The sequence below is a fragment of the Arctopsyche grandis genome, chromosome 2, assembly GCF_051622035.1.
Source record: "Arctopsyche grandis isolate Sample6627 chromosome 2, ASM5162203v2, whole genome shotgun sequence".
Lineage (NCBI taxonomy): Eukaryota > Metazoa > Arthropoda > Insecta > Trichoptera > Hydropsychidae > Arctopsyche > Arctopsyche grandis.
The window spans coordinates 5,270,089-5,342,177 of NC_135356.1; positions in this window are offsets into that span (position 1 = coordinate 5,270,089).

The window sequence follows — 72,089 nt, forward strand, 5'->3', positions numbered from 1 at the left end:
CTAGGGAGGTTATTAATAAGAATTGTAAATAGTAATGGGCCTAAAGTGGACCCCTGAGTAACACCAGATCGAGTAAAAAATGAAGGAGATTCATAAAGACCATATCTAACAAATTGCTTCCTATCACTAAGATAAGAAGCAAAGAGTTTAAGAAGACGCGTTGAAAAACCCACTTCAGCTAACCTGATCAAAAGAGCGTCATTATTGACTTGATCAAAGGCTTTACGAAAGTCAAAGTAGGCTACATCAACTTGCTGACCAACGTCAACTTTAGACATGATCAAATGTGTGAAGCAGGCGAGATTAGTGGTAGTGGAACGACAGGGTGTAAAACCATGTTGCTCATCACACAATAATCTTTTAAACTGCGCAAGAATCAAACGGTGAAGGATGATGTCAAAAATTTTGGGAATAGCCGAGATAATAGCAATAGGTCTATAATTTTCAACCTCATTTTTAGAGCCACTCTTATGAATAGGAATGACTCTAGATAATTTCCATTTTTCAGGATAATTACCAGAAGCAAGAATAAGGTTAAAAATAAACTGAAGAGGCTCTAAAAGCGAATTACAGCATACCTTTAATACGTCAGGGGGCACACCGTCAGGCCCAACAGACCCCTTCAGCTTCATAATAGCCATCCTAACATCTCCCAGCGATACCCGCGGAATGTCTATACCGACACCCTCAGTACCAATTTGTGAAGCCAAACTAGCATTAAGGGATGGTTTTCTCTGGTCAAAGACAGAGCTAAAAAATGAAGCAAAAGCATTGGCGATCTCAGGACCGTCAAAACTTTTATTATATATATAAATAAAACTTTTATATATATATATATATATATATATATATATATATATATATATATATATATATATATATATATATATATATATATATATATATATATATATATATATATATTTATATATATATGTTTGTAGATGAATATTGTGATTTGGGGGTCTTGTTCTCGAATAATTTTCAATTTAAACGACACATAGACAATATTTGTTTGCGTGCAACAAAAATGCTGGGATTCTTACTAAGAGTTAGCAAACCTTTCCAGAGTACGTTGGTGCTTAAAATTCTTTATGAATCTTTAGTACGTAGTATTCTAGAATTTTCTTCTATTATATGGAATCCTACCCATATAACTCATTCATTGAAGATTGAGAGAATCCAAAAACGGTTTCTCAGATATCTTTATTTGAAACAGTATGGTTATTATCCTTGGCTATATCCTAGTGCATTCCTAGGTTTCAACTCATTGAAGTCTCGTCGGAATATGTTACTGGGAAGACACTTTTTTAAGCTGTTGAATGGGATAATACACAATCCTCAGGTTCTAAAGGAATTAAGGTTTAATGCACCTTGTAAATTCAGGGACTTAAGAAATCGTGATTTGTTTGTTCCTCCTGTGGCTCGCACAAATATGTTGTCAACGGCTCCTATATCTAGAGCGATATATCTGCTTAACAGGATTTCTGGTGAAATTGACCTCTTCAATATAAAATATACTAATCTGGTTGAGTGGTTATTGAGGAATGTCAGTGGTTGATTTTGCCTTTTATAAATATTAATGATTGTTATTACTTTATCTATGTTTTTTCTTTTTTTTTTATGATTTTATGAGATCTCTGTAATGTCACTGTGGCTAATATGTTAAATTAATAAATATATATATATATATATATATATATATATATATATATATATATATATATATATATATATATATATATATATATATATATATATATATATATATATATATATATATATCTATATATATATATATATATATATATATATATATATATATATATATATATATATATATATATATATATATATATATATATATATATATATACATATATATACTAGCTGAACCCGGCATGCCTTGCAATTCCCGTTCCCGTTCTCGTTCCCGTTCTCGTTCTCGTTCCCGTTCCCATTTGTCGAAAAAACACAGGCAGCGAACACATTTTTAAATTATTCAATTATTTGTTTATTTTATCCTAAAAACATTTGAAATTATTGCGTTGCAATGCCAATCATTCCTGTTTTTTCCCGTTTCCGTTCCTCTCTTTGGCTTACACTTGACTGGGAATTTACCGCCATCTATTGAAATTTTATTTAATTAATTGATTAATTTTTCTTTTGGTGTGTTATATTGTTTACATCTAGGTAGGTATGTAGGTAGTTTTCACCTTTTTTTCGTATTAATCAATTACATATAAACATATTTAAAAGGTATTTGAAAAAAATTTGACCGCGTGTGGATCGGATCGACGACACATTTCTTTTAATTTTTTAAGTTGACCGGAAATGGTACCTCCCCTTATAGGTGTCCTCTTTTTTTAAGTTTTTGAATTCAATTATCTCCCAAACCGCTAACCGAATCGGACTGAAATTTTTTTACATGTAATATAAATAATAATTTTTATAACCTTATATATTTTAAATATTTTTATCTGAACCGGAAGTAGTACTTTTACTCTAGATAATCGAGGTTTTTTTATGTTTAAACTGAAATTTCATATTTACAAGTTTATGTAAGTTTAATACTAAGTTATGTATAAAGTTTGGTAAGCATCCCTCAACCGGAAGTGGTTGTTTATTTTTATTTAATAACTTAATATGCCAACAACCATGCGATGATATGTACATATGTCATCGGATACAACACTATTACGTGTACCTATAATCGGTGTAACAAACATATATACATAAGACTTCATAAGTTGGAATAATATCGTGATTTAATTTCGATAATTACGATAGTAGTAAAAACGTTCGATATTATTAATACCCTTGCTTTGAGTACGTTTTTAGAGAGCATCAAATCTTACTGCTATTATATTAAACAGGCTGCGCCTTAGGTCATTTCAGGCTGCAATCTGTTTAGGAATACAGTTTATATTATGAAGTAAAGCTGAAAACTATGACCCGTACATGTATGCATATTGATGAAAAGGGTTGTAGTACGTTCAGTGTATGGTTTACTTGGATTTTCTTTTTTTTATTTCAATGCCAGAATGCACACAGTGACTCAGTGCTTTTGCTAAAACTAAAGCGAAGTGCCCCATCACTTTGAATTTCAATGAATTGCTCATTGTATATTCATATTGGAAAAATCTTAATGCAAGTCATTTAGATAAAGGTTAAATAGCGTTCATACCTACTATATAACCAGCAACATAGACTAGTAGTTAGCATATAATGCTTTGCTAACAAAGTGGTCACGGCTTCAAATCCCAATGGTTTCTGCTGGCCAGACCGTAAATTTGTGACTCCAGTTCAATAGTTTCCTATCAGAGTTTGCCAATTTATCTGATTTTCAATGAAACAGTTCGAACAAATTGACAACCTTTGCCATTTTCTTGCAAATTTCAAGTTTTTACCATCTTGAATTTCACTGAATTGTACAAAACGCTGCAAAATTACAAATTTGACTGTCTGAATTGAATTGAATTGAATTGTTTTAAAATACTGCATATTTACATGCAAAATTGACCATAGATCTACGTACATTCCTGTAGGTGTCAATTGATATGTATTTACTTTGTATAGTACCCATAATACTTGTATCAAATGTACAATGATTCTGGCCAGGAAGCCGCGTTGGGTTTACCTGTTAGGTTTTCTTGGTATATACATATGTATGTGCATATACATTCATACATATTTATGTGTAAAATAAAAAAATAAAAAAAACTTGTAGAACTTTCAATTTTTTACAATTTTTCTCAATTACATACATAAGTTTAGTATTTTATTATCATACGAATATTTTTTAAAAGTATTTCGCAACCCATTAAAAATGCTAAACGACCTATAGTTATTGTTCTACACATGGAGTCCTAGCGCAAAACAACCAATTTGAACCATCTCTTATCTGTCAAAATGAATCATAACGGACTCGTTAAAATGAATCATACTTGGGTCGTATATTATTTTTAGATTGTAAATTTAAAAAATCAAAACTTTTAATAAAAACGATTTAACATTTTGAGACAAATCAGCGAGTGAAGAGATTGAAATGGAAATAGGCAGCTCATATGCTTAAAAAATTGGATAAAAGGTTGACAAGTTTTTGAATGGTACGCAAGATAAGATCACAAGGAAGATAGGTGGATGAAATCAAAAAAATGTGTGGAGTGAGATGGATGAGAATTGATAAAAATTAGACGAATGGTAGCGTGTTAGTGAGGCTTTCATCCAGCAGGAGATGATGTATGATTTGCATGTACATAAATGTTAATGACGTAATTCTTTAAATTCAACATTTTATTTGAGCATGGGAATACATAATCAATAAGCTAAAATATAAAAATTGCCGACTGTATATAACTCAGAATATCACATTGCAGATTTGGACATTGTGACATTCTGGGTTGAAAGTATTTACATTGTATATTATCATCATCATCATCATCAATTTCCTTCCAATATAACGGAAATCGAATATATGATTCAGATTTAATGGAATAGTTATACAGTACCGTGCAGAGAAATCGCATCACCTGCAAATACTTTGAAATCTTGGAATTTCTCGGTAAAAGATCCCCTAATTTCTAAAATAGTCTTTTTTTATTCAAAAGGGTAGTATTTCGAACATTCGAGGTATTCTATTAAGTTACTGTGCGGATTTCGAGTGAGTAACTGCGATTTGTGCGAAACATGGCGAATTGTGCGAAACTTGACGTGACGAAAAATTGGCAAATAATTTCGCTATCTTCAGAAGGATTGTCCACACGAAAAATTAAGTTGCAGTTGAGATGTCAACGGATACGTTTAGCACATTTCCTCAAAAATAATCGAGAAACGGAACCGGGTATTTGCAAGCCAGGTAGTCGTACCGCAAAGAAAACAACCCCTCAAGAAGATGGGATGATAAAACGTTCGTGTTAAAGGAATCGTTTAAAAACTGCCCAGGATATTAGAGTAGAATTCAGACAAACGACTGGAAAAGACATCATCGTCGAAATTATAAGGACACAACTTCGACAACCAGGAAAAAAATGGTTTAATTATTGGGAGAATGTAATCTTTACTGACGAGAGCAAGTGTAATCTTGGCGACACCGATAGAATAAATTAGATGAGGAGAAAGCCGAACGAACATTTCAGCTATCGGTGTGTTACTAGAATAGTTGAAAACCGGGCGGCCAAATGATTTGGGGATGTTTTTCGTATTACGGCATGGGGGTGCTACGATTTTTCAATGGCACAGTGAAGACTACAGACTATGAAAAAAAATTGTAAATTTTCGCCGCCTTCTATTGAGCAACATCTTTCAACCGTCAACCGACTTCAAAGTTCAGGCCGATTTTGCAAATTATCATCGGGCAAAAATGATATTTATTGTATTTAAAATAAGTGATTGATATCATCAAACAAATTTAACAGTATTGTATTAAGTTTGGACGGCTATTTTTTTTTCAAATAAAAAAATACAAAGAGAAAGTAGATATTCATCACTAAAATGACCAGATAATAGTCCCGACTTACAGCCTATCGAATATTTATGGGCTATTATAAAGCAAAGGGAATAAAAACAACACCCTGGGACAAATTATGAGTTAAAAAAACTGTTGAAAATGTATGGTTTGAAGAAATTTCGAACGACATACTAAAAAAAATCGTATTGTCCGAGCCGGCAGGTATCGATGTCGTCATAAAAGCAAGTGGATTGTCTAGTAATTATTATATTACTATTTATTGTTGTCATATGTCCATTGCCTATGTATTTTAATTCATAGAAAAATATATACTCTAATATTATAATATTTTAGCTAGAGACATTTGAAATACATATAAGAAAAATGCCCTATTGTGCATGTTTTTTTTTAATTCGTATCTCGCCTTAATTTAAAAATTTAATTAATCTTTTTTAATCGTAAAACATGTTAAATAGTTGAAATCAAACAATAAAACTAAAAAAACTCATGTATAGCTTCATGTAATTAAAAAAAATCGAAGACATCGAACAATTGAAAGTGATACGATTTCTCTGCACGGTATGTATGGATGTATGTATGTAAGTTGAATTTTGTTAAACCTTAAGTTATAAACGAATGATGGACTGTTTGAAGCAATCAATCAATCTATATGTATATAAAAAATTGTGAATATTTACATACTGTGTAGTTTGATTGATGGGCTGTTTTCATTGGGATAATACAAGACGTGATTCAATTCAAAATTCAAATCTCATATGTTTACGTCTTAGTCGAGGTCCAGATCGGAGGAGTTTCATTGCAATAATTAACGAGTGGAATTAAATTTACAGCTATTCCGAATAATATAGTAACTTAGCGTGAGCTGCAAAAGCAATCTCGGCGCCACACTCGTAGGAGCAGAAGGGAATTAGTTAGATGTCGGCGCCGCCCTGGAGCGGCCGCCTTGAGGTGTCTGCGTGCCTTTTGAGTGACGTCCGCGGCTTATTATTCATAGGCTCTCCCCTATCGATTTCCACATCCGGTTTCCCACTGGCATACCATACATATTTGATCAGTCGAATTAGCGGCTGAAATTCAACGTTGTCTGCCCCTCGGAAAAGTCGGAAAAGCCTCCTCATCCCACCTGGGAAATTAATCAAATAATCTCAAAATTATTCATCACACCAAAACATACACTATGAAATAAGACGAATGACGCCATGAGATCTTAACCAGTGTCCGTGGATAGATTAACTGAAAAAGTTTAGGATCTACATACATAGATGTTGTCTTAGTCTGAGAGAAACCTATAATATTTTATTTCATGGAACAATATTAACATTTACATATCGCTCCAAAGTGACGAGTGCACTTGGCAAACTCTGATCGATCCAGAGTCATATATATCCAAGGTTTGGCCTCAAACCTATGCCCCCTCAGTTGTTAGTATTGTTGCGTAGGGGTGGGTGGAGGATCTAAATAAAAGGCAAAGTCACTTCACATGATTCATTGGGTGATTAAGGAGATCCACGCACTGCCAGTGCTCCGTCCAGAATGCCTTGGAATGGCTTAAGTACCTGCTTATAAAGGGCAGGTCGCTCAGTGCATCTTCCTCGACACGTTTGTTTACCTATGTATAGTCACGTACAGTGGCGGACTGGCCATATAAGCGAACATGCCCGATGGCATGTGGGCCCCACTATCTATTAGAAAATAGGGGCCCTCAGTAAAATTAAATAACTTTTTAACTATTTCACGTGTGTAAATAGACCTAAAGTTTGGGTATTTCAACAAAACAAATTTCTTACGATATACAAAAACAACTAATACCTGCTTTAACAGCCCAAGGATCGGTTTACTTTTTTTATTAGGCTCAAAATGTAAGTTTCAACACTTGCGTGGGCCCTTTTGCCGGGCCCATTTCCAACGTCAATATTATGTATATACCAATACCTATGTAACAACTACCTACTGAAATAAAAATGGTAATAAACAAATTTCCGTGAATAATATAAACTGAATTGCTTATAACAATTTTGATAGGACGATTCATCATCAACCAGCGGTTTAAATTTACTTTATACTTTTAAAATAACATTTGATTATACTTCGACGATATAATAAGATTTAAATACACAATTTTAAACAGTTTCCGAATATAAAATCTATTCCTAATCTAGACACATCCATGTAAATAGAAATATAGGATAGGGGCCCCCTCCCCAAAATCCCGATTTTCGAGTAACATTAATTGAAAATATTATGCATTTTTTTCAGGGACGTAATTTGGGGGGAGGGCATACGGGGGTTAGGGGGAAAGGTCCCCTTTACTTTATTTTGTCTCAAAAACAAATGTGTAACGCTTATTTTTCCGAAAGTTCGTATATTTATTGTTTTCAAGAAAAGTTTTAAATTAATATTTTACGGAATCGGTTCAATCACAAATGGTTTTATTTCTTGTATTTTTATTTTATTTACAGACGTCCATTCTCTCATAAAACAACGAATGAGATGGATTTAAACTTCATGTATAACGAATTCGGTCCAAAAAATTAGTTATTTAATAAAATTGCTTCCTGACCAAAACCTTATCAAATTTAGTACATAAAGAATACAAATATAAATTTTCAGCTTGATACGTTCAGGGGTGGAGTAAAAATTTTTTAGCTTTTTTTTTAAAAAAAAACACATTTTTCTACATTATGTAAATGTGATCAGTGATCGATTCTGAGTTCGAATTTTCGCATGATCACAAAACTTTATCTATTGTTATTACGTACACATGTACATATGTACATAGATAAAGTGAAAAGACAGTCGGTAGAAATTAAGTTAATTGAGAGTTTTTTGGTGACTCAGTTTGATGGTCGATTTTTGTCGGCCATGTGAAGATTTGTAGAAAAAAATTTTCGCCTGCGGCGCTTTTTTCCCTTTTTACATAATATTTTTTTATAATAAGTTTTTCAAAAATAAGCTTATTTTTTTCATATTTTATAACTCAATAAGGTGTATGCAAAGAATATTTTCCATTTTTATTCCGATATAAAAAAGATTTTTTGAAAAAAAATTCAATTTGACCAATCTTTGCCTGCCCCCCCAAGAAAAAGCTGAAATGACGTCCCTGATTGTTTTCTACCGAAAGTAAAAGCCACTTTTATGCCGAATTCTTTTATGATGCATTTTATTTACCTGGGACAAGGGTTAAAACGAAATATACAATGTAATTTATGGATCTATTTTGCTTTTGCCATTTTTCTTGTACCTAAATTTGTATATTTCGATTTTTGAAAATTCTATTTATTTTTTAGCGTGATGGAAAGAAGAAAATTTTGTTATATGGGGGGGGGGGGGGGAATTTTTTTAAACATTGGGGGGCCCCCTTTGACTCCTGGCATGCACTGATTTTAGTCCCAGTCCGCCACTGGTCACGTACTAGATATGCAGTCGCACGGTCTCGCGCTGTCAGTTCTGAGAACTCTAGCGGGAAGTGGCTGGGTGCCGTTACCTACCACTAAGTCCATTCGGGGGTCTTCATTGCTAGGCGACAGCACTTAAGCCTGGATATAATTCTTGAAAACCAATTATAACGGCGGCTCCTTTAAGCATATGCTACAGTACTATACGCTAATCACTGAGCTATTTGGCTGGCTAATCTATCTAACTCTTCGATTTATTCTATTGCATCCCTTATTTTTTTTAATTATATATAATTTTAGTTTTATTTTTATTTTTTATTTCATAGAACATGATCACTTCCCTTTACAGATCGCTCGACGAGTGCACTTATACAGATACAAGGCGCATTGGGTTTACTTATTAGGCCTTCCTGGTATAAATAAAATAAAATAAGCATTTTATACAATGCGAATTCATACAAACATCCACAGTGTCATCTATGGAGAAATTTTTGCAGCATTTTATAATCAAATCGGCAAACCTCAAAACGCTGAATTACTTGAGATTAGCAAGAGAGATGGGAAAGGAGTTGCTAATTTTTCAGAGGAACCGTTTCAATGAAAATAAAAAAAATTGGCAAACTCTGATAAGAAACGATCGACCTGGAGTCATAAACCAAGGTCTGGCCAGCAGCGGGACACTAATGGAACTCGAACTCGTGACCCACTCTGCTCGAAAAAATAATATGCTAACCATCTGTCCACGCTATAAAATATTATATTGTTTTAAAGCGAGCTATAAAAGCTATACTTCCGATTTCAATAATGTTATCAACACTTGTTGATCTTATTCCATAGTTTGATCTTATTCAAGATAAATAACAACAGTAAATAGTCTTCAAATAATTGGCACGTCTCACTGAATTAACTGTGGAACTATAGTTTTTGACAAATGTAATCAAACGAAAGAAAACATCTCAGATGCACATTAAAATATGTATGAGCGTACATTTGAACTGAATATGTATGTTTAATTCATGTGTTTATTTTTATTTAATTTCAGTCGACGAAAACGTACGAGCTTCACAGTAGGCAAAAATTGTACGCGAATATTGAACGTTTAAATAAGTTTTAAAAATAGCAATCGAAACAACGATATCGATCGCATATTGAAGCTGCAAATTTTTAAGAAAATTAATCGCAATCCAATACAGACCATAGTTGTATTGAATAATATTGTCTGCGAATCCGCACTTTGTACGCAACATTTGGGTATTTTGTTCAGATAAATCATCATTCGGATTAGTTACTAGTGATTAAAAAGTGATTTCAGTACGTGTTTTTTTTATATTAATTTAAATTATTTACTTGTGTTTAAATTTTCTTTCGCGTGTGAAAAATAAATTCATTTGTTTTTGTATAAAATGAATTTGAATTTTAAAAATACATAATTAAATGGCATCGAAAATAAATATCAGTTTGTTAAATGAAGTGCAGCCTTTTCAAATGTATTGAAGAAGATGATTGTCAAAGGCGCTTGAATTACTGATATGGAGACTACACATAGATGGTAAATTTTCACGTTGTTTTATATAGCTTTTCAACTTTAATAATTCCGGTGCGTTCATTTTTAATATTATATTAAACTTTTTAGGTTGCTTTGAAGGTAAGAGATCCAATTTATCTCACGGTGATAATTAACCTGTAAGCATATTTTATTTATTTATTATAAACACCAGAAATTTAAATCGTTTTTCAACTTGGCTGTGGCTTTACTGCTTACATTTTGATTTGATAACATCTCAACATTTGTAAAAATTTATCGAAAAAAAATTTGGATGTGACCAATTCACGACTTTATCTATATATTTGGGGAATATAAGATGCATAAAAAACAAAATTCGGTAATGTAACACATATACGTTCACACATGTCGACAATGAGAGCCTTTTCAATAAGGTTTGAGCGCCCATGTAGGGAAACTCAAACAAGACAAAATTTCGAATTCCGGTTGTCGGATTTCATTAAAAATAAATGATAGATATTATAAGCATAAAATATCAAGCAGATAAAAATAATTTGAAAGGTCAAAATAAACCATTGAAATATTGTTTTAAAAATAATTAACACTTCAGGGCTATGTATTATAACTAAAACCTTATACACTCTAAGTCAATACATAAAAAATGTAGTAGTGTGGAAAAAGACTTTTATAAGAGGAAAAAATCCCACTTCCGGTTTATTACATTTAATGATTTTTTTATTATTTTCATCACATTGATATAGGTTTTTCATTCCAAATTAACCCCTTTTCATTTCAAATTGACCCCTTTTCATTTCAAATTGACCCTTTTTAACTTCAATTTGACCCTTTTTCATTTCTGTATCCTTTGCAGCGAGAATCAAGTATTCTATTTTACAATTTTAATTTAACTTTGTTAGTAATCATAGTATTATATTATTCTAATGTTAATATACAGCATAATAGGAAAAGAGCTCCAAACCCTATTTACAATTCTTATAAATGCTCATAATACATCTAAATACATAATATTAATTAAAGACTATCTAAAGTCGATGACCTAAAGCAGATTTTGTTTAGGTAATCTGTGTTTATACCTGAAGGGTATAGACATTTTGTTGTAATTACCGAGACTCTTCATAAGTGTGTTAGTATGGTTGTTAGTGTACAGCAGAATTAACATTAGAATAATATAATACTATGATTACTAACAAAAATAAATTAAAATTGTAAAATAGAAAATGATCAGTGGATCAGTAGCTATTAAAATAGATATGAGATGTATTGTGAACATTTAGTAATAATAAAAAGTATTTAAAAATCAAAAAAAAAATGTATTTCGTGACAACTTTTTATGTCGAGTAAACAAATAACATAAAAATTTTTACGCTACATCGTTCATATATTTTTTAAACGATTTTAAGGTTTCAGACGGGTTAGGTTACGGTCACAGTGGGACGATGTCGGGTGAGGTTATTAGGCAGTTGCCGGCAGCTGAGCACGTTATGGTCCACTTAGTTCAGGTGAACATAATTACCGGCCACAAACTCCACACCAACAAGTATGATACTAAATTTGCACAGCACATATTTGACTTTGAATAAGTCAAGACTCCGCTAGACTACATCATAGGGTGTCGCAGGGATGGGGAAGTGAGTGAGTGCATTCTTACGCTGTTGTTGCTGCTGCTGCTGCTGCTGATGCTGCGATCGATGCTAATTATCGTCGAGGATAACGAAGGGAAAGTGGACTATGTAGACGCCGTGCACGGGAAAATTTCCGTAAATCGTAAACAAAAGAAGATGCGACGTCTACGAGAAAATAATGATCTTCTGAGAATAATTTATAAGGTCTACAATGGGGAAGGAAAAAAGCAAAAAGCAACAAAGGAATCGTAAAATATGAATTAAAAGGTTTGATAGTACGTAACCTCCCCCTGCCCGAATTTTCCCCACACCAGTTTCGGTTTGGTCGTCCAATTTTTTTCTTCTCAGAATACAAAAGATCTCCGCAAATGTTTCAAACGTCTTACCCGCATACCTATTACTTTTTTATTATTTGAAAATCTTTCGTACAAATATTATATTATATACATATATACAATACATATGCATGTATATGTATACTGGTGTTTGTGCATTAGGGGTGACTGAAGTTGAACGAGTTTTCAGTTTAATTAATATAAAATAATTTGTCTCGTATAGGCTCCTAAATCACTCAACCGGTTACGATGCAACTTCCAGGATTTGTTGTAAGCATGTCCGGGAAGCTTGCTGTGAAAAAAAACGGGAAAAAACCTCCAGCTGAGCAAACAAACCTGAGCTCCAACCATCACATGGAACGAGAACGGGAACGGGAACGGGAACGAGAACGGGATCGGGAACGGGAACGGGAACGGGAACGGGAACGGGAACGGGAACGGGAACGAGAACGGGAACGGGAACGGGAACGGGAACGGGAACGGGAACGGGAACGGGAACGGGAACGAGAACGGGAACGGGAACGGGAACGGGAACGGGAACGGGAACGGGAACGGGAACGGGAACGGGAACGGGAACGGGAACGGGAACGGGAACGGGAACGGGAACGGGAACGGGAACGGGAACGGGAACGGGAACGGGAACGGGAACGGGAACGGGAACGGGAACGGGAACGGGAACGGGAACGGGAACGGGAACGGGAACGGGAACGGGAACGGGAACGGGAACGGGAACGGGAACGGGAACGGGAACGGGAACGGGAACGGGAACGGGAACGGGAACGGGAACGGGAACGGGAACGGGAACGGGAACGGGAACGGGAACGGGAACGGGAACGGGAACGGGAACGGGAACGGGAACGGGAACGGGAACGGGAACGGGAACGGGAACGGGAACGGGAACGGGAACGGGAACGGGAACGGGAACGGGAACGGGAATTACGTTCATACTGCTATAGTCTCTCATTTTGTTTTTAGTTTCACTTCGCCAATTGGTATGACAAACTTCCTGTATACCTATATATATTGCAATAAATTTTATATTGTAATACTTTTTATATTTATGTATGTATGTATATACATATGTATGTATATACATATGTATGTATATATACACATTTTTTATATTTATATTTTATATATTGTTTTATTTAATTATTCGTCAACGGTTTCGTATTATTATTAATAACTGCATTTAAGCGAATTTTATTGAAATTGCAACGTTTGCTTTTGTATTTACATTTTAATTATTTAATCTATCTCGCATTCCTATAACAGTTTGACTCGGCATAATACATATGTATGTATGTTGTACATACATATATAATTTGTATACAAAAACGCTTACTCTTATATATTTCATTTCACATAAAAGTTTTGTTGAATTGAATTTTCAGCAAATGATTCCGATACTTGTGTCTATATATAATATATGTACATAAATACTATATAGTACTTTTTTTTTTGTAAAGTTCTTGTGTGGTCTGGGTTGTATTCCTGGTGGGTATTGCTGGCCAAACTTTGGATATATGACTCCGAGGTCGATCGTTTCCTATTAGAGTTCTCCAATTTATTAGATTTCATTGAAACGATTTCAATATATTGGCAACCGTATCCCATCTCGATTTTCACCCATTAAAATGCTGCATTTTTTTTCCATCCATGTCTCTGTAGTTGTTAGTCGTTATATATGTCGTCTTTAATGGGTTTATACCTGTTAAAATAATTATCGATCTATAAAGCACATTCTTTATATTTATTAGACGAGTATGCATGATTGATTGAATAAATATGTATTCAATAAATAAATAAACTATTGTCTCAAATCCGGTTTTTATACCATTAGAATTACTGTCCTATCTCTCTCGCAAATAATCGAGTTATAAAGCATCTCGATTTTCACTGATTGGTATTTATACTGTTCATTTGTTCAAAGATGTCTCTGTGAATGTTGATCGTTGTTTGTATTGTCCTTGTATAATACTTACAATACTTATGTACGATGTTTGACCATATAGAAATGTATGTTGTGTTTAGTGTGCATATATAATTAATAATTATGTAGCTTATATAGAACTAACAATAATTCTTAAGCTGTATAGCACATTCGTTTGATTGAATAAAAATAAAAATACAACATTGTAAAAATGGCTCGAATAAGGAAGACGGAATATGTCTATAGTTTTACGTGCATAATATATGTACAATACCGAAAATACTTTAAATTTCGACTAATGTGAAATGTAATATTTACATAAAATAAATACATGCATTTGTTGTATATGAATATTTAATTAAAAAAATAAATTTCTTCGCAGTAAGTGTGTCGAAAAACAAATATTTTATGTGTGTTAATTGTATAATATAAATATGTTACATACGTATGTACGAGTATGTCTATAATTATAAATGGTATGGGGGTATGTTAAAAGTGTTATATTTCATTAAAATAATTGAAACGGGAAAATCATAAACTTATAAAACGTTTATTTATAGAAAAATAAATATTTATAGAAAAGTACTCACATGGAAAATTTTCAGTATAACATCGTCAAAATTAGACGAGAGCTTTTTTTGCCAGTGAATTCCTGTTTTTTTGAAAATATTTTCAATTAAAATTCGTTTGTATAAAGTAGATGGGAACGGTTCACATAGCTGTTATATTATTTTATTATTATATTATTATACCTAGAAAATTACGTTTGTATTTTTCCGCGTATTAATTTTAATTATTTGGAATATGTAATTTTAAATTGTTTATATTTAGATTTAATGAAAATCCCTAAGTGTTTGGTAACCACGCTCTACAGCAGTGGTTACCAAAAACATATTGCTAAATATTAGGCCCCGCGTTTTGAAGAAAAAAAAATATTTGGTGCCTCTCCGCCCCTCGTCCTTTTTATTTCATAATACCAACACATTTTTAAATAATACAAATATTATTGACAGAACAATACAATTCTTCTTCCAACTGTATTAACAGCAAGGGTATTTGTAGCAACTGTTTCGGATCTTCAACCAGTAGTGTTTCAACCCGTTGATTTCAACGGGTGGTTTCGAAAAGGAATTGATACACGAATTAAAATAAATTTATATGTTATATATAAATATAATGTAAGGTAATTTACAGGCGAGCGTGCGCTCGTATTAATAGAAAAAGTTGAGTGCGCGCATTACACGCTCGTTAATCCAACCCGTTCACCCATTCGAAATAATGAATGAATATTTGTGTGTGTGTGTGGGTTTGTGGATGTGTGTATGTGTCTACGCTCCCGCGCAGTACATCTGACGCTGACGTCACCCGTCACTCGGTCTGACGTCGCTCCGCGTTCAATATCAGGAGCACGTGTCCACATACCCCCCCACTTCCTCACGTCTCCCCGACACGGTCGCATGTCACATCCAATAGCGGATGCTTAAAATGCACCCATTGGTCAGAATGACGATCCTCTAATTGGTCAAAAGTTTTAGCCCATGTGGACCACTTAACTCTGATTGGCTGTGCGCTTTGTTCGCGGGTCTTTATATTATTAAATATCTCCATACTATTCCATGCGTCTGCCATAAACATATATGTATTGAATCTAATCTCAATAGTGTATTGAATAATCCGATGCTTTCATCCACTTTTGTATATGATTAACAGAATCTAGGCTATTCACAGTACTGCTTTTGGTGAATACGTCACTCGAATAGTAAATTGAGTTGGAAAGTCTCATTTTTTTATTATTTTAAACATCGTGATACGATAACGTGATACGAGTTATCGTATCACGATACTCATTACAAAAATCTGTATTACCTGGCAAATATTAACGCAATATCGGAGCTGTCAAAACTCAACTGTTATATTACAACTGGCGCACATTATTGAAAGTGTTTTTTTGTTCTTGTAGAGATACAATTTAAAATTTCACAAGACAAAAATTTGCTCTTGTAAAGATACAATTTATTAGTTGAATTGTATTCGAATATGAATGACCTAAAGCGTCAGTCGGAATATACATATTACAACTTATAAAATAGACTTAATATTTGGGATCATTTGAACGATCGAACTACATATGTATGTATGTATGTATATGCATATACATTTTTGATATTTGTTTATGTTTTTTTTTATATACCTATGTATGTATGTATGTATATTGTGTTTGGTCTTGCTCCACTTAAGTATAAAACGGTTCGCATGTAACACTACCGTGTGACCAGGTCGAAGAACATCTAGAATATAATATATTGAGTCCCTCATTATTAAGGTAATAAATCATCGGTTCTTCTATAATGCGGCTCTTTTCAGCGATAGCCTATAGAAATAACAGATGTCGGGTTTAAATGCCTATATTACTGGGTGGGCCATTACAGTAAATAACCGTTTGCCGGAAAGCGGGGTATCGGAAAAGCCGGAGGATATTTCAAAGAGGGGTAGGCGGATAGGCCAACGTTAAAAAGTAATGTTCGGGAATTTGTTATTTTCGGGGAAGGGGCATAAAATGGCGACCCCGATGTACGTCTCTGGACACGGCGAGCGAAATACGAAAAAAAAGCGTAAGCATATGTACGTACAAGCGATTGTCGCTCAGAGGCCTCGTCTAATTGGAAAAAGGCGGTTTTTTCCAATTCAAATCCGATCCGATGAACTGACGGTGGTTTTTGTGTGGGCTTTGTCTCTGCAGAAGTAATCTAGTGCGGCCAATACCTGCATCCAGTGTGGAGTTGAAACTAGAACATTCATTTTGTGCTAGTAAAACTTTACATTTTTATGACAACGCAGTGTAACTTTGCTCGGGCGATACCGAAACTTTTTGATTTTTTTAAGTTTTATTTATTTGAAGTTTCCCGTAACTTTCTCCAAGTTTAGATTTATTCGAATCCAAATCGTCTAACTCTTGTCGAAATTTTCTGATTTTAATCGGTGAAGTCTTTGAGGCGGTTCCATACCAAATAAGCATTTCAAAAATTTAATCATTATTCTTCCTACAAATATCTTTCCATATCCCCCACCATGTGATGGAAAAACTTTTGCATGACATTTTAAATGGAAAAGATCCAGTTAAAAATTATTTTCCATGATGACTGATATTTTTATTACTGGCCTCTTCTTACTTCACTTTCGATTTTTTTGTCTGACGAAATTTGGGTTCTTTTTTGCACACTGTTCCGATCGTTTTCAAACTTTGCCATTTTGCTCAGTTTTGTCATCAATATACGTGGAAATTAATTCCGCCAATACATGGTGAAAAATAATCGTAATAGACACGTTTAAAAATACGTTATCGTTCTTGATCACGTCTATTGCCGTATTTATCCACGTTGCCGGATTTATCCACACTGTTGCGATCATTTTTTTCCCTTTTCACCACCCTCTCGCTATGTCAGATTTTAATTTGCTTAAACGCCTGTAACTTTTTCTTTTTTCACTCTAGGCATTATAGGCTCTCTTTATCTCTTTTATATATTTTTACTTCACTCGTAGGTTAAATAGCGTGGTGCTAGGTCAAATAGCGTAGAAGTTTCTGTGAAGTTCAAGGGAATTATACCCAAGCATGCCCAAAAGGAATGGAGTAGGGAATGATATGCGTGATACCCATTCTCTTTCATATATAGGAAAAGAACAAATGCTTTTTGCACTTTCTCAATCATTAGAGAGTAATTTTCTTCATGCGGATTCCACACAATAGCATTATAATCTAGCTTTCTTCTCATAAGCGAATTGAAAAGCAAGCGAGAAGGCAAAGGGTTGGAGAATAACCTAGCATATCTCAAGAGATTCATAAAGACCATATCTAACAAATTGCTTCCTATCACTTAGATAAGAATCGAAGAGTTTAAGACTTTAATTAAACCCAAGCATGCCCAAAAGGAATGGAGTAGGGCAAGGATATGGGCAATACTCATACTCTTTCACATATAGGAAACGAAGAAATGCTTTTTGCACTTTCTCAATCATTAGAGAGTAATTTTCTTCATGCGGTTTCCACACTTCTCACAAGCGTGTTGAACAATATGAATTAAATAATATTTGAAACCGAATATAAATTAATTATATCCAAAAAGAAATGGAGCAGGGTAGAAATATGGGTAATACTCATACTCTTTGCTTTTTGCTTTTTGCAATTTCTCAATCATTATATTACCTAATACGTATTTTGAACAAAAAAAGCATTCAAAAATCAATAATAAAACCGAATAGCATTTTTCCGGACCACGTATGTATTATTTTATTTACATCTATATTATATATGCATTGTATGTATATGGGCATATACTTATCATGTACGTTCATACTATATTGTGAACAATAACTCAGAGCTCTCAAGAATCTCGGTCGTAAGCAAAAAAGGGAGGGAATATAAATAATAAGAGAGTCACTATTGGCATTAGTGTTTCCGTCGTTCGAGGTTCTTTGCCTCGCAATCCAACTGATGGAATCCGACGAAATGAATTTGGCGGTTTCTTCTGTTTGTTTGTTGTTCGCTCCCGCGGGACAATATTGGCGCTCAATTGAACTCAGATTCGGGGATTCGATACGAAAATATTGCGGGTCAAAAGCTATCCCATCCCCCTATCCAGATATATGTATTATATGTACATATATATTACACATGTAATAGTATGCTCGAAGGGGGTGTTCAATAAATAGTGAACGTTTCAACGTACCAGTGCCTATCGCAATGCCGACAGGTCAATACACTTTTTGGCGTTCGTTCGATATTCGATTGAAAAACTGTTGCTTTTAAATGCTCAAAACCAGCAACGTGGACTACATAGTGGTTAGGATATTATGCTTTCGAGCAGAGTAGTCACGGTTCGAGTCCCACTAGTGGTTGCTGGCCAGTCCTCAGTTTGTGACTCCAGGTAGATCGTTTCATGTCAGAGTTTGCCATTTTTTACATACCACTTCTTATTATTCTGATTCTCATTAAAACGGTTAATATAAAATTGGTTAATATGATCTCTTTTCCTATCGCCGTTGCAAATCTCAAGTTATTCGACGTATTGATTATTTTGATCGCATTATACATATGTATTCATGTTTGCAAGGCCACTTTGCAATATTTGAACATATATGTCTGTCTCTGTTAATTGTATTACATTTTATACCAGAAAGGTGTAACAGGTAAACCCAAATGCACCTTCCTGGCCAATTACAAACAATGCAGAATTTTTAAGAGACACTGAAATTATTATTTATTTTTTTAGAAACAGATGATAATAATAAAAATAAAGTAAAAAGACGACGGCCGCCTGTGACTGTTCTCGCCGAGGAATATACATATGTACATAGATACATTTAATATAATCATTGTTTTCCTCCTGTATGTTCCCATATTTCTTGCATTATTTTCCAACGCTTCTCGTTTTGGAATAACGTATGCTGCATTTATACGTGTTTTTAATTTCGTTTTTATTATTTTTTTGTCATTATTTTTAGTCCTCCGCGCGGTACACGTTCCGTTCAGATATCAAAGATTAACGGGCGAAAGCATGAATAAATTTGCATGCACAATTTAAAATACATGCAGAAATCTGGACGTCTGCTTCGTTTCCAGATTTTTTCGTCTGTGATATAATATAAACAAAGAATAGCCATTGAACATTTAGACGCAAATTTTAAATAGATTTATTTATTTATTTTATTTTATTATTTTTTTTTATTTTATTAATTGAAAAATCAACAGACAGGATGTACAGAGATAGGTATAAAAAAAACAAAAAGTAAATAAATAATATATGTAACATCCGAGTCCAATAATAGATTTTTACAAAAATGAAAAAGATAAATATAAGGAAAACAAATTAAAAAGTAAAGAATAAAGGCATGACAAAATATGTAGTACATTGCATAATTAAACTATAGTATTAAAATATTTGGAAAAGGTTATAAGATAGAATATAAGAAGAAATTGAAATTTACAAATATAAAACAAATGAAAAAGGTAAATACAAAATAAACAAATGAAAAGGAAAAGAATGAAAGCTATAATATGATTAAATAGCACATTACATAACTAAACTAAAGTATAAAAATAATGGAAATATTAGAAAAATAGAATAGGAGAAAAAATTAATCAATCGGTCAAGATTCTCTTGATGTTAGACCTGAATTGATTTAGGGAAATACCAAACAGATCAACCTCGTTCAGCTCTCCGTTAAACATACGATAAACGCGCTGCAGATAAAAATATTTTTGGGAATTAGTATTGAAAGGATCAAGTGAAAAGAGTGCAACGCGTCTAGAGTATCGAACTGGGATTCTGAAATTAACCTTATTCAGTAAATCAGAACAATCAAGAAAACCATTTATGAGCTTAAAGAAGAATATAGCATCAGTATGTCGTCGCCTGACAGAAAGATTGTTAAAAGAAAGGATTTTTAAAATGTCGGAAACAGTAGAATGGGTATAGGTAGGAAAAAGGTAGCGTAAGGATTTAATAAATTTAAGTTGAACTTTCTCAATACAATTAATATGGGATAAATAAAAAGATGACCAGATAATTGAGGCAAATTCAAGGTGAGACCTTACAAAGGAAAAATAAAGTAATTTTAGTACATAAGGATCATTAAAGGGTTTTGTTGAGCGGAGTAGGAATCCAAGAGATTTAAATGCTTTGTTGGTAATAAAAGAAATATGTTCGGAGAAATCTAGTTTATTATTGAGTATTACACCAAGATCTTTAATAGAAGATGATGTGTTAAGGATTGAATGATTTAATTGATATTGATTAGTAATAATTGACTTATTTCTAGTGAAATTTAAAATAGAGCATTTTTCTAGATTAATAAAAAGATCATTATTTAAACAATATATAGAGAATCTATCTAGATCTTCTTGTATCTTATGACAATCGTCTATGGTGTATATAGGTTTGTAAATTTTTAAATCATCAGCGTAAAGAAGTATAAAGGAATGTTTAATTTTTAATTTCATTTCATAATGTCATAGTTGCGAAAGTTGGATGAAATAAATATGAACATATATATTATTTATTATCAGTAATATTTATATATTTACTTATGTATTTATTTATTTATTTTTTGTTTACTATTTTTCAATACTTTTTTTATTATCAATATATTATTTATATGGGCGTTGGGGATTGCACTTTTCTCCTCATCGTCTGGAATAAAAGCTATTATTATTATTATATGGCAAAACATTGTACAGAAGCAATGTAAATATTATACGAGGCAAGTGCAATCAATATCCACAAAAACATCTATGGAGAAATCAGTGAAAATTTTTTGTGCGATAGGAGAGGGTTGCCAGTTTGTAGGAACCGTTTCAAAGAAAATCAGATGAATTGGCAAACTCCGATTGGAAACTCATTGACCTGGAGTCTCATATCTAATGTCTGGCCAGCAGCAACCAGTGGAAATTGAACCCGTGACCACTTAGTTCGAAAACATTCTATGCTCACCACTAGTCTATGCTGCTGGTTACTTATGTATAATCTTAAGCTTTATTTTGATTCCGATTTAGAATTGTGTATATAAATATTTTATGATGCAAAAATTGTTTACGTATGAGACGCGAAATATTTTCAACAAAAAAAATCGTTTATTCAAGCATCTTACCTTTCAGATATTTTTTTCCGAAGTAAACAACTTAAATACATTTATGATTTATCCTGAAGATAATCCAGGTCACGGTCTACATATGTACATATCTGAAGTTACATCAATATTTAAAATGATCTTTCAAAACTTATTCAAAGTCAGGGTAAATTGATTCAACGTCGTTGCCAATATAAATAATGTATTAAAGTATTATTAGTATTGATTTAATTGTTTGTTTGTATGTACGTGTTACTTTATATATCCTTTCTTTGGTCGTGAAACCATACATAACCCTAATCTGGGTCGTGGTGGCTCAAAAAGGTGAATAAACCCTGTTATAATGCATGTAAAATACGAAAAACAAATACGAAAATTTTAACACCATGTTATTTCCACGCTGAAAATATGATATTTAACTGACATTATGCATGTAAAATCTATTGCCTGTGGTGTTTCGTTAAAAGTCCGAATCATAAATACATACATATGTACATACAATGTATGTATGTATTTGTGAACGTTCCAAGTGACCCTAACGTGCGTTGAATAATTTTTCGTATTTTAAATTAAACTCTATTGAAAATTAAATTTCGAAATATGAATAGTATGCGGTGTATGTATGTATGTGCGTGTAAAATGCAATTATGCACTTTCTGATTGCAATCACTATTTATTATATGGAGCTCGTACAAAATTATGTAAAAAATAATCAGCGCTTAATTGAATTGGTTAAAATTTTCGGCTACATTTCCTGTCCCCATTTTAAATATATGTTTGTTTAAATATAAATATTTGAATTGAAATTTTTACGTGATTTGATCGTCTTGTAAGATTAATGCATTGCGGCTCAAATTTAATTGGGTTGTATTTCTTTTTTTCAAAGTTGTAAAATTTATTATTTTATTTTCGTTTTCGGTTTGGATTTACATACAACAATATATATCATATTATTGACTCATGAAATTTCAATCATATTTCATAGCACGTTCTATTGAAAACTTATTCCTCGCTGATGATATTTTAAGGCTAAAATTATACGCGATGGATTCTACATATACATTTTAGGACGGGGATGAAGTTTAGCACGTTCCAATATGAATTGTTTGAATACGAGAATAGGAATAGTTATTGATTTGAAAAATATACAGATACATATTTACTCTGCTTGCACTCTTGACTAATTACATATTATGATTTAAACTCTATAATCGAAAATAAACATTACATTCAGTAGATAAATGTTAAGAAGACCTTTTCATACGTATATGTATTTACAAATACAGAATTATTTTTATAATATTAGTCTTTATTTTAGTGAAAGATTTTAATGCAGAATAAGAATCGGAAATCTCAAAATTCTCAAACCTTTAAATATTTGCTTGAAGAAAACAAGTAATCGTGGGCATTTGAGTTTGACATATAATTATAAAATGCTTTATGCATATCATAGATCTCTAAAATAAAATAATTAGACAGAAACATTATATTAGAAGATATATGTATGTACATATGTACATATTATGCGCATTGCGAATGTTTTGCAAATTTTTTCGAACTCCCTTTTTAATTCAGATTGAGTATTATCCATTTTGATTTTGAATTGTATTTTGGAGGCCTCTATTTCCCTCGAAGACTTTCACAAACAACTCTTTTTCCACAAACAAACGCTTTCTGATAGTCAGTAGCTAAAGCATAGTACTATAGGGGTATTGAAATTGCAGTAGTTATCTACTTATTGTATTTGAAATGTGCTTCTTGGTGCGTTTTTCCACACTGAATATCTCCCGTTCCAAATACATAAATCCGCTAGTCAGTATATGTATGTAGAATCTCAACATTAATCAAGTTTCAAAATGGTAAATCCGAAGTTCTATATATATGTATGTATATTTAAAATATATGTACATAAGCCCAGGATTCTGTATTCTGTACTGTCTCCAAATACGTCGAATTTAATCAAGTTTCATATCAGTTTAGTAAGTTCGATTTGCATTGTCTCATTTAAACGACATGAAACTTGAACATGTAAATGGTGAGTAGGAGGGACAATATGAACCCGGGTGACAATTTTACGACTGGATAGGTAAATCTGATTATTGAAACGCTATCACCGAGCGCATCGTAAAATATGCAATATAACATTTGAAAATATGTTTATTGTATGTATCGCAAAGTGAATCGCAAAATTGAATTTTTCCTATTCATCGCTGTAAGATGAAAATGTAATACCATTCCATAATATAATATATCGCCACCGTTATCTCGATTTTGTTGTGTTTCAAAGTGTAGAGCTCTAAATCCCCTTTCAAGTTTGGCCGGGAGTGGGTTAAATGCACTTCGTGTCGTCTTCGATGAAATATTACATAATAATAGCTGGTTTTAGGAGTAGACATAAACCTAGGGCAAAGGTGAATGTTTGCAATATTAACACAGTTTCAAAGTGGCTAGATTTTGATTAATCAGATATGACTATGGTCCTTTTGGATATTTGTAGTTGTATGAATTTGTAATAATTTTACTATTAAAGTTGGATTTTTTCAACAGCCAGATCATAGATTTATCTATAGATATACCTTTTTGAGAATAAGAAATATCAAAACTAAAATTTATTATATATATATATATATATATATATATATATATATATATATATATATATATATATATATATATATATATATATATATATATATATATATATATATATATATATATACATAAATATAATAAATATATATATATATATATATATATATATATATATATATATATATATATATATATATATATATATATATATATATATATATATATATATATATATATATATATATATATATATATATATATATATATATATATATATATATATATATATATATATATATATATATATATCATCATCATCATCATCATCATTTACAGCCATTCGCCATCCACTGCTGGATGAAGGCCTCTCCAACACGCTTCCACTCGTCTCTGTTTTGCGCAACACTCATCCATCTCATTCCGCACATTTTCCTAATTTCGTTCACCCATCTTCCTTGCGGTCTTCCTTTTACTCTTTTGCCTTCTCTCGGGTACCATTCAAGCACTTCTTTTGTCCACCTTTCGTCCATCCTCCTAGCTACGTGACCCGCCCATTGCCATTTCAATCTCTTCACTCTATCCACTATGTCCACTACCCTTGTCATATTTCTCACCCACGTGTTCCGCTTCTTGTCTTTCCTCGTTATGCCAAGCATACAGCGTTCCATACTTCTTTGAGTGCATTGGATTTTATTTTGCATCTTGGCGTTCAGTGTCCAAGTTTCACATCCATACGTCATCACTGGCAAAACGCATTGATCAAAGATCCTTTTCTTCAGGCAGAGTGGCATTTTTGATTTAAAAACAGCATTCATCCGTCCAAATGCACTCCACCCTAATTTCATACGTCTCTTTATCTCTTCATTTTTACTACCAGACATGTCAATTATTTGACCTAAATATAAATAATTATTTACTACTTCTACTGGTTTATCATCTAAGGGGATGCTATCAGGCATGCAATAACTATTGAACATTAGTTTAGTCTTATCTACGTTAATTTTTAATCCTACTTTTCTACTTTCCCTGTCCAGCTGTGTTAGTCTGATAAGTAGGTCAGCTGAATCACGAGCTACTAAAACTATATCGTCTGCGAACCGAAGGTGACTCAAAAAGCGATCATTGATGCTTACTCCGGCTGTATCCCAATCCAATTTCCTGAAAACTCCCTCAAGCACCGCATTGAATAACTTGGGCGAGATTGTATCTCCTTGTCTTACTCCTTTTCCTATGCTAAATCTATCTGTACCTGAAAAAATTTTAACCGAAGCTGTGGCATTCTTATATATTGCAGCTAACAGTCCCACATAGGGTTCCGGCACTCCCTGTGTTTTTAGAGCGTTAAGTACTGCATTATGACTAACTGTATCGAAGGCTTTCTCATAATCGACGAAACCTAGGCACAATGGCCGTTGATATTCGTTGGCGCGCTCGATTAGTTCGCCAACTACTTGGAGGTGGTCCATTGTGCTGAAATTTGCCCTAAACCCTGCCTGCTCTATAGGTTGGTTCTCGTCGAGGATATTCTTCAGCCTTTCTGTAATAACCTTCGTGAAGAGCTTGTAGACCGCTGAAAGTAGACTAATGGGTCGGTAGTTCTTGATATCGCTTTTGTCGCCTTTTTTGTGTATTAAAATGATAGTTGCGTTATTCCATCCTTCTGGTATAGCTTGGTTCTGGATGCATTTGCTGAAAAGCCTAGCTAAGATATTAATTAGGGGGGGGGGCCGCCATATTTTAGTAGGTCAATGGGAATATTATCTTCCCCTGGGGTTTTACCGTTCTTTGCAGTTTTTAGCGCGGCCTCTACTTCGCTAGGCAATACTGCAGGAACCCTTTGGCCGTGTGTCGATTCCAGAGCGGGGAATTGGCCGTTGTCGTTCTCGTATAGTTTTGCATAGAACGTGTAAACTCTGTCTATGATTTCTTCTCTATTCCTAATTATTACTCCGCTCTCTGATCTGATTGCGATCATTTGGTTTTTGCCTAAGAAAAGAATATATATATATATATATATATATATATATATATATATATATATATATATATATATATATATATATATGTTACACCGAATCCATGAAATTGTCTATTACAAGCATTCGGCAAGAGAATTGCCGAATGCGTGAAAAATGCAAGCAAGTTGGCCAGTTCACGGATGTATATATATATATATATATATATATATATATATATATATATATATATATATATATATATATATATATATATATATATATATATATATATATATATATATATATATAAATATATATATATAAATGTACATAAAACTTAAAGATATTAAATTTCAATACGATACACTGAGCATTCTCGGAGGGAAACATTAAAAACTTTAAAGGAAAATTGTAAAAATACAACTTTATGTTCATAAAAACAACTTTCAGCTCCATCCACTGGACAGCATACATACATAGATGGTAATAAAATCAAATTAAACTAAAAAAGAAGAAACCTATAATGGGAGGTATCACTTCTGTCTCAATATATTATTAATATTAAAATATATTCCATTAACAAAGATAAAGTTTTAATGTGATAAGATTCCACACACGCAAATTTTCTAAAAACATAATTAGGGATATCCTTACGGTTCTTTGTTTCTAAGAGTTTTATTAGCACTTGCCGCACTATGATGGATAGTGAGTGACCAGGAATTATATTTTATTTTATTTCTCCAAATATACTGAATGCATGGGTCTTTATCTACATACATACATATGTATATTGTATATAAAAATCAATGTTTGTCTGTCTGTCTGTCACGTATACCATTCAACCGATTGCGATGAAACTTACATGAGTTATTGTGTGCATGCCTGCAATGCCACAATAATGCATGCAATTCCGACTTCCGTTCCCGTTCCCGTTCGCGTTCCTGTTTCTCAATAAGTGGATGGTTCAGTTTCAAATTAATACTCAATAATCAAATAAAATTGCAGTAATGATAATTTGTCGGAAAAATGCAGGCAGCGAACACATTTGAAATTATTCAATTGTTTGTTTATTTTACCCTAACAACGCAGGTTGCGACGCGAAAACAATTGAAATTTTGCGTTGCACTTATTTCTCTTTTGCCCGTTTCCGTTTTTGTTTTTGGGCAATTTTTTTACAGTAAGCTTTCCGGACATGCATACAACAAATCCTGAAAGTTTCATCGTAATCGGTTCAGTGGTTAAGGAGCCTATTCGAGACATACACAGAAATTCAATTTTATATGTATGTATATAACAATAAATCCTCTCTCTTTGACATATTCTTCCGGAGTCCAACAAGGATCGCATTTAGGTCCCTTATTATTTTTACTCTATAATAACGATATTTCAAACATTTTCAAACTTTTTTATATACTCCTGTATGCTGATGATACAAAAATTTATAAACCTGATTATCATAGATGATTGTCATATGCTACAGGAAGATAGATTTTCTATATATTGTTTGAATAATGACCTTTTTATTAATCTAGATAAATGCTCTATTTTAAATTTCACTAGAAATAATTCTATTATCACCTATAACTACCAATTAAACCATTCTATCCTAAACACATCATCTTCTATTAAGGATCTTGGTGTAATACTTAATAACAAACTTAACTTCTTTGAACATATTTCCTTCATAACCAACAAAGCATTTAAATCTCTTGGATTCCTACTCCGCTCAACAAAACCCTTTAATGATCCTTATGTATGTACTTAAATTACTTTATTTTTCCATTGTAAGGTCTCACCTTGAATTTGCCTCAATTATCTGGTCACCTTTTTATTTATCCCATATTAATTGTATTGATATGGGATTCAACTTAAATTTATTAAATCCTTACGCTATCTTTTTCCTGCATACACCCATACTACTGTTCCCGATATTTTAAAAATCCTAACTGTCGACAATCTTTCTGTCCAGCGACGACTCACTGATGCTACATTATTTTTTAAGCTCATAAATGGTTTCATTGATTGTTTTAATTTACTGAGTAAGGTTGATTTCAGGATCCCAGTTAGACATTCTAGACACGTTGCACTTTTCTCAATTTCTTCAATATCAATTCCCAAAAATATTCTTACATATCTGCAGCGTGTGTATCGTATGTTTAACAGGGAGCTGAATGAGGTTGATCTGTTCGGTATTTCCTTACATCAATTCAGAATTACTATTAGGAGAATCTTGACTGACTGATCCATTTACTATATTATTATTTATTAATTCGAACCAAGCTAGAATAATTGCTTCGCATTTGTTTTTTGATGATTAACATTGTTGTAATTGATAACTGCGATTCTATATTTTTTATATTTTATATTTATTTTTTATTGTAGTATTATTTTTATTATTTTATTTTTTACGACTTTATTATCTTTATTACATTTTTTTATTTCTTATTATTTTGAATGTATTGTCATTTTTATTTTCTGCTTTTTGTAATTATCTTACTTTATTGTTATTTTTATTTCTTGCTTCTTAATGTTTAAATTTTTCTTTTTTCTTTCACCTTTTTGTGAAAATTCTATAATGGTTTTTTACTTTATTTATATTATAATTATTATATTTTGTTAACAATCTTGTAAATTTGAAAAATAAACTGTAGATTTTCCTATTAAATAAATAAATAAAGAATTATCTTCACAGATTTTGCGTTATTTTACAGTAAAACACTTCTTTTTTTTTACTGGAAGTTTGGCGTCCAGTATAGTAAGCCAAGTGATTTAAAAAAAACTTCGCCTGGCTCTTTCTATGAAAACATATTTTGCGGCTCTCAAGATGCCGAAACAGGTTAAACGTGCTTGGTTTTCAATCATACATACAGTCTTTCAGCTAAATTTTTAAGAGTTACTTGTTTTTATACCGTAAAAATGCAGATAAAGCTCGCGAGCCGCTGATTTATGGCTCGCGTTCGCCATCGTAATGGCCGCTGCTCATATTCATAGAGTGACAATTACAATCCATCATGGCGGATATATCGGTCCCATCGCAATTACAATACGTCACGGTAAAACAGGTCCAGCTTATAGATAACGCCGAAAACGATACTTTGCATACATATGTACATATATATGTATGTATGTATGTATGTAAAATATGTATGCGTATTCACAGCCAAACAACGATATATTACATACAAATACCACGATCATATACTAAATAAAGTAAAAATTCGGGTGTGACCAACCCATGACTTTATCTATATATTTGAGGAATATAAGAAGGTTACAAAACAAAATTCGATATTGAACTGATGACTATGATAGTGATACAAATTGAGCGCAAATGTATGGAAACTTGCACAAAACAAAAGTTCTACTTCCGGTTGTCAGATTTTGTTCAAATTTTTTTTATTACCAAAAATTACTACCAGTATTATACTCATTAAATATCAAGAAAATAAAAATAATTTTACAGGTCAAAATAAAATAATGAAATATTGTTTTAAAAAAAAATACTACTTCCGGTTAACAAATTCTGACCAAAAGCCTACCAGCTCTAAGTTAGTACATAAAAAATAGAAATATAAATTTTCAGCTTAATACGTTCAGGGGTGTGGACAGAGTAGTGGGCACAACATTTTTGACCTTTCTACGAAGAAAAAAATCCCACTTCCGGTTTATTAAATTAAGTGATTTTTTTTTTATTTTTACTTAAAATTACTATTTTTATTATACACAATAAATATCAAGAAGCTTCAAGAAATTTAAAAGGTCAAAATAAAATAATGAAAAAATAATGAAATATTGTTTTAAAAAAAAATACTACTTCCGGTTTACGAATTCTGACCAAAACCCTACCAGATCTAAGTTAGTACATAAAGGATAGAAATATAAATTTTCAGCTTAATACGTTCAGGGGTGTGGACAGAGTAGTGGGCACAACATTTTTGACCTTTCTACGAGGAAAAAATCCCACTTCCGGTTCAATTAATTAAGTGATTTTTTTTATTTTTACTTTAAATTACTATTTTTATTTTACACAATAAATATCAAGAAGCTTAAATCAATTTAAAAGGTCAAAATAAAATAATGAAATATTGTTTTAAAAAAAAATACTACTTCCGGTTTACGAATTCTGACCAAAACCCTACCAGCTCTAAGTTAGTACATAAAGTATAGAAATATAAATTTTCAGCATAATACGTTCAGGGGTGTGGACAGAGTAGTGGGCACAACATTTTTGACCATCCTACGAGAAAAAAAATCCCACTTCCGGTTCATTAAATTAAGTGTTTTTTTTTTTATTTTTACTTAAAATCACTATTTTTATCATATACAATAAATATCAAGAAGCTTAAAATAATTTAAAAGGTCAAAATAAAACAATGAAAAAATAATGAAAAATTGTTTTAAAAAAAAAACTACTTCCGGCTTACGAATTCTGACCAAAACCCTACCAGCTCTAAGTTAGTACATAAAGGATAGAAATATAAATTTTCAGCTTAATACGTTCAGGGGTGTGGACAGAGAAGTAGGCACAACATTTTCGACCTTTCTAAGAGAAAAAAATCCCACTTCCGGTTTATAAAATATAATAATTTTTTTTTATTTTCATCAAATTGATACAAGAATTATACTTGAATTTTTTTGTGACGAACACACATGTTTAAGGGGTCGAAAAAAATAGTGGAAGAAAAATCGAACAAGAGTAAACTGCTACTTCCGGTTGACGGATGCTAACTAAATTTTATAATTAACTTGGTATTAAACTTAAACTTCTAGATATGAAATTTCAGTTCAATAAACCAAAAGGTTTCTGAAAAAAACATAAAAAACTTCGATTCTCTAGAGTAAAAGTACTGCTTCCGGTTCAGATAGAAATATTTAAAAAATATGAGGTTATAAAAATTATTATTTGTATTATATTTAAAAAAAATTCAGTCCGATTCATTTAGTGGTTTGGGAGATAATTGAATTCAAAAACTTAAAAAAAGAGGACACCTATAAGGCGAGGTACCATTTCCGGTCAACTAAAAAATTTGAAAAAAATTTACGTCGTGTCGATAAGAATTTAAGTAACCGATACTAAGTTTCAGTTCGATAGGACTAACGGTGTTAAAAATATCCCCAAAATACACACCCACACAGACACACACACAGACACACACACACACACACACACACACACACACACACACACACACACACACACATTTTTTTTAGATCATGAAAACGTGATCAGTGATCGATTCTGAGTTCGAATCAGTCAAAATCTCGAGTTCGAATTTTCGCATGATCACAAAACTTCATCTATTGTTACTACGTACATAGATAAAGTAAAAATTCGGGTGTGACCAACCCATGACTTTATCTATGTATTTGATGAATATAAGAAGGTTACAAAACAAAATTCGATATTGAACTGATGACTATGATAGCGATACAAATTGAGCGCAAATGTATGGAAAATTGCACAAAACAAAAGATCTACTTCCGGTTGTCAGATTTTATTCAATTTTTTTTTATTACTAAAAATCACTATCAGTATTATACTCATTAAATATCAAGAAAATAAAAATAATTTTAAAGGTCAAAATAAAATAATGAAATATTGTTTTAAAAAAAAATACTACTTCCGGTTTACGAATTCTGACCAAAACCCTACCAGCTCTAAGTTAGTACATAAAGGATAGAAATATAAATTTTCAGCTTAATACGTTCAGGGGTGTGGACAGAGTAGTGGGCACAACATTTTCGACCTTTCTAAGAGAAAAAAATCCCACTTCCGGTTTATAAAATATAATAATTTTTTTTTTATTTTCATCAAATTGATACAAGAAATATACTTGAATTTTTTTGTGACGAACACACATGTTTAAGGGGTCGAAAAAAATAGTGGAAGAAAAATCGAACAAGAGTAAACTGCTACTTCCGGTTGACGGATGTTAACTAAATTTTATAATTAACTTGGTATTAAACTTAAACTTCTAGATATGAAATTTCAGTTCAAAAAACCAAAAGGTTTCTGAAAAAAACATAAAAAACTTCGATTCTCTAGAGTAAAAGTACTGCTTCCGGTTCAGATAGAAATATTTAAAATTATCTTTCACTTCGCTAACGATTCGGTATCTATTCCTAGTCTTTCGAAAAAAAGTTATTTGCTTATAAAAAGAGTCACAATTATAAATATCATTTATTTATTTATTTAAAGTTTGGACCATTGTAGCATTACAGGAATTCTTAGTGCGCCACAATGGTCAAAAATATAACAGGAAAGAAACGAAACAAAATAATACCAAAATAAATTAGACATAACAAAAACGAAACATATATATATGTTACACTGAATCCATGAAATTGTCTATTACAAGCATTCGGCAATTCTCTTGCCGAATGCGTGTAAAAGACAATTTCACGGATCCGGTGTAACATATACACAAACAACAAATAATAATAATAATAATAATTACAAATTATAAAAAAAACAACAAAGAAGGGAATGTCTTATAAAAGAAAAAAGAGAAAGAAAAATAAATATAAACATATGTATATAAATATACACAGACAAAAATACATTTGAAAGACCTTTACAAGAGACCGATGTGCGATACTATATTTTTATTTGAAGTTTTTACTAATTTAGCGAAAAAAGTAAGTCTAGACCGAATGTGAAACGAAACGCGTCAACCTATTATGTTTCAGTATGTCGATGCCTATCGGTTTTTTCATAAGGTTTGACAACTACTAATTTTTTTGTAAATACTATTGCTATTTTATTGAAAAAAAAGTTGGGGTGACCGTGAAAAAGTCGAAAATATTCGTTTATTATACATACATATAAAAAACGGTTAGTATATATATCAGTGGCGTGCGTTAAAACTCTCTCCCCCCCCCCCCGTCGTACATCCTTACTTAATTTGCGCGAGCATGATACAACAGGAACAAGAGGAACAGGCTTTTCCTCCCGTTTCTGCGCGCGCACACTAAACAAGGCTGTATGACAAAAAGAGAGATAGTTTCACCGCATGCCACTGATATATGTATATATTATATATATATATATATATATATATATATATATATATATATATATATATATATATATATATATATATATATATATATATATATATATATATATATATAGCGTTAAGTACTGCATTGTGGCTCACTGTATCGAAGGCTTTCTCATAATCGACGAACCCTAGGCACAATGGCCGTTGATATTCGTTGGCGCGTTCGATTAGTTCGCCAACTACTTGGAGGTGGTCCATTGTGCTGAAATTTGCCCTAAATCCTGCCTGTTCTATAGGATGGTTCTCGTCGAGGATATTCTTCAGCCTTTCTGTAATAACCTTCGTGAAGAGCTTGTAGACCGCTGAAAGTAAACTAATGGGTCGGTAGTTCTTGATATCGCTTTTATCACCTTTTTTGTGTATTAAGATGAAAGTTGCGTTATTCCATCCTTCTGGTATAGCTTGGTTCTGGATGCATTTGCTGAAAAGCCTAGCTAAGATATTATTTAGGGGGGAGCCGCCACATTTTAGTAAATAAATATATATATATATATATATATATATATATATATATATATATATATATATATATATATATATATATATATATATATATATATATATATATATATATATATATATATATATATATATATATATATATATATATATATATATTTATTTGTATTTGTAGTTGTTTCTTACATATTTATTGAAACTGGCTGTAGGTGCAAGGCATTCCTTATGCTATATTTTATTTGATATTTTTACTTTATCTGTTATTATAAATGCTATTTTTTATGTATGTATGGATGTATTTATGTTTATGTTTAATTGTTATTTTGTTTTTTTTTCTTTTTTGTGTTATATTTTTTGACCATTGTGGCGCTTTAGGAATTCCTGTTATGCCACAATGGTCTGTTTAAAATAAATAAATAAATAAATATATATATATATATATATATATATATATATATATATACATAATATTGATAATAGTTGTATCAAATGTACAATGTTTCTGGCCTGGAAGGCGCATTGGGGTCCGTTTTTATATATGTATTGGTGTTGTATCCGTTGATTTCAACGGATGGTTTCGAAAAGGAATTGATACACGATTTAAAATAAAGTTATATAAAGTTATATGTGCGTCTCAAATACTAGGCTCTAATTGGCTGTGTGTCCACGCTATGCCACATACATGTCCACATACATACATACATACATGCACACATCGCGTCCATTTTTATATAGATATATACATCTAGAAAAAATGTGTGTGTGTGTGTGTGTCTGTGTGTGTGTCTGTGTGGGTGTGTATTTTGGGGATATTTTTAACACCTTTAGTCCTATCGAACTGAAACTTAGTATCGGTTACTGAAATTCTTCTTGACACGACGTAAATTTTTAAGTTGACCGGAAATGGTACCTCGTACCATCTGAACCGGAAGTAGTACTTTTACTCTAGAGAATCGAAGTTTTTTATGTTTTTTTCAGAAACCTTTTGGTTTATTGAACTGAAATTTCATATCTAGAAGTTTAAGTTTAATACCAAGTTAATTATAAAATTTAGTTAGCATCCGTCAACCGGAAGTAGCAGTTTACTCTTGTTCGATTTTTCTTCCACTATTTTTTTCGACCCCTTAAACATGTGTGTTCGTCACAAAAAAATTCAAGTATAATTCTTGTATCAATTTGATGAAAATAAAAAAAAATTATTATATTTTATAAACCGGAAGTGGGATTTTTTTCTCTTAGAAAGGTCGAAAATGTTGTGCCCACTACTCTGTCCACACTCCTAAACGTATTAAGCTGAAAATTTATATTTCTATCCTTTATGTACAAACTTAGAGCTGGTAAGGTTTTGGTCAGAATTCGTAAACCGGAAGTAGTATTTTTTTTTAAAACAATATTTCATTATTTTATTTTGACCTTTTAAATTATTTTAAGCTTCTTGATATTAATTGTGTATAATAAAAATAGTAATATTAAGTAAAAATAAAAACAATCACTTAATTAATTGAACCGGAAGTGGGATTTTTTTCCTCGTAGAAAGGTCAAAAATGTTGTGCCCACTACTCTGTCTGCACCCCTGATCGTATTAAGCTGAAAATTTATATTTCTATCCATTATGTACTAACTTAGATCTGGCAGGGTTTTGGTCAGAATTCGTAAACCGGAAGTAGTATTTTTTTAAAAACAATATTTCATTATTTTTTCATTATTTTATTTTGACCTTTTAAATTGTTTTAAGCTTCTTGATATTTAATGTGTATAATAAAAATAGTGATTTTAAGTAAAAATAAAAAAAAAATCACTTAATTTAATAAACCGGAAGTGGGATTTTTTTCTTCGTAGAAAGGTCAAAAATGTTGTGCCCACTACTCTGTCCACACCCCTGAACGTATTAAGCTGAAAATTTATATTTCTATTTTTTATGTACTAACTTAGAGCTGGTAGGCTTTTGGTCAGAATTTGTTAACCGGAAGTAGTATTTTTTTTTAAAACAATATTTCATTATTTTATTTTGACCTGTAAAATTATTTTTATTTTCTTGATATTTAATGAGTATAATACTGGTAGTAATTTTTGGTAATAAAAAAAATTTGAACAAAATCTGACAACCGGAAGTAGAACTTTTGTTTTGTGCAAGTTTCCATACATTTGCGCTCAATTTGTATCACTATCATAGTCATCAGTTCAATATCGAATTTTGTTTTGTAACCTTCTTATATTCATCAAATACATAGATAAAGTCATGGGTTGGTCACACCCGAATTTTTTTTTGATCTTTCGACTTAAGATCATTCGATTTTCAATCTTTGCCTTCCGATATTTGCTTTTTCAACCTTTTTAAATTCGGTACCGTGAGGTAGACCCTTTATTGAAAAAAAAGTTGATGTTTGTCTAATTAAACTGTCTAATAGAACGACCAGATGTAATGAGCTCCTTTACGTGCCTAATATATTTTCTAATTATGGAAGAAGCTCATTCATCTGGCGTGTAAGCTCCACTATCAATACACAATCATTTCTACCAATTGTGATTTTGACTTATTTAATATTAATACAAACCAAGCTAGAGTGGTTGTTGCGATTTTGTTTTTTGATGCTTTACATTGTTGTAAATTGGTAATTAGGATTGTAAATTTTTATTATATTATTATTTTTATAATATTTTTATTTTTTACATACCTCTTATGCATTTCACATGGTTTACACTCGTTTACTTAAAGTCGTAAATATAAAATTAATAAATGAACAATTTGGATTTCGCACTGGCCATTCCACGACCCAAGACTAACTGAACACGTGACGAAGAACTTTAATATGAAGAGAAGTACCGGAATGGTATGTCTCGACATAGAAAAGGCCTTCGACACGGTTTGGCATGATCGACTCATTCATAAGCTCCTTATAAACAAAATACCAAACTACCTAATTCTCATAATCAAATCGTACTTAACTCGTAGAAAGCTAGTGGTTAGCGTAAATAATGAATTATCGTCTCCAAAAGTAATCGCAGCTGGCGTTCCGCAGGGGAGCTTGCTTGGCCCACTCTTGTTCTCCATATATATAAATGACATACCTATTCCAAAAAACTGTCACATAGCCCTATATGCAGATGATACAGCTTGCTTCACAAGTAGCAAAAAACCAGACACTATTCTTAAAAATCTTGAATTTGCAATTAAAACAATGACTGAACCCTTCACTAAGTGGAAAATTCAAATCAATCAAACCAAAACAGACGCCATATTCTTTAGTGTTAGAAAGCATAAGCCAAGTTCAGATCTGAAAATCCCATCTGGAGAAAGTCTGAAATGGCAGTCAGTAATAAAATATTTAGGAGTAACGTTTGATAAAAGAATGAGATGGGCATCTCACATTGAGGCAGCGACATGCAAGGCGATGCGGGGTATATCCTCAATATATCCAATATTTAATCGCCATAGTTCTTTATCAACGCTAAATAAAATAAAATTATATCGCGCGCTCATATTACCATTATTAACCTATGCTTCACCTGTATGGAATAACGCCTCGAATACTAACCTTTCCAAGCTCCAAGGAATACAAAATAAATCCCTAAAAATAATTTGTAATACACCCATATATACTAAATTGAAAAAACTGCATGCCATATATATGTAATATTCTGTTTGTTACAGACATTACTAACAAACTAACCAGTAGATTCTATGACAGAATCACTAATAACCATACTAACACACTTGTGAAGAGTCTCGGTGATTACAACAAAATGTCTATACCCTTCAGGTATAAACACAGATTACCTAAACACAATCTGATTTAGGTCATCGACTTTAGAGAGTCTTTAATTAATATTATGTATTAGATGTATTATGAACATTTACATATAAGGATTGTAAATAGGTTTTTGAGCTCTTTTTCCTATTATGCTGTACATTAACATTAGAATAATATAATACTGTGATTACTAACCAAATTAAATTAAAATTGTAAAATAGAAAATGATCAGTAGATCAGTAGCTATTAAAATAGATATAAGATGTATTGTGAACATAATTTCGTAATAATAAAAAGCATTTAAAAATCAAAAAAAAAACATGGTTTTCGTGTAAGTGGTAATTTTTTTTACTCTTATCTCTTATCCGATCGCTTTCATACTTTGCCATATTGCTCATTTTGGTCATCAATATTAGTTAAGGTATCATCCATCATTACGATGGTGAAAAAATATCGTATTAGACACGTTTGAAAATACTGCATCGTATTACACGGTGACGGTTATCTGTCACATTCATCATTCACATCGGTAGTTTCATTACTTTTCGCCCTGCCATCTCGCAGTCAAATTTTAATTATTTAAACGCCTATAACTTATTCTTTTTTCACTCTATATTTTATAAATTTTTATTTTACATTTTTTCTAATTATCTTACTTTTTTTTTAATGTTTAAATTTTCTTTTTATTTTACCTATGTATATGCGAAAATTTTTAAAATGGTTTTTCTTTTAATAATTTATTTTGTTATCAATTTTGTAATTTAATAAAACTGTAAATTTTCCTAACAAAATAAAATAAAAAAAATATATCAACATTGTTTGAGCTATTTGTAGACAGAGTTGTGTCCTACATATGTACATATGTATATGCGAAAACTCTTAGTGTTTTTCAGTTAATCAAAAGGATGCTTCCTCCAATTATATAAATGCAACGGGAAATTCGCCAATAGAAGTCCCCATACGTTCTTGTCAGGACTTTTTCCTTTGAAACGTCCTATAAATCGATCGTCAAAGCGCGCAATAATTTAGCAACATACTTCGAAGTTATATTTCGGGGTCGACTGTTAGCGTCGATGGCGGATTTGAAAACTTTTAATGGCCGGCAAACGAGACGTCAGAACGTCAAAACGAGAGAACCGTCTCACCTTTCTAATGAGACTTTCACCAATTTCAATAAAGCCTTAAGTGATTTTGTCTCGAAACGGAGAGTTTCCGCCATTTTTCTTTATCGCTTTTCCGACCCTCCGTATGCCACCCCCTCAGTGCGAAACTCGGCCACTTTGATCTTGCACACGCTCCGCTGAATTTTCTTCTTTTCTCCATATTTATTATTATTATTATTATTTCGCTCCCCCCCCCCTCCCCTCCTTCAGATGCGTCAGGTGAGGCGGTGAAGAAAAGTAGACGGTGGGAGGGGGGGAAATAAGCGATGAAAAAATTCCTGTTTCTACTCAATGTGGGCCGTGAAAGAAATTATGCACCGACTCTGCATCTTGTCATTATTCTTTTTTCGAAAGGCATTTAGAAATTTTTCGTGCTTTTCTCATCTTCGGAAAGTAAAGGAGTGTCTTGAATATTTGAAATATTTCCTCCATTTGAAATTGTATTTTAGTATTCACCGGAATGTGCAATATATTATCTCGAATAACATAAAAATATGTAATACAAACACATTATCTACATATGTACATGTGTGTGTGTATGCACATATTTGAGTAATATTAAAGATAAGTCAGAATTTGAAATGTATTTTTGTGATTAAATAGGCTTATTTAATTAGATTTTTAAAAATGTTTGACTCACATATCTTCTAGTTATTGCAACTAAAAAATGATGTTAAAAAAATCGACATTTTTTCACCATTAAAAATTCTTACTACTTGACTTTCTTGCAAAACCCACAAATTAAATACGTCCTCGAGAGATATCACACAAGAACGTATTTTTTTTTGTAAGCTGTTTTAATTTACTAAAAAAACTTAACTCATCAGAGACACTTTCACCATCGCAATATTTTTTTACTATTCATGTATATGAAATGTGAAATGACACTCGACGGGGTTATTTTATATTATATTAGTTTTTGGGGAGGGGGAGGGGGAGGTGGATTTACGTGGCAGCTGTCCTCTCTGTGAGCTGTGTGTGTCCCGAATCGATACTTGAACAACAAGTGTAGTTTGGTGTTTGTTGTTTGCCACTATCGCGGTCCTCCTATCGGACACCCACACTCGCCATTCTCTCGCTCTGGCTGGTCTTTAAAACTAGCTCCACAGTTGTGGATCCAAGCGTTGTCTGCTCGTTGACAGACCGCAAAAATCGCTCCCGGTTCACCCGGGAAAAGGCTGTTTTGTCTTCGAAGATTCGTCAAATAGCGTGTAAATGGTCTTCAGACTACGCCGAATGAAATCCCATATTGTATGTACATATATGTATATAAAGAACCAAACAGCAGTACAATGTATATTTATTTATTTAAGTTTAAGTTTGGACCATTTGTAGCATAACACGAGTCCTTAATGCGCCACAATGGTCGAAAAAAAAAATACTCATTAGTTCATAATCATAAAAAAACACTAGCATTAAAATAATAGCAGATAAAGTAAAAATATCAAATAATAAAATGCAAAGTGGGAATGTCTTCCACAGCCAACCAGCACCAATACATATATTAGAACCAGCCGCAAATACAAAACATCCCTGCGAGGCCCAAATGGAAGAGAGAAGATCAAAATTCCACTCATACATCACATTCAATTTGGGAAAAAATGATGCTACCAGACAAATAGGTTAAAATAATCTCCGAAAAACTGCGCTCACTGAGGTGGAAAATATCACATTCAGGCTCAGCAGCAACGATTTCATTAAGAAGTGGGATAGCTCTTTGAATAGGAGCCATTCGATAAAGGACTATGCGCGCAGGAGGTACAACCATCAAATTATGATGTCTACCATGCACATAATTACTAGGGACATAAAGTTTCAACCTTTCGAGCAACGAGGGGCATGACGTATTACCACGTAGAAGCTGGAGAGCAAAACGAATTAATGAAAAGTTTCTGCGAAGTTCAAGGGAAGTATACCCAAGCATGTCCAAAAGGAATGGAGTAGGGAAAAGATATAGGGAATACTCATACTCTTTCATATATAGGAAACGAAGAAATGCCTTTTGCACTTTATCCTTTATTAGAGAGTAATTTCATGCGGATTCCACTCAATTGCATTACACTTTAGTTTGCTTCTCACAAGCGTGTGAAACAAAACGAATTCAATAATATATGACATTGAAACCAAATAATAATTAATAAGTAATTGGATTTTTGATATTTTTAAGTTTTAGGCTAAAGATTTTACGAGGACAACCCCCTAAAAAAAAAAAAAAATTTTATCGATATTCATAGCTGTATTATGAAAAAAATATACAACATTTCAACACAAGTAATTGGAACTAAACAAAAATTGAATTGAAAGAAAAATTTAAAGATTTATAATAGGTTTTTTTTGTGGAAGCGTCTTTACCAAATCTAAAATAAATAAATATAGATAATTGGACGATTCAAATAAATTTAACTAAATGAAACCTTACATTAACATTTTTTTCTATCGCCTTCACTCTTTTCTGATTTCCATGACTTCATTATCATCGCCCATCTTCTTTGCCCAATCATATTTTTCCGTTTTTTGAAGTAACTCTTTTTCCCCTTTTATATAATTATAGAATTCAATGCATGACATTTTATAATTTAAAGTACATGGAATTATGCTTTTTACAGTGTCAATAGAAAGCGAATTGCGCTCATCTGTCCATTGAGTTTTAATTAATGAGAACACACGTTCAACATATGCATTGTGCGGTGGGATGGCGCACAAGTATTGGCACATTTTCAGTAGATTAGCTTTTCTTTCTGTCTCTTCAGTTTTTTTGAAATAGTATAACCATTTATCATGCACATCTTTCGTTTTCCATTCTTCGGCTTTTTTATTTTCGATAAATGACTTCATATACTTTACTTCCTCATAGATTGAATCCGTGAACAATAATCCCTTTTCACTTAAATAAGCAATAGTTTTTTCAACATGTTCCCATTCGGGTACTTCATGGAGAAGCATCCATGAAAAAACATCTTATTTCGCCAGTGGAACTGACCACTTTGCCAAATAATTAATTACAACGTTGTAAAAATTCTCTACATCTTTTTCAAATGCTTCTACTTGTGTCGTCGTAATGTCCACGTGTTTTTTCAGTTTATTGTATGCCTGGGTTGCTTGAATACCTAGATATTTACTATGTATTGAAAAACATACATCAAAATATCAGTCCTCTTCGATCAGAAACAAACAGAACAAACGGATATTATCAGCAGACAGTAAACAAACTGCGCCCGCTTCGTACTTGTCAGTGTCATTGTCGGTGCTGCCAGCTGGCAAAATTGGGCAGTGGGCATCCGCCGCTCTCGTTGTCGGTGTTGCCAATATGCGCGCGCGTATCCATATTAGATATTATGTGGGTACAATTTTTGACGTGTAAACGTCTTTCCTTTTTGGACCACAGTATAGAGAGTGCATCCTGAGATTTCTTGGTTCAAAAGGTCTTGTTCGATAGATATTAAAAAATAATTGAATAATTTTTTTTAATGTCTAAATTTTGAAATTGACGGGGACAAATGACTCTCGGACACCGGGACACCGGGACACAGACCTCGAAACTGGGATATGTCCCTGTCAACGGGGACGTATGGCAGCCCTAGACTAGCCTAGTCTTTCTATTCTAATGACGACACGTCATTAGTGTCTACATATGTATATACAGGGGTGGCTTGTCTTTAAGGGCAACCGGAGCACTGCCTCACACAAATTTCCAAGAAAAGAAAAAAAATGTATATTTTTACTCATGACTAAAGCCCGTACCTCGAGGGGGCTGTATATTGTTCAAATTTTGTAAATGCATTGTTAAAGGTTTGCCAAACCTTTTTTACAAAGGATTTACAACAATTGAACAATAAACGGCACGCTTCCGGTCCTACCTTTACCTATGACGTGTCAAGAAGAGTTTCTTTAACCCATTCTCATGGAGGCAAACGCTACCACACTTGGGCCGTGGTATTTGTGACAACTTCTTCCTGTCAATCCATTTCAAACGGAGAAATTCGTATTTTGGACCCCGTATCGTGTTTTCCGCTCAATGACAGAAACAAGTTCCCTGCCTGTCCCTATCGTGCTGAGGACAGCTTTATTTGAGACTTTTTTGGTCTCTGGGATCTTCAGCATACGCCTGTAGACCACATCTCTAAAGCTTAGATGCGACTGATCATCCTGGTCTTCAGAGTCCACGTTTCGCATCCACATAGCAACACTGAACAGACGTAGCTCTTCACGAATCTCAAACGCGTACAAAGATTGGGATGCTTGTTTGTAAGCGCTGCCTTAATTTTGATAAACGCCGTTCTAGCCATCTCGATGCGAATTCTTAAATATGTATACACATACATATGTATGTACACATGTAATGCTAAAGTTATTAAAATACAGAAGCATATACATATATATACATACAACTTCAAAGATAAACACGGTCATTAAAATTGGTAAATGATCATGTTTTTACCGCGACTCTGGGGATTTTTTTCGGTATCTGTTTTAGAAATGTTGAAATCATAACATTTTTCGGCATTCCAGTTTTCTACAAGTATGTATATACGATTGACAGTCCGTTTTGTTGTGCATTCATGGTTAAATTAAAAGTTTGCATTTAACACTTGTACGGCAGCGTTTATGTTGTTAAACAATAGACACGTATTTTTATACGTAATTAACGAGAACTTGAGTGGAGATTGCGAGGCGGCGAGAGGTGAGGGAAAGGCCGAACAATTGCCCCAATTTATTTTTGGATTGCCTCGAAAAGGGATTTTGTTTCGAATGAACGGCAAAAGCCATCGGATAATTCGATCAGTCGAGTAATCCTCGGGTCAGCGCCATGTCAAAGATTCTTATCCTGTGTGTCCGAGCTGTTTTCCTACACTTGAGCAAATATTTATCTCCTTTTGTCCCACTTTAGCGCAGATTCGAACGGCGCAGAAGGGTGGGGGGGGGGGAGGGGTGTGGAACGAAAGTAACGGAAAATATGAGGAGGGTACGGAAAGACAAGACGAACACACAAAAAAAAATAAAACTTGTCATTCGCAATAATAAGTTCTGCCTCGTAATCCTCGGATCAACGCCTGTGTCAAATTACTGCGACAAATTTGACCCAAAACCTTTAAGCGCTCAAACCACGTAAATATAATTACAAGACGTAGTGGAATCTCGTTGTATGCTAGAAGTATTACATAGTTGAATGATCGCAATCAAAATTAAATATAAAAAATATATTATCCACCTACTTTCATCTCAGTACATCTGTAGAAAGATTCTGTAAAAAAATATCTTCATATCTAGTGCCATTTTCAGAGAATAAGAATTATATAACTATATAATTGAGAAGCTAAATATTGTCATATAAAATAAATAGATATGCAGTAGTAGATCGTTTAAGGAAAAACATCCCAAGTATGCTGCTTACTACCTATTTAAGGTTGAATATTAATTAATAGGAGCTATGTTTCGAGTACGTCTTTTGAATTTATGAAGAAAGGGTACCAAAGAGGATTCTCTCCGCCTTGCCAAGAGGTAAAATACCAGTGGGACTACTTAAAAGGGATTTGGAGAAACAGATGGGCTCAATCTGTAAAAGCTTGGTACTCCAGTCAAAGCAGATTCTAACAGATGTTGTAAATATATTCATATAATAAAGTGAGATAAAGTAATTATGTATATTAATACTAATGCTGTGACGTCACCCGTCGCTTGGCCTGACGTCGCTCAGTACTCAATATCAGGAGCACATGTCAGACGCTCCACACCCCCCACTTCCCCACTACTCCGCAACTTCTCGACACGACTGGTCGATGCGTCCGCCGCGTATCCAAAAATATACATACATCGCGTCTGTTTTTATGTAAATATATTATAGTCGATTCAAACATTTAAATCCTCAAAAAATAAAATCTTAAAATGACCGAAATCTTTCGCATATTTTGCTAATTTATTCATAACTAAGGCTCTGGAATCGGTTGATTTTTTACGACTCCGACTCCTTTTTAGTATTTTATTTATTACGGTATGTGTCAACTATGTAGAGTCTCCAATTACATATGTTGAAGTAAGCCCATTAAAAAATTAAAATTTAATATTTTTTTTATAAAAATCGCGAACTTAAAATACACTATAAATAAAATCGTTGAATTGCACGTATTTTGGTCGCTTCTCATACTTTTTTTTATTTTAATTATTACTCTCATTTTTATCATTGATTTATTTGTGTATGAGATTCATTCACTTGTGTATACCTATACTATAAATGTACTTACTTTTAATTTATTCCTATTTAAATATCAATAATTCAATAAAATGTGGGTACATGCAAATTTTTAGTGATTTTTATTATTTCCTTCTATTTTTTATACTTTGAAAATCGCTATTATTTTAATTACTTACAATTTTATACGTTGGCAAAAAAAGTTATTCTTACTAAGTTGGAGTTGGGCTTGGACTCGAATCATAAAGTAAAGTCAGAGTCGGTTAATTTTGAACCAACTTCACATCCCTGTTCATAACACTGCATATGTATTTATGTATTTTGGTATTTCATACCCTGTATAATTTCACATGAATGATAATTCCCATTTCAAATTAAATATTGCTAAGAAATCTAGTAGAGTCAAGAAACATACAGTTTTAGAATTATTTACCTCTTTCACAGATCTCTAAATGATCATCTTTAAATTGGCACGTAGAAATTTCTTTGAAGGTAAGTCTCTTGTAGAGTTTCTGACCGTCGATATTTGTCGTAGTCACGTAGAATTTTTACAATAGACACCATAGAGTGAATCTTTTAGCTTCGTTTTTGAAAATCTTTTAACAAATTGCCATATAAAGCTGGATTGTATATAAATACATGTAATATGTAAAAATCGTAGAATTTATCTTTACAAAAATATTTTGATGATAATGTTTGATCTATCGTTTGATAATATTTTAAGTTTTTGCAAGATAGCTATGAACATCACTAGGATCACCGATTATTTATTTATTTAATTTATTTTTTATAATAATAATAACAATAAAAATTCCATAATTCATCTCATTCAAATAATCTCGTGTTGAATCTCAAGAAACTAACCAGCTTATCAACATGACAATTGAACAGGTCCAAATGCTCATCAATCACATTAAGGAACCGGATAGCCTTTACAAGAGACGAGTTATTGAAAGCAGACGTTTTCGCAAGAATAGGTTGGAAAAGTAAATGATGACGCAAAGCTCTACCGCATTCAGGCACCGAAAATTTTAAATCCAATAAAATCGAAGGGTTGTCGATTCTTCCCTTTAATACTCCAAAGAAATATTTGGAAATAGTAATAATTCTTCTCGAAGATAGTGAGTCAAAGCCTAGGATACCTTGTAAAAAGGCAGTGGGAAATAAATAGGGGTAATATTTATATTTCTTCATATAAAGGCATCTAAGAATTTTTTTTTGAACTTTTTCTATCAAGAGAGAGAATTTAATTTCAGTGGGACTCCAAATTACGGACCCAAACTCCAATATGCTCCGGACAAACGAACAATACAGTAACACCATTATACTTGGATCTTATGTATGTATACGTGTGTATATTGTGTTGTTTTCAAAAGCTTTATTTATTGAATGAAAAGTTTATGGTTTTAGAAAAAACATTCTGACAGATAAATTACCAGAGACTTCAAACGATTGTGACCAGATAAATCCCTTCGTTATGCACACCTGATGTATTACTTTGGGTCGTCAAACCCTTCCAAGAAATATTTCATTAAAGAGACTTTTACATACATACATATGCATATCTGCCGATTAAATTTTCGGCATAAATTCAGATCTACGTAGTTTAATAGAAAACTGAAATCTTCAAAAGACAGTTGGCTTTAGTCACAAATATGTAAATAGCGTATATTTCAGCAGCCACATTGGAAAAAAGATTTCTGACCCTTAGAAGGGTTAGAGCCTGCGCCACACTGTTTGGATTTGCATGTGCGTGTTTTCCGCGAAATCTTCTCGGCCTATTCAAATGTAACGAATATGTCACACGTCCTTCCGTCAAGTGCGACTAGAGATAAGATTGACATTTGATTAGGGGTCAGAGAGTGGGGTCGATTTCGCGGGGCCGGGGTCACGGGTCGCCTCATTTGAGGGTTATGCCCTCACATTTGTCTCAGACTATCGCTAGGGATAACGTCCAAGTGAAACAACTCACTTTTACACCGGTCAAGTAGGGCGTGCACACATTTTATATCCATCGTATAACTCTACATTTGTGTACATACATCGTGCTCTTGTGTATCACGAGATTGGAACTTACATACTTAGACTTCCGGTAGATTGATTTTTTTTTTAATTGGATACTCGATTACAAACCATAGCTTACTTCACCAATGCTTACTAGAAGGGGTGATTCATCGTTTCAAATCCAAAACGAAATTGAAAAATGAACTAGATTTTCTAGATGATTACACTGTACGACAAATGACGACTTTTTTTTGGTTCAGAGACGAGATATGAATTTTCTTGTAGATCTATGTCCAGTAAACACGAATCTGGTAATAAAAAATGTTGATTGGCTCGAGATTCGGAGGTATATGTGTTTTTTAAATCGCGCGATTTTTCTATATTTTGGTGTTGTTCGGTCGATGTCTCAAAATCTGTCAATTTCCTGTTCAAAATGAATATTGGATTCTATAGTCGGGTATTTTATCTTTCATTTTTAGTTCTTTTTAGCTTTCGAATCTCTCTAAGTAGTCGCCCAGTTCAAATTAAACGTCAGAAGAACGTATTTTCACTTGGGATTTTTTCCACTGTTTATACTCTTTTAATATTTTCTGTTGAAACATGTTTATTGGGATATTAGATTAAGTTATGTATGTAATTGATATTGAAAATAGGTAAAGATAACATTCGTTAAATTTTGTGAGCTAAAAATTTAATATGAATATTATGCATATGTTTAACATAAAATATTTAGACGTACATACATACATATTGTAAAAACTATAAATATATGTTTTCGCTTAAAACGATTATTTGGAAGTGTGCTGAATTTTAAATCGGCAAAATTTCGAGCTGAACGCTCGTACTACATAGTATGTAAATACTATATCTCCAAACACATATATCTCCGAATCTCGAGCCAATCAACATTTTTTTATTACGAGATTCATGTTTACTGGGTATAGATCTATAAGAAAAGTTATATCTCGTCTCTGAAACATTTTTCGTGTCGAACAGTGTTATTTATTTATTATTTTATTTCAATTAATCATACAACTCGAGATGGGTTATCTGAAATTTACAATCAACCAAACCTCGCCAAAATGATATTTTTTATTTATTTGATTCAATCATGCAAATTCGTCTAACAGATTTTTCCAACGAGACGAATTTGCTATAAAAATTAAAAACGCTAATAGTACACTTTCAAAGTTAAAATACTCTAATTTTATCAATACTGTGTTCTATCGGATTTTTCTTATACATTAGACCTGTTTTAAATATTTTTGTTACATGTTTTTAAATTTATTTTCTTGTTTATATATGCGTTGTGTGATTTTGTCACCGCTCTATCTTTGTTTGCGCGACGTTTTATTTACAATAAAAACGACATCTATTGTCAAACATTATACAAAAGTGTTGTTAGTATTATACAGGGCAAATAGAAAGGATTGGGTTTCAAAATTGTTGGAACCCTTTCAATGAAATTAGATAAATTGGTAAACTCTGCTAAGAAACGATCGATCTTGGAGTCACATATCCAAGGTCTGGCCAGCAGCACATGCCACGGAGATAACCTGCGACCACACAATTGAAAGCATTACATATTAAATATTGATCTATACTGCTGGTTATATGTGTATCTTCATATGTATGTCTGTAATAATACTTATTTATTTATTTATTTCATAGAACATGAACACCCACCTAACATATCGCTCCAAAGCGACGAGAGCACTTTAAATAAATACTATTCAATCAATTTACATAAGCATTTTATACAATGCGAATTCATACAAACATCCGCAGTGTCATCTGTGGAAAAATTTTTGCAGCATTTTATAATCAAACTGGTGAACCTCAAGACGCTGAACAGCTTAAGATTTTTAAGAGAGAAAGGAAAGAAGATGCCAATTTTATATGAACCGTTTCAAAAAAATTGGCCAACTCTGATAAGAAACGGTCGACCTGGAGTCACAAACCAAGGTCTGACAAGCAGCGGGACTCTAGTGGGATTCAAATCCGTGACCACTCTGCTCGAATGATAACCACTAGTCTACGCCGTTGGTTAATGGTTAGCATATTATGACATGCTAAGTCATAAAATTGAATAAATATTTGTTTTATAAAATTTATTATCGGTAGCCATAATTGTTTATTTTGTATTCAATCTCAGAGCGAAAGCAAGTATGTCGTTTTTGTTTTATTTTTGCTCCGTGCTTTGAAGAGAGATGAGTGAACTTTCCTTTGGTTTTTATTTCATCATTGTAACGTTATTGGTTTAAGAGATAAAAGGCGTTGAAAATGAGGCATCGTTTCAGCTCGCTGTATATATGTACATAAAAATGTAAATCAAAATCTCTACGGAAGCTATTAAAAGAAAATTTGTGTCTTCACACTGTAAGAGATTAAAAAAATCAAAAATGGTGTATTTTTCATAAACGAGATAAAAATATCGGCTATAAAACTTTGATTCGGTCTCGGCGAAATTTAAATACGCACTAGTGATATTCTGGAAACTCGCTCGAGTGAAAAATTTAAGTATTGATCGGAATCGGCTCGGTCAATCGTTCGGAAGACTTATTTTATTTTTGTATTAAAAATTTGGGTCAAGATGTAATCTAACAATACGACTATGTCCTCCCATTGTAGGTTAGATCGATTTTACCCCTTCGAGTGGTCGAATAGTTTTTTTTTTTTTTTTCAGGGACCCCCTATTTATTCTTTTCCGATGCGGGCGAGTGAGTTGAGAGGAAAAATAAGCGACGACCTATAGGCAGGTCTATTATATACATACTCGTATTTACGAACATATATGTATGTATATATGATATATTAATCTTATATTGCAATGGAGGAAAGATGAGAATTTTTCGCTTAAAATGCTTATAATTTTTAACCTTTTTTTTTTCTTTCTCCACATAATTTTAGCCAGCAGCATAGCTAGGTCGTTAAGCTTCTGCTTAGCGTCGTTAGGCGCCGGGTTCGATCCCATGAACTTCGATTGACAAGAATAAGTATATCGGTAGTGCTGCTGGTCAGACTTGGATATTTGTGACTCCAGATCGATCGTTTCTTATCAGAGTTTGCCAATTTTCTCTGATTTCATTGTTGAAATGATTCCCGTTCAAAAATTGGCTAAAAAAATCCTTCTTACCTACTATGTCACCACTATTTGATTTTATGTACAATTCATAGATGTTTCGTTAATTTGCGAGTTTTTCAGTGTCTCGTAATGACTTGGAATAAAAATGCTGCATTGTAATTGTAATTTGTAATTGGCCAGGAAGACGTATTGGGGTTCACCTGTAAGGCCTTCCTGGTATATATGACATCATCGAACAAATAATTCGACTTTTTTCGATTCAAAGTTCCCGGGGGCAAAGGCGCTGAGGGCGAAGCCCTATGGGGCGCAGGCGACTTAAGATACTTACTCTGTTTATATGACTTATATATATGACTTATATATGTTTGTTTGTTCGTGACAGTCAATTTAATAAAAAAAACCAAATGAGCATTCAAATAAATTTAATAAAATGTTTACTATTACATAGATTAGTCATGTTTAAGCGGTTTATATTACAAATACCAAGCAAAGCCGGGTGTATTACCAGCTATTGTATAATATATAGATAATTACACAAATATCTTATCCTACCGAAACTATTCGATGCTGAAATGTTTACCGAGTCGATGTCAACTTTTTTCAAATTTTTGGTTGGCCAAAAGTGGTTGGATGAATTTCATACATATGTACATATGTTCATCAGTATATGGATACCGTCTCAGAATACAATGATCAAGACTTTTTCCTTTTATTGGTACAAGTGTTGAAAATTTTGATTTGTGTAAGTACATATTAGTGCTTACAATCCCGGAAGGTTACTTCAGCACCGAGATTGCGGTGCTGGGAATTTCCGATCCCGGGATCCCGGTGCTAGCATTGGGATTTCAAATGTATAAGAAAAAAAGTTCAATTGCATGTTTTTATATTTAAAAAAGGTTCAATTGCATTTTGCAAACTCTCCCGATGTTTCACGCAAAAAATACTCCCATATTGGCGAACTACTAATTTTGAGAGTTTGGCTACATTCTTTAAATTTTCGGTTCGCATCCATAAATTTCTAAGATTAAATAAAACACATCCGAAAATGTAACAAACATCGCTTTGATTCATTGATTTGTTTTTTACAAATAGTTGAAATAATCCACCCAATATAAAAAAAAAACTCCAATTACATTTACTTTATGTAAAAAATTCGGATGTGACCAACCTACGAATTAAGCTATGTAATTGAGGAATATAAGAAGTGTAAAAAACAAAATTCGATAATCGAACATATGTATGTATGTACATACACGTTCACACATACCGGCTATGAGCATTTTCAATAAAAATTGAACACAAACGTCAGAAAACTTACACAGACTTAAGTTCTACTTCAGAAAATTCAAAATGCTCAAAAAATCAGGATGTCAGGATGTTCAAAAAATCCCCAAAATACACTGACACACAATAAACATACAGACACACACGCATTTTTTCTAGATCACGAAAACGTGATCAGTGGTCGATTTTGAGTTCGAATTAGTTAAAATATACTTCAAATATCATTGCGGTTGAGCACAATATCTGCAACAAAATACATGCCGTTCATACTATTTCGTGGAAACGGCAATCCGGCGTCATAACGGGTGGCAAACAAAATGAACTATGACTGTCATTGCTCATCCCACCATTGTTCATTATATAATGTTGTTTTATGTTTTTTCCATATTATTTTTAAATAAATTTCTGCCACCACCGTAATCCCGGTATTCAGACTAGTTTCAGCACCGGGATTCACGGTGCCAGAAAACACCGGGATCCCGGGATTGGAAGCCTTAGTACATATGAAACAACATAGTAAATGAAATTAAAAATTATAAGCATCATATGTAGGATACGTTTCCTTTAGCAATTGCCGCACTGTGATGGATAGCGAGTGATGAGGACTTATATTTTATATTATTTCTCCAAATATATTGAATGTAGGGTCTTCATATTTTATGTATTCCTCAAAAAAACCTCTATGTATAATTCGAATTACGCCATTATTAAATAAATAATTTGATCAATATCAAAGAAATAATTATTTTCGCTTGAAGATTTTCGCAGATGCGATATAATTTAATATTTTCCAACCTTTCAAAACTCAAAAAAAAAATGTTATTTGAACCATTTGTTAATTGAACAATGCCTTAAAGCCATACGATCGACAAATTTTTCATATTGACTTATAACAATGCAAAAATTTAATTGTGTGAAATAAACAGTACGTTCGTTAATTGAACAATGGCATCTTTGTCTTGTATGAATTCGTAACCTTGTTCCTTTCTTTGGTATATTTTTTTGTTATTTTTGTATCGAGAAAACGACGTGATTTGTTTGCCCCTCCTTCTGCTTTCGGAAGTGTATTATTTATAAGGGGGGCTCGAGCAGCTTTTAAAAGCTTTCCTTTTTAAACAGAAGTTGAGCTTTGAAACATATAATTTATGTTACCGCTGCCGAGTTGTAGTAACGGTTATTTAGTGGCAACAAATTTCTCAATATTGCGCTGCGGCAAAGGCATATTATGCGACCTCAACTTGCCGAAAATATGTATGTATGTATAATATGTACGCAAGTACAAACTCTTACAGACGTATACGCGGGCAAATATAAAGGCGAATGTGCGAAACGCTGCGGTTAATGTGCGTAACTACCGTCGCAGATAAATCTCGTTCGCAAATCTGCGGTTGAATTGGGTTTTTAGTTCCGGGCATATGTCGAGTCTCGACACCTGTGCTCTGCCGTTGATGATGATGATCACCGCACGGTAGATCGACTTTTGGCAAATTTAAAATCGTCTACTGTTGGAATAATGCACTCACATAAAAATAATATGTTTGATAGCGTATGAGCTGAAAATTATTCTAAAAAAACTGGCGTTTGACCGGAGCGGAAAAATCGAAATCAAATTTGAACCCAAAAAATACATTAAAAAATTACGAATTTTGACGCAAAATGTCATGTTTTACGTCAGGTTTATATGCCTTAAGAAGCTCTCAACGCTCTTTTGTTAAATAATCAAGAGAACATCAAAAAAAAAATACGATTTTATGAAAATAATGCTTCTCCTATATGTACAAACACCCATTGCGAGCGCGGCGCGTTTTGTATGGAGACTTTCCGGCAAAATGGTAACTTTGAATTCTCGTTCATCAGCCAAAATTAATCATAAGTGACTCTTTCAAACTAAAATAGATAATTATTAACTCTTAATTTTTTTTAAAAAATCAGAACTATTCTATAAAAAAAAGATCTTTGAATAAAATCCACTTTTTAGAACTTTTCGTTGAGATTTTTTTATTTAACGTTTCCTTGATACAATGGCCTGAAGAAAAAGATATTCGATCAATGTGTTTTCGCATACGATATAGATTTAATAGCTCGTGATTCAGCTGACCTACTTAATAGACTAACACAGCTGGACAGGGAAAGTAGAAAAGTAGGATTAAAAATTAACGTATATAAGACCAAACTAATGTTCAATAGTTATTGCATGCCTGATAGCATCCCATTAGATGATAAACCAGTAGAAGTAGTAAATAATTATTTATATTTAGGTCAAATAATTGACATGAGTGGTAGTAAAGATGAAGAGATAAAGAGACGTATGAAATTAGGATGGAGTGCATGTGCAGGAGTGCATGAATGCTGTTTTTAAATCAAAAATGCCACTCTGCCTGAAGAAAAAGATCTTTGATCAATGCGTTTTGCCAGTGATGACGTATGGATGTGAAACTTGGACATTGAACGCCAAGTTGCTACACAGAATCCAATGCACTCAAAGAAGTCTGGAACGTTGTATGCTTGGCATAACGAGGCTATGGTGCATATGGTGAAGAGATTAAAATTTCAATGGGCGGCTGACGTGGCTAGCAGAATGGACGAAAGATGGACAAAAGAAGTGCTAGAATGATACCCGAGAGAACGCAAAAGGGTAAAAGGAAGACCGCAGGGAAGGTGGGTAGACGGAATTAGGAAAATGTGTGGGTGAGATGGATAAGAGTTGCGCAAAACAGAGACGAGTGGAAGCTTGTTGGAGAGGCCTTCATCCAGCAGTGGATGGTGAGCGGATGTAAATGATGATGATGATGATGATACAATGAAAATTTTCCACTAGGTCCATCAATGAAAATATTTTTCGCTCTGGCGATATGTACATATTTATACAGATACACTGTTTTTATCTCGTGAAGACGTATCAAAATACACATAATTCTGCATACATATTTTCAATTATTATATTATAATGCTTAATATAATATTGTTAAAAATTTTTCCTATATATTTTAAAATTACTCAATATATTTTTAAATACTTCTTCGTAAAGTGGAAACTACCTTTTGTTACTTTATTTTGTTTTGTTTTTTACTAATTTGATTTATTCTTTCTTTACGGTATTTCCTGTTCTATATAAAATGCAACGGAAAATCGATACAGGCATATTTTATGTATAAACGAACGGTTTAATTTTGTGCCTGTTTATTAAATTAATTTAAAATTCAAATAGCCAACCGTCATGGTACAAAATACTACACGTATTGGAAAATTCACTCGAAAGTTGGCATCCATCAATGGGATGAAAATAATCAGCTATCAATCGACGAGGGTAGCCTACAATAGTCCAATAACGCACAATAAGGATTAATATGTATGTAAATATTTACGTTTATTATTATATTTGCGTGCAAAACGTTCCGAAAGTACGTCCGTTTATATAATAATATATATGCAAATTTATATCTAATACGGGGCTTATATACTATGGCGTTTCCACGAACGCACTCATCGTCCGATCCATTTCATGAATATTAAATATTCTTTATGTAAAATACGGAGAAAAGTTTAAACACGGAGAATATTTTTGCTTTATATATATGTTTATGTATATGTATGTTTGTGATAAAAAAATTGATGAGTTAACATTATTTCAATATTTACTTTATCTATGTACGTAGTAATAATAGATAAAGTTTTGTGATCATGCGAAAATTCTAACGCGAGATTTTTACTGATTCAAACTCAGAATCGATTATTGATCACGTTTTCATGATCTAGATAAAAATGTGTGTGTCTGTGTATTTTTTGAACACCATTAGTACTATCAAACTGAAACATAGAATCGGTAACTGAAATTCTTATCCATACGACGTCAATTTTTTTCAAATTTTTAAGTTGCCTGGATATGGTACCTCCCCTTATAGGTGCCCTCTTTTTATTTTAAGTTTTTGAATTCAATTATCTCCCAAACCACCAACCGAATCAGACTGAAATTGTTTTTCATGTAATAGAAATTATGAATTTTATACCCTAATATTTTTACCTCAATCGGAAGTACTACTTTTACTCTAGACTCTAGAGTCAAGAGAATCAATGTTTTTTTATGTTTTTATCAGAAAACTTTTGGTTTATTGAACTAAAATGTCATATATAAAAATTGAAGGTAAATACCAAATTATGTATAAAATTTGGTAAGCATCCATCAACCAGAAGTGGCAGTTTACTCTTGTTCGATTTTTCTTCCACTATTTTTTTCGACCTTTTAAACATGTGTGAGTTTCCAAGAAAAAAATCCAGTATAATTTTGGTATCAATGTGATGAAAATAAAAAAAAATTCTGAAAATTCGATAATGAACCGTACAGACACATTCACACATACATACAAGCAGTATTATGAAATACTAATAGCTATGAAAGCATTTTCGATACAAATTTTGAAAATTCAAAACTTGCACAAGACAAAAGTTCTACTTCTGGTTGTCGGTTTTTGCCAAATTTTTTTTCATTACTTAAAATCACTATCAATATTATACACATTTAACATCAAGAAAATATAAATAATTTAAAAGGTCAAAATAAAACAATGAAATATTGATTAAAAAAAATATATTACTTCCGGTTTACGAATTCTGACCGAAAACTTATCAGCCCTAAGTTAGTACATAAAGAATACAAGAAAATTTTTTTACTACATTTAATAAACCAAAGGTAGGATTTTTTCCTCTTAGAAAAGTCAAAAATGTTGTGACCACGATTATTTCCACAACCCTGAACTTATCAAGCTGAAAATTGATATATGTATTCTTTATGCACTGACTTAGAGCTGATAAGGTTTTGGTTGGAATTCGTAAACCGAAAATAGTATTTTTTTTTAAAACAATATTTCATTATTTTATTTTCTTGATATTTAATGTGTATAATAATCATAGTGATTTTAAGTGAAACAAAAATTTCGAACAAAATCCGACAACCGGAAGTAGAACTTTTGTCTTGTGTAAGTTTCCCTACATTTGCGCTCAATTTTTATCTAAAATCCTCTCATAACCGGTATGTGTGAACGTGAAGTATGTTTAATTATTGAATTTTGTATTGTGACCTTCTTGGTCACATCCGAATGGATTGGTCACATCCGAATATTTGCTTTTATATTTATTTTTATATAATTGTTCGTCTCTGTAAGCACCCGCACATTACAAAATATAACATACATAAATACATACGACACATTTCAATATGATATTCATACCTATCACAATGAAACAACTAATTGTTTTACAATTTTGTTTTTCATACAGCTGTCCGGTGGACGAAATACAATATACATATGTATGCATGTACATATGTACATATGTATAGGCTCTAGTAATACATAATGTGAAACAGAGTGCATTACTTTCGTCTACGGCTGTGTAACTATGAACGTTCATAGAAGTAAGGTTTCTTGTCACGCGAATTTAATTCCAGTGGCGGCTCGACGCAATTGCTAACTGCCACTTAATATAGAAATTAAAGCGTTTTCAGTGGTTCGATATATATATTTTTAAATAAACATGTAAACGAAATTGGTCCGCCTAAAATACATATTTTTTATAGCGTCGTTAAATGTTAACAAATCAGCGTGCCCCAATTAAGTTTTCTAGATTGTACACAAAATTTACAAATATTGAAATAAAAAAAAGCTTTGGTTAGCATTCAATGTACAATGTATCTATTTTTGTGATTATTTCCACTTAAGCTGAATCAGTAGTTTAACCGAGACAAAAACTGTATTTAAAGGATTTTTAACAGCCGCAAATATATACATGTGTATGTCATAGCTCTAGATTTGATACATGTATGAACACTGTACATATATGTATGTTCATAGATCGGCTGTTTGCAGCCGATCTAGCAGGAGACTTGCGTAAAACGTACATACTATTGCATACACCCCCCCCCCCACTCGACCTGCAATGGGCAATTACATTTCGTTTCAGTTTCACATTGCATTTTGGTGCAGAAATACAACATTGTTCGTGCGTATAGTGGTCGGTAGAATTTGACTTTTATTTTTTGTTAGTTTTATTCTTGTTTCGTATTTTGTTATATTTACATTTATAAAATTATAATATAAAATAATAAGCTGTTAATATTATTAATTTATTTATGGAGTACGTTTATTTTATATTGATTGAAAATTATATTTTTTAGACGATAAAAGTAATTGTCAACGTCATGTTATGGGTAGCAAAACTTACAGTAATATTAATAAAGACTGCATTGAATTATATTCTAATAATATTATAGAGTAAAATAACAAATAATTAAAAAATAGTAATAATAATGTTACATCCTTACAATGTTAAAACGCACTGCACGATTGCGACAGCATGCTCGGTTCTCGTAAGTCTCACGCTACATCGGATCGAGTAAAGTAAAATATATTTTTTTAACCAGCCAATTATGTACTATTCATTTTTGGATATTAAAACCTTTATAAGGCTTTAAAAATTGGGTAAAAATGAAGAATAAATCGTGATGTAAGTATGAGAATATTAATAAGCTTCTATGTAGTTTGTTCTTCATTGGAATAACTTAAAGGGATCTTTGATCAATTCGGTTTTAATTGAATGAAAAGTAAGATGCGAAGCATCATAAAAATTCCTACTTAACTTCTCTATTGTTATTAGAATAAATATGCCATCAACATATTGACGTTGAACTATGAAATTTGGGCAATACCGAGTCGTTCCATTGGCTGCCTTTTAAAAACAACTGAATGGAAACAAATAAAGGATATCTTAAATGAGGATTTCGTTAAAATAATATAAAAAATCTCCATCGGAGGGCCAAACCTTGCAAAATGGCAAAGTTTCAAAGCGATCGAAAGAGTTTAGGAAGCCATGTCTTACGAATGAACGACTGTCTTACGAAGGTATTTATAAGTTTCACAAAACTTGAAACTTATAAATACCTTGTAAAAATATAAAAATTGTGCATTCGATCAGTGGTGTTTAATGGAACCTACATACATACATATATATGAATGTACATACCATGTTCAGAAACAAAAAGAACAAGACAATGATGAAATTAATTGTACTTTAAAAAAAAACTTCTTTTTTATTCATTCTTGAAGTATATCGTTAGATATATGATAGGACATCATCATCATATATACATATATAATATCGCTATTCTGTGTGTCTGGCTGTCTGTCTGTCTGAAATAACGCTCGCCGTACTATAATAGTCGTTTAGATTCGACATTTGTGCGTCATGGCTAAAGCACTGCCAACAAAATGTATCATATATATTATATATGTATAATACTAGTTGTTTTACCTGGCTTCACTCAATATATATAATATAAACAGCTTAAACATGGTGAATCTAATAGTAAATATTCATTTGCTTTTTATTAAATTTATTTGAATTGAAAAAAAAATATATCGAATAGTCATAGAAACTGATTTTTTTTCGAAGTTCCCAACCAAAGATAAAAACTAACATACAAAGTCTCTTTCGAAATTATATATAATATACGAATATAATAACAAAAGAAAAAAATTATATTTGAACTGTTTGCCACCTATTGAAAATTTATTTAATTAATTTTTCTATTAGTGTTTTAAATTGTTTATATATGTATGTTTTTTTTTTTCTCGGCAAAAGAGTAAAAGGAAGACCGCAAGGAAGATGGGTGAACGAAATTAGGAAAATGTGCGGAATGAGATGGATGAGTGTTGCGCAAAACAGAGACGAGTGGAAGCGTGTTGGAGAGGCCTTCATCCAGCAGTGGATGGCGAATGGCTGTAAATGATGATGATGATGATATATATATATATATATATGTACATAAGTAGTTAGATAGTTTTTTTCATATTAAACAATTAAATATATTTAAAAGGTATTTGAAAAAAATTCGACCGTGTGCGGATCGAACACAGGACCGACACGATACTTTGAATAATTTTTATTTACTTACTTAATATGCCAACAGCTATGCGATGATATTTCATCGGGTACAACACTAGTGTATGTACATATGTATGTTCATATATATACATATATATATATATATATATATATATATATATATATATATATATATATATATATATTTATTTATTTACTAAAATGTGGCGGCTCCCCCCTAAATAATATCTTAGCTAGGCTTTTCAGCAAATGCATCCAGAACCAAGCTATACCAGAAGGATGGAATAACGCAACTTTCATCTTAATACACAAAAAAGGTGATAAAAGCGATATCAAGAACTACCGACCCATTAGTTTACTTTCAGCGGTCTACAAGCTCTTCACGAAGGTTATTACAGAAAGGCTGAAGAATATCCTCGACGAGAACCATCCTATAGAACAGGCAGGATTTAGGGCAAATTTCAGCACAATGGACCACCTCCAAGTAGTTGGCGAACTAATCGAACGCGCCAACGAATATCAACGGCCATTGTGCCTAGGGTTCGTCGATTATGAGAAAGCCTTCGATACAGTGAGCCACAATGCAGTACTTAACGCTCTACAAACACAGGGAGTACCGGAACCCTATGTGGGGCTGTTAGCTGCAATATATAAGAATGCCACAGCTTCGGTTAAAATTTTTTCAGGTACAGATAGATTTAGCATAGGAAAAGGAGTAAGACAAGGAGATACAATCTCGCCCAAGTTATTCAATGCGGTGCTTGAGGGAGTTTTCAGGAACTTGGAATGGGACAAAGCCGGAGTAAGCATCAACGGTCGCTTCTTGAGTCACCTTCGGTTCGCAGACGATATAGTTTTATTGGCTCGTGATTCAGCTGACCTACTTAACAGACTAACACAGCTGGACAGGGAAAGTAGAAAAGTAGGATTAAAAATTAACGTAGATAAGACCAAACTAATGTTCAATAGTTATTGCATGCCTGATAGCATCCCATTAGATGATAAACCAGTAGAAGTAGTAAATAATTATTTATATTTAGGTCAAATAATTGACATGTCTGGTAGTAAAGATGAAGAGATAAAGAGACGTGTGAAATTAGGATGGAGTGCATTTGGACGGATGAATGCTGTTTTTAAATCAAAAATGCCACTCTGCCTGAAGAAAAGGATCTTTGATCAATGCGTTTTGCCAGTGATGACGTATGGATGTGAAACTTGGACACTGAACACCAAGATGCTACATAAAATCCAATGCACTCAAAGAAGTATGGAGCGCTGTATGCTTGGCATAACGAGGAAAGACAGAAAGCGGAACACGTGGGTGAGAAGTATATATATGTATATATATATATATATATATATATATATATATATATATACATATATATATATATATATATATATATATATATATATATATATATATATATATATATATATATATATATATATATATATATATATATATATATATATATATATATATATATATACCTACGTATGTATATTTAAATCTTTTTTTACAAAAATTATTTTGTATTGTAAATAGTGTAGGTTTTACTATTTCCTATATACTAAATTTTAGCAAATCTACACAATGTGACGCCTCTGATGATTAAAAACCTACCGTAACACCCCAGGGAACACAGTTAGTGTTACCATGCATGATATTTTACGAATGATCGAGTAGCGTATGTATGCATTGCTGTTAAGTCGCATTTTCATATTGGATTACTATCATTGTTCTTTTTTTTATATCCCATATCTGATTTATGATGGTTGAGAGAGGTTATCTTCGAAAAAAAAAATAGAAACAGCAGAGAAAATATTATAGCTTGTCGCAACTGGGGCTTATTCACTTTTACACCGTACACACATATGCGTAAGTTATTTGAACGAAGGGATTTTTCCCGGGAAAATTTGCAGCAAAGCGTCAGCTTGCAAGAGGGTGGGAAGGGAGGGAAGGATACGAATATGCCGCATAATCATGTTTCAGAAAAGATATTTGTACTCTCCGGAGGGTTGGTTTGGATAAGCACTTGTCGGATTCGCAATTTTATTCAAAGACCATAAAATTGTCAGGTTAACAACTAGGCCGACGAAGTTTCAATCCTTAGAAAAATAATATTCCGTTAGCTACAGACATTACTAAAAAACTAACCAGTAGATTCTATGACAGAATCACTAGTAACCATACTAACACACTTGTAAAGAGTCTCGGTGATTACAACAAAATGTCTATACCCTTCAGGTATAAACACAGACTAACTAAACACAATCTGCTTTAGATCGTCAACTTCAGAGTATTTAATTAATATTATGTATTAGATGTATTATGAGCATTTATAAGAATTGTAAATAGGTTTTTGAGCTCTTTTACCTTTTATGCTGTACATTAAAATTAGAATAATATAATACTATGATTACTAAAAAAATTAAATTAAAATTGTAAAATAGAAAATGATCAGTTGATCAGTAGCTATCAAAATAGATATAAGTTGTATTGTGAACATACTTAAGTAATAATAAAAAGCATTTAAAAATCAAAAAAATACGTTTACTTCGCCAAATTTTCATCTCGCCACGATCATATACATATATCTCAATGTATTTTTTTTTTATCTAAAAGTACTTATTTTATTATTATTTAAAAGTACTTTATTATTTTTATCTAAAAGTACTTAAGTAAAAGTATTATTCTAAACCCACATAGTTTGAGATCGATTCGGCGACTAAAAAATTATTTGATTATTTTATTTTTGAAAGTTTAATTGATATTTCGAATGAACGTATGTTTATTTTTTTTATATTGTATTTCAATCAATCAATATTGAGGTGACGAGTGTGGTATACATATTGAGAATTTTATATACACAAGATACATATACATATATTTACATCAAACACGATATCGATGGTCAAAAATTGTACATAAGTACTTTAATTATTATACAATGCAAATACATACATCGATTAAACATTTAACATCGATTCACAGAGACATCTATGGACAAATTTGTAGCATTTGTACAAATCAGCGAAATTCAAGATGCTGAAAAATTCGAAATTTTGCGAATACATGGATAAAGTTGCAAATTTGTTGGAACCATTTCTATGAAAATCAGATAAATTGGAAAACTCTGATTCACCGGGAGGCACATATCGTAGATATGGCCAGCAGCAACCGGTGGGATTGAATCCATGACCACTTTGCTCGAAAGCATTATACGCTAACCACTAGTCTATATCAATGATAGTATGTATGTATCAATAGTATCTATGATAGTATATAAGTATCAATAGATTATGTTTAGTGCTTCTTTTGCTAAAAATCTGATAGTATATTGCATACATACATATATTATCGTTAAGATATTTAAATACTATATCTTGACATGAAACTGAAACAAAATGTAGTTGGCCATCGTGGGTCAAGTGGGGGATGAATGTACATTTACGTTCAAACTAGATCGGTTCGACGATAAAATAAAATTGATTTAATTCGTTCAAACGATTAGTCAAGAAACCATTCGACAAATTTATATATTTGAATGTCAGTAATAAAACACATTTTATTTTGAACTAGCTGAACCCGGCATGCGTTGCAATGCCACAATAACGCATGCGATTCCCGCTCCCGTTCCCGATCCCATTCTCGTTCCCGTTCCCGTTTCCGTTCTCGTTCCCGTTCCATTTGTCGGAAAAACGCAGGCAGCGAACACATTTGAAATTATTCAATTATTTGTTTATTTTACCCTAAAAAACATTTCAAATTATTGCGTTGCAATGCCATTCATTCCAGTTTTTCCCGTTTCCGTTCCTGTTTTTACACGAATAAAGTAGATGGTTTTCCGATGCGTGAGCAGACCACATACTCCGGTTATTTTCATAAACTCCTTTGCAGTAAAAGAGTTTCCAGTCTTGCATCCCGTTGCTCGTCTGTTTCTTTCGTGCTTCAGGTGTAGATTGGCCAATCACTTTTCTTTTGGGTGGCATAATTAATTGAATGTTTGAATTGGTATTGTAAATATTCTTTTGTTTTTGTAAATTTAATTGTTCGTTGGTTTTCGTTGATCGTCTGTTTTTTCCGCGACTTTCCTTTCTTCAGTTGGCAGTCGTCGCAGTTCAAATAATGGTTGTAGTTGGCGGACTTGTATATCGCGTTTCAAATAATGGTTGGAGAACAAACAACGTCTTTACAAAACCGTGTCCAATAACGAATGCTATTCCCGTTCCCGTTTCCGTTTCTCGATACGTTTCGATAAGTGAATGTTTCAGTTTCAAATTAATCTTCAAAATAAGGCTTCGCTCGGTATTTGTAATATAAACCGCTTAAACATGACTAATCTAATAGTAAAAAAAAAAAAAATTAAAAAAAAAATTATTTTTTATTTTTTTATTTTTTAAATAAAATACCAAGCGAAGCCGGGTAATACAGCTAGTACTTAATAATGAAATTAAATTATAGTAAAGTATAGGAACGCATACGTGACAGACAGACAAACATTGATTTATATACATATGTAGGATTGTTATGAGTGATACGTAATGTCAGGTTGGTATGAGTGATACGTAATGTATTTGTACGTTGGCAATGCGTGCGCGCAAGATGGTTGCCAACGTAAACATTAACTACACTGGCGTTTCATACTTTCGCGTAGATAAAATGTAATTACGAATATTATTATTATTCAGAGGTTTTTTCTCTTTTTTTTCACAATAATCTTTCCGGACATGCATACAAAAAATCCTGAAAGTTTCATCGTAATCGGTTCTTTGGCTTAGGAGCCAATTCGAGACAGACAGACAGACATTGATTTTTATATATATATATATATATATATATATATATATATATATATATATATATATATATATATATACATATATATAGATTTACATTTACATTTGTCGCTTTAAATAATATGCATATGTACGTTTTTGAATAATTGTCATGTAAATTAAATGAAGAGGTCATTCAAAATTATAAAACGATAGCATTATATTGCGAGTAGCATGGGGTGAAAATTTATCGAAGAAACTTTAATAAATTTTCACCGCCTAAAATTGTGCGATTAAATTTTCCAATTTTCCCGGGAAAACCCGTACCGTCCGACACTGCGAAAGCAAGATTGACTTATTCTTGGGGAAATGTTCGAAAGAGAGAGAAAAAATTGTTTTTGAAAAAAATCTCGGCAAGAGAATGAACGCGCGCGCGGAAAAATTCCAATCATCCGCGCGAAAAACTCCCTCAACCATTGAGGAAAAATACTTTTCCGCGGTTCGAAATAATGGCAATTAACCTGAAGGGATTTCGACTTTACCGTCCACCCACCACCTCCATTTTCTTCATTTTCTTTCGTGCAAAACTTAATGGCGAATGCGAAATACCGTCCCGGCGCGTCGAAAAATGTACCCGCGCTCTCGGAGTATGCCAATAAGTAGCCGGAGTTCAATCATTAAATAACCGATTGCATTTACTTTCGCACTTTCGCACCGCCGAGCGTATATTTCACCGAGTTAAGTGAAATTCCGACTGACTCTATAATATATTTTAATATTTAAACTGCCGTTACTTATCGAATCACCCTCGTATTTTATTTAAATGCGAGTGGCGTCGTAACGTAATGAGGAAATGTGGGGATGCGTAACGGCAGAATCTTATTATTTAACTTCATTACAGTAAATTTATTACGCAATAAACTCTAGTGGAAATCGTATATAATACAAAACAATGTTCGGAACTCCGAAAAGTATAGAGACTGTTGAAAAATGTGAATTCCCGTTTGATATACATATTCATACAAATATGTACATACATACCATATGTTCATTTTAAAACGAAAATTCAGATATTTCAACAATTTACTGTATATACGTACATACATACATACATATATTTATAGTTTTTACAATATGTAAGTCCAAATATTTTATGTTAAACATATCCATAATATTCATATTAACTTTAGCTCACTCATATTAACTGTAATCACATACATTACTTAATCCAATATCCCAATAAACATGTTTCAACAGAAAATACTCAATATAACAGAGTATTAACAGTGGAACAAAATCCTAAGTGAAAATACGTACTTTTGACTTTTGATTTGAACTGGACGACTACTTAGAGAGATTTGAAAGCTGAAAAGAACTAAAAATAAAAGATAAAATACCCGACTATAGATTCCAATATTCATTTTGAACAGAAAATTGACAGATTCTGAGACATCGACCGAACAACACCAAGATATAGAAAAATCGCGTGATTTAAAAAACACATATGTATGTATGTATGTATGTATTACCAAATTCGTGTTCACTGGGCATATGTAATCTATAAGAAAAGTCATATCTCGTCTCTGAACCAAAAAAAAGTCGTCATTTGTCGAACAGTGTTATGTATTATCACAATATATATTATGTATATACATATATGTATTATAAAAGCTACTGTTAATTTTCTATTTTAAAATTTTATTATCTTATTTTAATGTTAGTGTACAGCATAATAAGAACAAATGCTAAATAAACCTATTTACAATAACAATAAATGTTCGATACATTTTATACCTAACGTATAAAATGATATCGAACATTGATTTTGTGTTTTATCTCAGGGGTATATCATGCTATTATTGTGTGTTTATATCTAAAGGGTATAGACATCTTGTTATCACATCAAGACTATTTACAAGGGTATTAGAATATGGCTATTAGTGGTTCTGTCGTATAATCTATGTACTGCTAGGTTTGTTACTAATGTCCATGAATAACGGAATGTTATTTCAGGAAAGTATTTATAGGCGTGTTATAAATTATTTTTAGGGATTTGTTTTTGATTATTTGTAGTTTGGATTGTTTAGTATTGGAGAAATTATTCCATACAGGTGCAGCATAAATTAATATGAGGACGCAATGTTGCTTTATTTTATTTTGAATTGTTAACTATTGCGATGAAGTACTATTTGTTGATATAAGATGTTTTTGAGCGAAAAACGCAAATTTTGGATTTTCATCGATGGATCTAGTGGAAAACTTTCATATTATCACGGGCATGTGAAATAAAAAATATCAACGATTTTCAACAATATCTAGACAAAAATTTCGAATAAAAGAGGTTTGTAAAAAGCAGACTTTTTTCAGACATCTCTTCTTCGAGAATGGTATTTTAACTATTTTACTATTTTTTTATTATTGTAAACACTCAATACTCTCTTATTGAAGTTTATTTCGGTTGATTATCATAAGTTTTGACTGATAAACGAGAATTCAAAATTGCCGTTTCCCCATACAAAGCGCATCACGCTCTCAATGCATGTTTGTATGGGGGAACCGTTTTTATCAAAAAATCGTAATTTTTTTCATGTTCCTGTATTAATTTTGAAAACCAAAGCCCTTGAGAGCTTCCTATAGTATATACCTTTAATCTGATTACAAAAATTAAGAATTTCATGAATTGTAATGAGGCCAAAATGACCTTTTTTGGTGAATAGGTTAGTTTAAGTTTGGCCCATTAAATTTCTTGAAGTTAGTACATTTTTTGAATATTTTTTGTTCAAATTAGAACTACAAACTCCATGTAGCTTTCAAAGACGTTTATTTTCAAAATAATTACAGATGATTTAGCGAAAAAACGCTTCCCCTATACAAAAAATTTATCTTCTATTAGAAGAGTATCGTTAAATAAGGTATGTATAATAGTAAGATAACGATTCCTACATAATGAGTAGCATTTGAATTTTAAATGTTTTGGCATGTAATCTAAGAACGGTTCGCTATCGCTATGGTGACCATATGTCCTTTATTTCACCTCCCTGTCCTCTAGATTTAGTTATTCTCTAAATTTGCCATTTTGTCCTTTATTTTGAAATATAGACTATCGCTAAAAATAATAATGCGGAAATATTTAAAGATGAAATTTATCAAATCAATTGATTACATTGAGGCGGAGACATCAATATTTACTAAGTTTGATTCTATTGATTATTCAAATATGACTATGAATTTTTAGGTTTATTTTTGCTAATGAGATATAAGCGTATAAAAAAATGCACAATATTTACAGTTTTTTGGCGGTTACAGTTTTTAACTAAAAATCTAACATTGCAATGACAAAAGTGAGTATTGTAATCAGTAGTCGGGTATTTTTCGTATTGATTGTGATTTTCTAATACTTATGAATGAATATTTAGCGACTTTTAAATTTTTTTTCTGTGATGTAATGAGTTTATTCGCTAATTTCTTACTTTACCATGTTTATAAGAGTTGGTCAATATTTTTTTTTATTCAAACGCACTAATTTGAGTGATAAATGTCTTTTAAATTTCAATAATGTGTAATAAGTATTATTGTTTAAAAATTATTTATGGGTGAAATCACACAGCGGTGAATGTGGCACGTGGGTTTTTTTTTTTAGATAGTTTTAAACATATAGAAAAAATGTGAAATAACAAAAATTCATGGTACACGTCCTTTCAAAACGACACTTTCGAGCTATGTCGTTGAAATTGTTATCGATCACTGTCAAACAAGGATAATTACTAGGATGCGGTGCATCCGCTCTAAAATCGCCAGACAAATTGAACGACAGATTAACGGACGGCTGCTTTAAATGCAATTCTCATCTTCTAGAATGATAGATTGCACATCAGATGACGGGTAACCTTTTGATGTGCTCAGATGCAATTATTAAAATGGTAATTATTAAAATTGAGTTGGATCTTTCAGGCGAGTTTAATAAGGCAAGATCTTGCCTTATTAAACTCGCCAGAAAGATCCAACTCAATTTTAATAATTGCATCTGTGCACATCGAAAGGTTACTCGTCATCTGATGTGCAATCTATCATTCGAGAAAACGAGAATTACGTTTAAAGCTGCCGTTATGTTAATCTGGTGATTTTAGAGCGGATGCACCAAACCCTACATAAATACTACCATACAATTTCTACGACATAGGTCGAAAGTGTCGTTTTGAAAGGACGTGTGCCATGCACGCGTGCCATGAACGTCACATTTTTTTCTATATGTTTAAAACTTATACATATATGAACGTCACTTTTTTCTATATGTGGGTCTTCCTCCTCACATTCAAAAGATACATTCTATATCCCCTCTTTTCATACGAACTACTCGAAAAATACCCTTTTCAGACGGTCCTGTTTACATTTTAATAAAGTTTTGAATGACCTTGATATATTTTTCGATACATTTGTTTTCAGAAAAATATTAGGTGATTTATTGTTGCATTGGTTTCATAGTTTTTAATATAGATTTGTTGTTTCATTAGTTTCATAGTTAAAGTATATTGTTATTATTTCATAGTTATTAAGTACGGGTGTCTACCCGGAATGTGAATTCTGCGCGCGCACATTAATACGGGAGGAAAAGCCTGTTCCTCTTGTTCCTGTTGTATCCTGCTCGCGCAAATTAAGTGAGTATGTACGTGAGTATGCATCGTTTACCATGCATCCTTTTTTTTATCTTTCGACTTAAGATATTTCGATTTTCGATCTTTACCTTCTGATATTTGCGTTTTCGGTAATTTAACATTCCGGCCCGTCACGGAGACCGATTAAATACATATATTGTATTATTTCATAGTTATTAAGTATATTGTTATTATTTCATAGTTACTGAGTATATTGTTATTATTTCATAGTTATTAAGAATATTGTTTAATTTCAACTGCCATTTATTCATAAGATTGTTGAAATTTATGGTAATTTTTTTTGATTTTGATTTTTAAATGCTTTTTATTATTACGAAATTATGTTCACAATACATCTTATATCTATTTTAATAGCTACTGATCTACTGATCATTTTCTATTTTACAATTTTAATTTAATTTGGTTAGTAATTACAGTATTATATTATTCTAATGTTAATCTAAAGCATAATAGGAAAAAGAGCTCAAAAACCTATTTACAATCCTTATAAATGTTCATAATACATCTAATACATAATATTAATTAAAGACTATCTAAAGTCGATGACCTAAAGCAGATTGTGTTTAGGTAATCTGTGTTTATACCTGAAGGGTATAGACATTTTGTTGTAATCACCGAGACTCTTCACAAGTGTGTTAGTATCGTTATTAGTGATTCTTTCATAGAATCTACTGGTTAGTTTGTTAGTAATGTCTGTAACAAACGGAATATTAAATTTATGGTAATTTAGGTCTGTTTGTTTATATGTGTTTTATTAAATAATTTTATATGACTGTTTTTACCTAAATAGATAAATGAAATAAAACTATCTAAAAAAAAACCCACGTGCCACATTCACCGCTGTGTGATTTCGTCCTATATCTCCTTTATTTTCTTAAAAAAAATATGGTCACCGATAGCCTATCGCTGACCTACATATGTACTTCATCAAAAGCGACTGGATTTTCAATCATTTACAATCAGCAACATCATTGCGCAGTGGGAAAAGCAAACGCTTCAGAAATCAACATGGAAACAATTTCCTTCTGCGAAATAAAGATTAGTGAACGCCGAGACTTAATTTAGGCAGAAGGTTGACTGGAAGAAGGGGGATGGGGGGGGGAGGGGGGTCAGACCAAAGGGACACCATGTATACCAAGAACACCCTGTATACCCGGTAATCCGCCTCGTGACCGCCACCCGTACAATATGATTATCGCCATCATTAATCAAACACATCCCGGCGACCGCTAAAGTTATTTACGTGTAACGGGGTAAGAGAAGAGGGGGAGGATGGGGTGGCTGGCGTAAGTGACGGATATTCAGGGGGTAAGTTACGAAGGATCTGCCATTTTTCCGATCGTCGAAAGGGGTGGCGGCGCTAATTACGTTTCCGTGTTATTCATCGGCGGCGTTATTGACGGCGCACACGAAAGCCCACTTTTAAGAATGGCCCGATGAAAAAAATAAGTGTACGTACATATTTATATCTGTATACGGGTGTATACAGTGTGTATGCATAGTGCAAGTGCATGTATGTACATATGTACGTACTTTGATTTTTAATTTTTAAATGCTTTTTATTATTACTAAATTATGTGCACAATACATCTTATGTCTATTTTAATAGCCACTGATCTTCTGATCATCTTCTATTTTAAAATTTGAATTTAATTTTGTTAGTAATCATAGTATTATATTATTCTAATGTTAATCTAAAGCATAATAGGAAAAAGAGCTCAAAAACCTATTTACAATCCTTATAAATGTTCATAATACATCTACTACATAATATTAATTAAAGACTCTCTAAAGTCGATGACCTAAAGCAGATTGTGTTTAGGCAATCTGTGTTTATACCTGAAGGGTATAGACATTTTTTTGTAATCACCGAGACTCTTCAAAAGTGTGTCAGTATGGTTATTAGTGATAGATGTACGTATTTGATCATGTTGAAAATAGGGTTGTAGAGTCCGAGTTAGAGTCTTTAGAAATCCAGTTCCGATTTCGTATTTATATTTCTACTTAATAATGTATGTAGTCGTATGTGAATGTTGAATTTTACATGCATGTACTAACGAGTGTGAAAGGCTCAAGTGACTCATCAAAATTAAATGTAGTGTTTCTGACGTTGTTCTTTTCTCGTATTCAGGTCAAATTGGGGATATTTGACAGAATCATCACGCCATTATATTTTTTATTTTATTTTATTTATTGAAAAATCAACAGACAGGATGTCCACAGATATGTATAAAAAAACAAATAGTAAATAAATAATATATGTAACATCCGAGTCCAATAATAGATTTTTACAAAAATGAAAAAGATAAATATAAGGAAAACAAATTAAAAAGTAAAGAATAAAGGCATGACAAAATATGTAGAAAACTGCATAATTAAACTATAGTATTAAAATATTTGGAAAAGGTTATAAAATAGAATATAAGAAGAAATTGAAATTTACAAATATAAAACAAATGAAAAAGGTAAATACAAAATAAACAAATGAAAAGGAAAATAATGAAAGCTATAATACGATTAAATAGCACATTACATAACTAAACTAAAGTATAAAAATATTGGAAATATTGGAAAAATAGAATAGGAGAAGAAATGAATCAATCGGTCAAGATTCTCTTGATGTTAGACCTGAATTGATGTAGAGAAATACCAAATAGATCAACCTCATTCAGCTCTCCGTTAAACATACGATAAACGCGCTGCAGATAAGAATATTTTTGGGAATTAGTATTGAAAGGATCAAGTGAAAAGAGTGCAACGCGTCTGTAGTACCGAACTGGGATTCTGAAATTAACCTTATTCAGTAAATCAGAACAATCAAGGAAACCATTTATGAGCTTGAAGAAGAATATAGCATCAGTATGTCGTCGCCTGACAGAAAAATTGTTAAAAGAAAGGATTTTTAAAATGTCGGAAACAGTAGAATGGGTATAGGTAGGAAAAAGGTAGCGTAAGGATTTAATAAATTTAAGTCGAACTTTCTCAATACAATTAATATGGGATAAATAAAAAGGTGACCAGATAATTGAGGCAAATTCAAGGTGAGACCTTACAAAGGAAAAATAAAGTAATTTAAGTACATAAGGATCATTAAACAAATACATATAAACCGTTATATGTATTTGTAAGTGGCAAGAGTCCAATTTTCAGTTCGAAAAACACTATTTCTGTTCGACTTAATTCACAAATTGATATCACTTATTTTAATTCGATATGTCTAGAATTTCGGAAAAGGGGATTAAACGTATTGTAGGCCACCAGTATTTTTAAATATTGTTAAATGTTTC